The sequence below is a fragment of the Psammomys obesus genome, unplaced genomic scaffold (assembly GCF_907164565.1).
Source record: "Psammomys obesus unplaced genomic scaffold, mPsaObe1.curated_primary_1811, whole genome shotgun sequence".
NCBI lineage: Eukaryota > Metazoa > Chordata > Mammalia > Rodentia > Muridae > Psammomys > Psammomys obesus.
In genome coordinates this window covers 8,297,034-8,369,122 of record NW_026596040.1, presented here as the reverse complement: position 1 = coordinate 8,369,122, position 72,089 = coordinate 8,297,034, and the positions used below count along the sequence as shown (strand labels likewise).

General features: G+C 40.9%; 3 protein-coding genes across 3 annotated transcripts; 2 read left to right on the top strand and 1 right to left on the bottom strand.

Annotated features, from left to right (window-relative positions):
* Positions 1-16,964: 16,964 nt before the first annotated feature.
* Positions 16,965-19,546, bottom strand: LOC129688089 (eukaryotic translation initiation factor 1A, X-chromosomal-like). Its single transcript, XM_055622834.1, has one exon. It carries the CDS (start codon positions 19,395-19,397, stop codon positions 18,963-18,965), a length of 435 nt encoding a protein of 144 aa, XP_055478809.1. The 5' UTR covers positions 19,398-19,546; the 3' UTR covers positions 16,965-18,962.
* Positions 19,547-30,614: 11,068 nt separating this feature from the next.
* Positions 30,615-41,139, top strand: Tmed7 (transmembrane p24 trafficking protein 7). The gene is made up of 3 exons (XM_055622560.1): positions 30,615-31,055; positions 34,603-34,848; positions 37,289-41,139. Exons 1-3 carry the CDS (start codon positions 30,861-30,863, stop codon positions 37,523-37,525), a joined length of 678 nt encoding a protein of 225 aa, XP_055478535.1. The 5' UTR covers positions 30,615-30,860; the 3' UTR covers positions 37,526-41,139.
* An 11,024-nt stretch (positions 41,140-52,163) lies between these two features.
* On the top strand, positions 52,164-58,687 carry Ticam2 (TIR domain containing adaptor molecule 2). Its single transcript, XM_055622559.1, has 2 exons — positions 52,164-52,683; positions 57,399-58,687. Exon 2 carries the CDS (start codon positions 57,458-57,460, stop codon positions 58,154-58,156), a length of 699 nt encoding a protein of 232 aa, XP_055478534.1. The 5' UTR covers positions 52,164-52,683; positions 57,399-57,457; the 3' UTR covers positions 58,157-58,687.
* The last annotated feature ends 13,402 nt before the right edge of the window (positions 58,688-72,089 follow it).

Below are 72,089 nucleotides of genomic sequence, written 5' to 3'. Positions count from 1 at the left end.
TGGAGACTCCAGGGTGGAGAGGAGTAGCCTGTTAGGAGTGGCCAGCCCTGCCAGTTGGGGCCATAGTGAGATCCCAGCCCAAGCTGCCACTAAGGGCCATGTCTGTGTCTGTGTCTATGCAGTGTCAGAGGTTTGTGTCAATGTCCTTTATTCATATTACCACTAGAAAACATGGGGATATCCCTGGTTGGGCAACCACTGGGGACAACATGGATGTTCAAGGGCTGTACAAAACCAGACCTGACTGGTCCCTCCCCTCCCTTGGGAGAGCAGACCTTGGGCCTTGCCCAGGCACCACAGTGGAGCTGGTTCTGGAGGCAGGGGTATGGGCAAGCTAGCCCCAAGGGCATTGAATGTGGGAGAGCTGATCTTGCCACTTGTCTGCTGTGGAGTGGCACAGGGACAAAGGTGATGCCCCCTGCCCCTCACCACCTCCAGCAGTTGAGAAAGCTGCTTGCAGGGCTTGGGAGAGCTAGTCTTGCACTCGGGAGAGAAGGCCCTACACCTCTCCTGGACAGCATAGCAAAGCTGACCCTGGTGGTACAGGTGCAGGTGAGCCAGCTCCAAGGGCGAGAGCTTAGGAGAGTGTGGAGAGTGATAAGCTGCTTTGTTGTGTTTTCATCTTGGCCTTTACCTTGACAAAGAAAGGAGGAAGTTTCGCCAAATTCCTTAAAAGCGTGTTCCAAATTCCTTAAACACTGGTCTGTGAGACCTTAGACCATAATTGCTTTAGGAACTTTATCCGCTATAGGGAGATAGTTTTTGAGAAAGATAAGTTGGGTGTTCCCATGAACCTTTTCCTTTTGAATTGATGTGACTTATCTTTGTTTTACGTATAAGAAATGAACCCTGGAATAAACCGCTGCTGCTGCTTCAGTCATACTGACAGCCCTCTGAAGCCGTCCTGTGTATAGTGTGTTTTGTTTTAATTATTTTAAATCTTCACTCTCCACTCAGGTACTGTTCGACTCTGCTGGCGGGCTCCAGCAGGAGAGCTGGCCTGCCACTCATCTGCAGTGAGGTGGCATGGGTGCAGAGGTGATGCCTTACCCGCCTTGGAGTCACAGCAGTTGGGAGAGCTGGCCCTGGGTTTATGAGAGCGAGAGTGCTTATCCCTGCCTCTGTGGAACACAGCACTTGTGAGAGTAGGCCCTGCGCCTAGTCTGAAGAGCACAACAGAGCTGGCCTGATGGAGCCAGCCCAAGGGTGAGAGAGTGGGAGAGGGGCCTTACCACTCATCTACCATTAGGTGTGGGTACAGGGGTGATGTCCTCTCCCTTCTGCCCTGCTACCTGCAGGGGCCAGGAGAGCTGACCTTGGGGTCATGAGAGCAGGAGAGCTATCCCTGTCCCTCACTGGCTAGAGCACTCAGGAGAAAGTTTCCTTTCCTTTATCCACCTGGATAATACAGAGGGGCTAGCCCTGATAGCAAAAGCATGAGCCACTCCCAAGGGTATGAGAGTGTGAGAGCTGGGCTAGCCCCTCACAGATTACAGCACTAGGGAGATTGGGCTCTGAACCTTGACTGGGCAGCACATTGGAGCTATTCTGGAGGCATGGGTGCAGGTGAGATGGTACCAAGGGCATGAGAGCAGGAGAGCTAACCCTACCTACCTCCTTGCTGATGGAGGCATTGGGTGGCCTAGCTGGAAGAGTGCTGAAGAGCTCACCCTGGTAGTGAGAGCCAGCTGGCTGGCCAGTCAGCCACCACTTAGGCCCAGATCTGGAGCCCTACATGACCTACCCACAAATCTGTATTATCTGAAAATTGTTGGAATGTGTGGAAGGGCCAGTCCTGCTGTTCCAAATCTGCAAGATTGGCACAGGGCAACGATAACCAGAGGAAGTCCTGATGAGGATCCAATATTAATGGTATCATAGAAGCCAGAAATAAGCCAGACTGATGATTCATTGTAATGAACATTTGTAAGTGAAGATGTGTGGACAGAGGGATCTACTGTGGGACACTGAAGTGGAAGTTTCTGGTTTCTTTGAAGACTCTGCTATATCATGATATTTTCTGGTTTCTGGTTGTATTTTCTGGTTATGAAGTTTCTGGTTTCTTTGAAGATGATGTTATGTTGTGTTATTTTGCTAGAAGCTGTCTTGTGAGAGGGCATATGATGTTTTGCTGTGAGCTGTTTTGTTCGAGGGGCGTGATTTTGGCCAGCTAAAAACATCTGTGGGTGGACTCTGAGGAGAGGATGTATATAGAAGCCCACAGGCAATGAGATAATGCTTTTTGGATTGATACAGCTTCGTAGATCTTTGTTCTTTTTCTCTTCACCTAGCAGACAGAAAAGTTCCAGAGAACTTCTCAGGGCAATACAACTGAGTCTTGTGGCTTTCATTGACTTGTTCCAATTCAGTGGAGTCTTGCTGCTTCTGTTGAATCATGCTGATTCATGCTGCTGTCTGGTGTTGGCATTTGGACTGGACTGCTGGTATTGAGACAACAAAGAGTGGACTCGCTCCAAGGAACTACATATAAAAAGGTCCACAACTTCCTTTTCCTAATAGCCTTTCTTCTCCCCTATCTTTGGTTAGTGGGTAAGGGAAGGGAGGTAGAAGCCTTTAAGAACCCTAAAAAGTAGGTTTGCTGTAGAATCTAAGCCTACAGGACACACTGTGACTTATTCCAGCTTTCCTGGTGAGATGTTTTCTATGCTTTGTTGTTGTTGTTGTTTGTTTGCTTGTGTGTTTTACTTTAACAGGGACAAAGAGTTGAAGGGTTGATATGAAGAGACAGTGAGATGAGCAGGGCTGGAGTACATGTGAAACTCAAAAAGAATTAATTAAAAGTGTTTTTTTTTATGAATAAATTCAGTGAATTTTTTTTAGGAAGATGAAAGTCAGAAGGAGCTATATTCCAAATGCATGCCGTGGGATTGCTAAGGAAACGCACACAGGCCTAGACAACACTGTGCACCTGTATGCATGCAATGGGATTGCTGCAGAAAGGCCGGGGGACCAGACATGCTATACACATGTAACTACTGCAGGAGTTCCTGGAGGCAACCAGCAAAATGATTTTCCAGGGATGGGAGCAACAGGGCCAAGCTAGTCATTGACTTCAATTTTCCCCAGTGCAATGAATCTGAGGAAAACAACAGTAGAAGGCGGTGAAGAGTCTGGAAATGTACAATCTGCATAGGACTGGGACGCTGGTGGTTCCCTAAAAATGGAGGAACATCCCATTTGGAGTACTGCACCTCACTTCACAGACAGGCGCTCTAAAAGATACGTAACCAAGGGTTATCAAACATCAAAAACAACAAAACAAAAGATTTTGGAATAACATTCAACAAGTCCTCAGAGAAAGTACAAAACAGAAGGAATAAGAATAAAGAAGATAAGTAATTGGGAAAATATTTATATTTTCATAGTCCAATAGAAAAGAACATTCTGAAAATATCCGTAAGTGGTAGCCAAAGCAAAGGAAAAAACTAAGCAGAAAAGAGCAGGCAAAATACAACATATAATTCATAAAAGGGAAATTAATCTAATTTAATCAGTTCTTGTGCCTCTCCTTCCCACCTCATTACTAAGGAGCTAATGGGAAGTCATCTTGTTCCTGGATAAACTAGAGAGAACACTTAGAGGCCACATTCAGCCTCAGGGACTTTGGGCTGCCAGAGCTGGTCTACCACAGGGCACTGTGAGAACAGACATTTCTCCAACCAAAAGCCACAAGCCAAAATGAGGTACAAACTGATCTTAACCACAAATTCTGTTTCCCTCTGAATAGTTATTTCTGTTGGGTCTTGGTTTTTGTTTTTAATGTAGAAGGGTGAAAAAAAATGATAACAATAAAAAGCCATGGGTAAAAATCTTCATTTATTGGAGAGAGAGAGAGAAAGAGGACCAGATTTTTCTAAAGATTCAGGTGTCTCTCGAATTGTTAAAGATAAGTGGGAACTTAAAAAAAAAAAAAACCCACTATATGTCAAGCACATTCAGGGAACTTCGGTGTCCCATCAGGGATTGATAGGGAAACAGGTACAGAGGAGTGAAATTTCACACATGATGGTCCAGGACCGGCAGATGGCATAGCTGTTCTGAAAATCCAGATCTCTTGGACCCCAGGGTGGCATTTTTAACCACTCTAAATTACCGTTTCAAGTTTATTGAATGCTATGGCTCTGGGCCTGCAGCTGAAAACACTACAGACATGATTTTACCTTTCTGAGGAACAGGGAATTCTATGGGGAAAGCACAGGGAGATGTTTAAATGCATAGTAGTGGCTCCTAGTTCACTGACAGGTAGTTTAGCTCAATAGATTAAAAAGAAATCTACAGGGCCTGGAGACATAGCGCAGCAGTTAAGAGCACTGACTCCTCTTCCAGAGACCTGCACCAGCAAGATCCATGTGAAGGCTTACAACCGGCTGACATTCAAGTCGCATGGTATCCAATGCCTTCTTCTGGCCTCCATAGACACTAACACACACATATGGTACACAGACATACAGGCACACAAAACACATACACATAAAACTAATAAGTAGATTTAAATATTTTTAAATGAAAAGAAACTCTACAACCTACAGTGTATAGGCTAAATAATTGCAACAAGAACAACCTAGGCTGTTGTGAGTGTCTAGAATGTATGTGTGTCTCCACCATGAGATGGGTGGCTTATGTGGTAAAGAATTATCCATCCCCAAAGGAAGGTCTGACCTTTGCCCTTAGCTCTAAGAAATGGTCTCTAAGCTTTTGGAATGCCACATGGCAGAAGGTTTTTATTTCCCTATACCTTTGGTAGCAGTGGACAGCCATGTAGTTTCAGCTCAACTTCTGTAGGGACTGAAAACTAAAAGTAAGCTAAGTGGGCAGTCAACTGTATCTCTGTGACCAATTCACAGGCCCAGCTCTGGACTTGCAGGATAGCAGGCTCCCTTGGTTGGCAGTGGTCAGTGCATGCTGCCACAATGCAGGGTGGGGCAGCACTATCCACAGCATCCCTTGTAGCTCCCCAGGGCAACTCCCATGGCCCAGACAGTGCTTGGCTGGTCCTAATCTGCAGTTTTTCACAGTGATGAACCATAACCATGAGAATATCTGTCTGGATTTCATCTTTGAGTTTGGGAGTGGTTTTAAATTCTCTTCTTATACTGGATGTGTGGTGATGTGGATTTCTCTGAGTTGGTGGTTCTCATGACTAGTTCTAGAAAACACAACTTCTAGTCTTCAACAAATCATATGAAATAAATGGGAACATGATCCAGCCCTCTCACAAAGAACAGTACACAGGATAATACAACTGAGACAATGTATTTGTCAGCACTCTGTGATCCATAAATCAATAGACTTGTTATATGTTGGTTGTATGCTATCTGTTTCAAGGAGTTCCAGAAGGGTTAACTCTTAGCTTATTTGGAGAAGGTAACAGTTCCATCATGGACACTGCAGACATTGATTTCCATATCTACTAATTACTAAGGTTTGGGGCACGCAGGTTATTTAATCTCTAAGGTTATTTAATCTTCATGAGCCTTGTCTACAAAATAATATTTAGATTGCATAGTTGATATAAAAAACTAAGACTTTATTTAACTCATTTTACTGTCATTGATTAGTTTTCATTGTCATTGATTTTTACTATCAATCAACTGTGTAGGTATAAAGAGTGTTGGGTGCACAATGGCATATTTTTTGCATAAAATCAACATCTCATTAAACTTTTGTTTTCATTGCTGCTGTGTCAGAATACTAATAAGATAGCTATATTAACAAAGTATAACTTTAAAACCTTAGATTTCCACCTGGTTACCCTTAATAAGGATGGCACTTATCTTGTTTTGTCTCTATTTAGACACATAGAAGCTAGTTGGTTGGTGTTTGGCTGATTAAGTTACTCATATCCATTCTTGATAATGATCGAAAGTGGATTCTAATAAGAATTCATAAAATCATATAATAAAAATAGAATCACAGAGGGTTGGCGAATAGTGTAGGCAGTTGGACCCCCTCATGGCTGCCAGTCCTGTTCTGTAGGAGATTGGAGCAGTCACTTCCATGACTGCCGAGGGACATCCCATGCCACATAGATCCTATCCTTCATTGCCCTCCACCTACTCAATGAAACTGTGGGCTTCTTATCTCAGAGGAAGGTCTGCATGGCTGACTTCAGGGTACAGGCTCTTGATAATTGCACCCAGTTTAGACCTGGGTTGTTGTAAATCCATTCACTTTCGGCTGGATGAGAGTTACTAAGAACCAGTGGATTTCATGTGTATATTCTCCCTGCTCTCACTAGCAGGAGATGAATGTTACCTCATTCTGCTGGTTAGAGTTAGAGCTCTGATCATAATGGTGTGACTGTTCTTATCTGCTGACCTATGAGTGCATGAAGTTCAAAGTGCTGTAGATCAATGGGGCTCTTGGTGTGTGTCTTTACAAAATAGTTCACCTTAGATTATCATCAGCTTTAACCGTTGAGTGCCCAGCATTCCTTGGAAGAAGACCCCTGTGAGTCATTGGGGGGTCATTGGAGCCTTCTTTCTTCTAACCTGCTATGGTTTGGAAATAGTTTAAGGATGCCCTTCTAGTATTCCTCTTTTGGAAACTTAGTCCCCAAGGTGGTAAAGTAAGAGGTAGTGAGACGGAGCCTAACAGGGGGTCTTGAAGTCATGAGGACTTAGATGGAATTAATACAGTCTTCATGGGAGGGCAGTTATGCTCTGGCTTCTTTTCTATTATCTGTTTCTCCCTCTTATCTTTTCTTATCTCTCAGTTCCCACCATGATGCCACCTGTCATGAGCTCCTCATAACATTTGGCCTTTCAGCTTCCCCAACTGCTACCTAAATAAGTAGCTTTTCTTTATAAGTATTCCCAGTTTCTGTTATTTTCTTATAGTAATGGAAAATGGATGAACACATACTCCTTAGGTGTCAGAAATGTATGCTTCTCATAGGGGAACAGACAGCGCTATATAAAGGGCTCTGGTTTAGTCTCTATACTGTGTCTCTTTAAGGATGGCAGGATTTCTAGGGTAGTGTGACCATAATGGCACCTCAGTTGTAGCTTCATATGATCATAATTGTTCTGTGTAAATTCAGCAACTTTGAAATGGTATATGATATATGAGATGGTATGAATGGATTGCCTAGTCATCAAAACTATTTTTTCTGTGAAATGGGTACTCAGGCTGAATACTGTGTTCTGTGGGAATTTACCCAAGTCAGACATTCTGTAAGTCCCCAGAGGTGTTGCTGGCTGGGGCTCTGAGAGGTAAAAAAGCAATTCTATACTCTAAATTGGTCTTTTTCCTACAAAGCTTAACTGTTGAGCATTCTAGAAGAGAAGGGGTCCTGCCTACTCTTCTTCCTATCAAGCGGTTGGCCTCAAGGTAGAATGTCATTGAGCCTGGCCTCTGATGATGGCAGGTTAGATGCTCATAGATGGCAATGGCTAAATCAGTTTTGGTGATGAGATACTCTGTTGAGCCCACGTGTAGCCTTTGTCTTGGCTAGAGTTCTCTTCTCTCTTCTAGTGTATAGATCCCACATAGGTTGTGATAGGTGTGAGAGACACCACTGCAAATATGGCAGAGCCATGGACACCAGAGCCTTGGCATCTTACTCATGGTCTCTGACCTGACCTGATCTGTTGCAGGCCTCCGTTACTGTTGCTGGTCTTTTCTGTTTAATGCTTGAATGGTTCTGACAACCCCCCATTCAAAATGGACAATCCTAGACGTCCAGTTACTAGGTGCTTTGATCGCGCTTTCTACCTCTAACAAAACCATTAACATGGTGGAAGGGACACTCATAAGGAATCTTGAATCCTCTGCTGCAAATGGGACAGCTTGTTCCAGACATCTGAGTGCTTATAACTCTCCCAGTTGGGCTTGCCACATTGTAGCTTTTCCCATCACAGACAGCTTCAACACCATGGGGCTTCCTGAGTCACATGGGTTTAGCATTAGAGCTATTTGCTCTGAAGCTTAAATTAACACTCAGAGCTGCAGTGTTCTGTGTCATTCTGTAGGGACTGGAAAGGTTTACTAGATGGGGGATGGGTCACGTCAGGATTCAAATGACACCAGTACACGCGTGTCTACCTTTGTAGAAAGGAAGCAAGAATCACAAACTTGTCTTTTCCTCTGAAGAGAATGCTCCAGCTGTCTCCTGAGCACTGCACTTCCGCAGCTTTACTCGAGGGCTGATCTCTGGGGTTTTCTCACAGGCTGGGAATGCAACTGACTTTCTAAGGCTGAAACAATTACCTTCCTCGTAACTCATAGTGTCCACTCAGTATGTTGTCTTCGGTATAATGGATCAGTCAGCTTCAGGGTAGATGTCCAAATACAGGGGTATGATCGAGGATAAAGGAACAGAGTTGAGCAAAAACTTCAAATGAAGATTCTTGTCGGTAAGAAGGGCATTTTCCACCAGGCAAAAATTGTGTGGTTCTCACTATACAGAGCCTGGGAAAGCTGAAGGCTGTGGCCTCTGGAACATATTTCTGTAGGCCTCTTGGGGTGACTGCAGCAGGCTGTCAGATAACACCTCTGTCTGCAGCAAAGAAAGGGTACCCTCCCACAGCTGAACCAGTAAGTTTCATAAGGGGTGATATATATTTCATTCTATGTGTTTTTCTGTATTTCCCAGATTTTCTAAAGTAAACATATATTATCTCTGATAAAAACAAAAACAAAAACAAAAACAAAAACAAAACAAAACAACAAAAAAAAAAAACCCTAAAAGTTTTATAGCTGTATTCCAAAAATGGTTTTGGGAACCGCACTATTTCATAGTGACATCTTGTTTGCTGTTTCGTTTTCCTGTTTGGAACTGGGGATTGAACACAAGATCTTGCACACGATACGTAAGTGTTATACCACTGAGCTACACCTTTAGTCCTGAAGCATCTGTAACAGATTTTTGAACAAGTCTGACTTTTAAGTCAGGTCTTGGAGGTTGTTTTTTTGTTTTGTTTTTTGTTTAATTTTTTATCTAGTTTGTATGTGCATGGGGTGCATGGGGGCCTTGTGTGCCAGCTTGTCTGTGCATACATGTATGTGCAGAGTTCACTGAGGCCAGAAGAAGGTGCTGGATCCCCAGGGCCTGTAGTTAACAATTGTCTGTGGAGCAGATATGTGGGGTGTTAGGAATTGAACCTGGGTCCTCTGGAAGAGCATCTGGTGCTCCTAACTACTGAGCCATCTCTCCAGGCCCAACTTTTACATCTTAAAAAGTGATTTAGTACCATTTTAATCCTGTTTACAATTTTTAGTGCTGTGGTTTGGGAGAGGTTTTTAGTGTTCTGTCTTTTTTTTTTTTTCCCTGACTATTTTAGAAACTATAAAGGTTGGAGAGATGGCTCAGTGGGTAAAGGTGATTGCTCAAGAATGACAAGATGAGTTGGCTCAATGGTACCCACGTGATGGAAGGAGAGAACAGGCAACACATACCTCCTTCATGAATAAATTAAAAATAGAAAATATGGAATATTGCATATTTTATAAAGAAACTATCAAAAATGACACCCCTTAACCCTAACACCACTGATCAAATGTTACTAATACTTTATAGTATTTTTTGTCATGCTTCCTCCCCACTTTTTTTTTTTTTTCTTCAAAAAATTAAGATGAAGGGAGTCCATTCTCCTACTTGGCTTTTTCACTGAACAGGGTGCTTTTATTTGAAAGAAGTGTTTCTGCCCTAGAAAAAGGAAATAGGTGTGGGCCTAGAAGTTTCCATCAGACATGAAGGTCGAAGAGTAGATCAGCCGGCCACTGCAAATGTTGAGATGGGAATCTTGTGTTCAAGCAGAATACCTGAGGACAGGTGACTCACAGGGGAGAAAACACAGTCGCAGCCCACAGTCACGCCAAAGGTCACGCTCACTACCGTGGGTGGAACGCAAGGACCTGTATATATGCACATATCACACATATATGTGTATGTATCTGGAAAAACATTTCAGACATTCATTTCTAAGAACCAGGATCACCTTGTGGCTGGTGGAGCTGTGTGCTAGCAACAGACCATGGGCTGATCAGATATTCCAGAGTATCCAAAACAGGGCTGCTGAGTGAGCACTGCACACCCCCAGGCTTTTCACAGAAGGCTAGCCTACCGAGAACAAAGACTATTCTCACCATGCCAGGACTGGAAAAATTAAGGGCTCTGCCTTAGGGAATTTTTTTTTTTTCAATAACCATCAATCAGAGGAGGGGGTTCTGCAAGTGAGAATCAAAGCATCTTTACTGTGCCTTCAAGGAGTTCTCAAGTATGGGAGTTACAGACTGAATAAGTTTGGCCATGTGTCAATAATTGGATTGAGTAATAAAAACATTGTGGGGTTTTCCCATGCTTTGTATGCTTTTCAATTACATAATCAAAAACGTTCCATCTGTTTGTAGCAATTTTATCAATTCATAACTCAGAAGCTCTGGGGCTTTTTATCAGCCCTAATGAGCAGCTTATGTCCAGTGTCCAGAACAATCCCTCCACATTCCATGCTTTTTTAAATGCCAGCTTGGTATACATTAATGCTTTTAAACAGAGATTCCAGCTTTTAGCCTCCTCCTGTCCAATATGTGCATGAACTTCAGCGTTGAGGCGTGGTCTTGACCTAGTGTGGATTGTAAGGTGAAGGCCTTCTGTCCTGGTGAGTTTTCCATTCTTCATGAGAAACCTTAGTGTAGCAGGGCTCATTGACATAGTGGTGACAAAGAGGACAGGATCAGGGACACGAGATAGGAGCAGAGCACAGTGAGAGCTTGGCTCATCTTCTGTTACGCTCATCCCCAGTCTCCTCTTTACAGAATGCCACCAACATATTTTGTCTTTAAAAGTATATTTCCTAGCCTGGGCTTTCTGGAGCACTTGTGGTTCTCATGGACCAGGGCACAAGTAGAGCTTTAATTTCTTCTGGAATTATCATCTCAAAGGAAAAATATTACTTTAATGTCCTTCATGTAAGCACAGATGATATCCATATCCATTGTTCTCATTTGCTGGCTGTTTGCTACTGTGAGAAGCATTAATATAAAACATCTCACCATAATCTTATAAGTCCATTTAAAAATGAGAACCTTGGTCTGGGGATGTAGCTCAATTGGTAGGATGGTTTACCTAGCAAAGACTTTCTACAAGTTAAGAGTGGATGTGAGATTCATAGCACACTGATTCATAAGCCCCTGGGTGATGATGACTGGAAATACTGAGCTACTTTGTCGTGGACATCAGGACAGAGGTGTGCTAGCTATAACACGCTATGCACCTCTCCCACCCTATTCCTACATTAAAGCAAGCCCTTTCCCAAAACATGGGCATTTAGACAGTAGGTCATGAGGCTGGACCCCTCATGAATGGAATCAGTACCCTTGTAAGTGCCATGTGGATTCCTCTTTTGATATCTGAAGACACAGCTAAGCAGCCTATCTGCAAACAAAAGGCTTGCACAGCCAACACAACCGGAATCTTGAAATTCTCAACACTGAGGACTGTGAGAAATGAATTTCTGATGTTTAAGCTACCTGGTTTATCATATTCTTAACAACAGCCCAAACTGATTGAGATAAGGTATTAACTAAAGGGAAAAGAAAGTCAATGAGTGGTTTTCCTCATTGATGCAAGTAATTATTCCCAGACAATTCTACATGGGCCTCTTTCCTCTCTATCTGTCTTGCAGAACCAGTGACCCTCTGATCTGAACTCTCTTCAAGAACATTTTTGATAGTCTTGGATGACAAAGATCGTATTTTTCCTTAAATCAAAAGACATTTCTTTACTCTCCAGTAAACAAGCTATTGTCTTCATCTGGAACAAAGGCAGTTTGTTCCTTTTCAAAGATGTGGGTTCCCTACACTTGGGGTTCTTCTCCTACAGCACTCTGCTGCCACCTCTGCAGGCACTGGCTGGCTCTCCAGGACAGAAGGCCTTCACCTTACAATCCACACTAGGTCAAGACCACGCCTCAACGCTGAAGTTCATGCACATATTGGACAGGAGGAGGCTAAAAGCTGGAATCTCTGTTTAAAAGCATTAATGTATACCAAGCTGGCATTTAAAAAAGCCTGCCAGTTGTCCTGCAGGATTTGAGGCTCAGAGAATGGAGATATTCTGAAGCACATGTGTGCTGATTGTCCAACAGCTCAGCTGATCAACAGCTGAACAGCACTGGAAACAGGCTGGACTGACCACACGGTACACAGTACACAGAACACCGCACCCAATAAGGCAACATACATTCTTAAGCACCCATGAAGATTCATCTACTATTAGCCATGTTTGACATCACAAAACAAACTTCAATACAACCAAAAGGATGGAAACTAATCTTTCAAAGATTTATTTACTTATTTATTTAATGTATATGAATGCTCTATTTGCCAGAAGAGGGCATCAGATCCCAGTATAGATGGTTGTGAGCTACCATGTGGTTGCTGGAAATTGAACTCAGGACCTCTGGAAGAGCAGAACAGTGCTCTTAGCTGTTGAGCCATCTCTCCAGCTCAAAATCAAATTTCTTACTCAGGGTATAATGAATGTAGAAATTAACAGCAAAAGATCCAGGCTTGATAACAGCACTTGGGAGTCAGAGTTTAAGGCCAATGGGTTAAAAAAGAAAATCATAAGGGAACTCTTCCATATGATTAAAAATGAAGATATAACACATCCACACAGTAGTCCTTCAGGGAGAATTTATAGGTGCAAATGCCTGTATAAGAATAAAATTTCAACATCGCAAGAGGAAGAAACAGGACAGGAGCCTACCACAGAGGGCCTATGAAAGACTCTACCCAGCAGTGTATCAAAGCAGATGCTGAGACTCATAGCCAAACTTTGGGCAGAGTGCAGGGAATCTTATAAAAGAAGGGGGAGACAGAAAGACCTGGAGAGGACAGGAGCTCTACAAGAACAACAGAACCAAAAAATCTGGGCAAAGGGGTCTTTTCTGCGACAGATAATCCAACCAAGGACCATGCATGGAGATAACCTAGAACCCTTGCACAGATGTAGCTCATGGCAGCTCAGTCTCCAAGTGGGTACCCTAGTAATGAGAACAGGGACTGTCTCTGACATGAACTCAGTGGTTGGCTCTTTGATCACCTCCTCCTGAGGGGGGGAGTAGCCTTACCATGTCAATGGAGACAATGCAGTCAGTCCTGATGAGATCTGATAAGATAGGGTCAGAGGGAAGGGGAGGAGTACCTCCCCTATCAGTGGACTCGGGGAGGGGTATGGGAGGATAAGAGGGAGGGAGGGTAGAACTGGAAGGGGTTGAAGGAGGGGGCTACAGCTGGGATACAAAGTGAATTAACTGTAATTAATAAAAAATAATTTTTAAAAAATTTAAAAAAATGCAATTTCAGCCAGACAGGGTGGCCCATGCCTGTAATCCCAGCACTCTGTGTGGGAGGCAGATCTCTGTGAGTTGAAGGCTAACCTGGTTTACAAAGCGAGTCCAGGACAGCCAAGGCTACACAGAAAAACCCTGTCTTGAAAAAAAAATAATAAAAAGAAAATAAATCTCATCTACACAAACAAAAAACACCCAAACCACCTCACAACAATAGACTTCTCTACTTCAAGAGATGTAAGGGAAAACTAAAGCTATAATAGAAAAAGGGAAAACAGTAAAGGTAAATCAACAAATCTGGTTCTTTGGAAAGATATACAAGAATTGCCAAATCTAAATTGACAGACTGCTAAAGAGAGAAGGTGAGAGGGAGAGAGAAATGTAACTTTTAATTGGCTGAGTTAATTGATGTCTTGGAGGCTTACTGCTTCTGTCTGCTAACATAGGCCTAGTACTGGAAGCTTCTAGCCTCCATACACTCTAACCAAGGCCTAGAATGTTTTCAGACCCTAAGACTGCTGAATAAGCTTACCCTTTCTAGCTTTTTCTGAATGCTGCATGGCTGTTTCACCTCAGCTGTTCTGGTTCAAGCTTCTCTTCAAAGCTGACTGATTTAATCTGGCTTCTTTCAGCTTCACACTAAATTGCTCTGCTTGGCCTCAAACTAACTCTAGCAATCAGTTCTAATTTTCCAGCTCCTTCTGTCTTCACCAGTGTCTAGCTTGTTGTCTCTGAAACCTATCTCTGTAAAACTGTCCTGGTAAAACGGCCTCCTCTCCCTCAACTGAACTGCCTGAACAGCACTGAGCAGATTTAGGAGATCTGCAAGTCTCTGTCTCTTGAGTGCTGGGATTAAAGGCGTATACCACCACAGGAGGAAAGAAATTGGTGCTAACATATAGAGTCAGAATAAACAGTAACAATGTGGCAATTCTACACAACATAGGCCCAAACATCTATAAAACTGCCATTGTACTGATCCTTTAAAAAACAACAGCAATTAAAACCACTCAGGCCAGTGGTGATATTGCAGACAACAGTTCTTCCTGTATGAGAATCAGGAAAATTCAGGTCTTTCTGCACATGGGACTTAGGGGAATTCTGTCATTCAGTATCAGCTAGATGCCCTGTATAAGCCTCTCCGGTAAACTCTGGTAAGTGGCTAATTTCAGATTATGAGCACTCAATTTAGGGACCCTGGAGTATTTACTTAGGAAAATAGGCCTACATGACTGTACATTAGGAACCTATAAGGATATACTTTCCACCTGCTTGGAAAGGATCCTCAGATGCCATTAGTGCATGGTGTGTGCTAAGAGCTGCCTTTGGTCCATTTGAGTATATAGCATTGTCAAGGGGCCCTGCTTGCTGTCCTTTTTATGAGGAATGGTAAAATCAACCTAAGCCCCTGTGCTAATTTTATGTCAACTCGACAAAAGCTAGTTATCTGAGAGAACTTCAGTTGAGAAAATGCCTCCGTAAGGGCCAACTGTAGGACATTTTAATTAGTGCCTGATGGGGGAGGGCCCAGCCTCACTGCAGGTGGTGCCAACCCTGCAGTGGTTTTGGGTTTTATAAGAAAGCAGGCTGAGCAAGCCATGAGGAGCAAGCCAACAAGCAGCACCCCTCCATGGGCTCTGCATCAGCTGCTGCCTCCAGGTTCCAGCCTTGTTTCCTTTTCTGTCCTGACTTCTTTCAACGATGGACTACCACATGGAGGTGTAAGCCGAACCAATACTTTCCCCCCTACTTGCTTTTGGATGTGGTGCTGTATCACAGCAATTGAAACCCTAACGAGGACAGCTCCATTCGATGCCTTCTGGAAATCCAAACTCTTATTTCTGTCAGCCACAGGGGCTGTATTCAGGTGGTCACATTTAGTTTCCAGGCTGCTTTCTTCCTGGGACAAGATCTTCGGACAATGAAGATGTGAAAATTCCAAAAGAAAATCAAGCAAAGACTTCTAGGTAGCAAGAGACAAACACTACCAAAGAAACTTCCTGTTTATAAAATATCCTTCAACTTTCTTCCCTCCTCCCCAACGTTGGGAGTTTCTGCTTTCTACCTTAGTTTCAACCATGTTCATCAATCTTGCTGTTAATACTCAGACCTCTGGGGTCCGGCCTTCAACTTACCCCACGTGATGCAAGATTTCTGCCTTGAAAAACACCTGTGACTGGCATACAGTATTTAGTAAAAGATGTCATCTTTCCAGGGACAGCCATTCCCTGAAGCTGGGGAGGATGTGGCTATATATGTTAATACAGAATAAATATTAATTAAATATTCACTAAGGATGAGCCAATAAAAATCAAGTTATGGGAAAGAGGATAATAAAGATCTCTCCCAAGGGTAGGGTAGTGGGGGAAAAAAACCCTCAAAGCGAGGAGAAATAGTCCTTGTTAGGAGGAAGGTCTTCTCCTGGGAGAGTATGAAAAGTGACAAAGGTACAGCTGAGATGCATTTGTAGGTGCCTGGGAGTGGTGGTGGTGAGGAGTTTACTCAAGCAATGACTGTCATTTGCTCAGTAAAGTCAGAATCAAAGTCCTTTGCCAAACAGGGCAATTAGCGGAGGCCTGTGTATTGTGGCCTTCATCGCCTGTGTTTCCAAAGTATGTGATTTTTTTCCACATCACTCACGTTTGTGTATTATCAGAGGAGAAACAGTGACTGGGTAAGAGTGGGAGATACAGGCGCTTGAGTGTTCCACAGTACTAGCACATTTGTATTTCATGCTAAAGGAATTTGCACATTCGTGCTGTTTACAATTTAGCATGTGCACACTGTAATGGGCTGTTTCCAGGTCTAAATGGTCTCGGAGTGTAGGTTGATATAGCAGATACCAAACTTAGAGCATTTCATGAGGTGTCTCATCCTGGATGTCCACAGAATGGAAAGAACAGATGAGGAGGTGAGGGGGCAACAGATCTAAAGGACCTAGCTGATCACCTGAGTAGAGGGGCAGGTAAGCTCCAAAATGATGGATGCCTGTTATGTCCAGCCTTCCCTGGAACATTTGCAGCTTTGGAGAAGAGATGCAGTTCTCTTAAGGTCTTAATCCACTTTTCCAGACTGCCAGCTCTCTGAGCAAATACATCTTCCAAGAGTCAATTTTGTCTCTTCCAAGAAACTTTGTAGTCACAGCACAAAGCCTTGTATTTGTTAAACAGAGCAAGATGCTATCTAAGGGAAGGTGGGGCTGAAAGAAAACTGGGTACTTCCCAAGTGGATATGCATAAAATGTGAGGCATTAGGATTAAAATATACAATAAGAAGTTGCTGACTAGGCACACTATTGTTGGAGCTATCATTCAGAAATAAGCTTTAAATCACAGCATGTGAGCAGGGCAGGGTGGCAGGAGAGTTGTGATTCAAGGCTCGCCTCAGATGAGTAAATGACATAAATTACAATGTTCTACGGTATGATTGACATGGATTGTTTTTGTGCACGGATAAAAAGTACTGGCACTGGAGCGAGGAGCCCCGACGCTACACTATCTGACTGATGATCTACAGTGACAGTTCGATGTTTCCATTGTGGCCAGCTAGGGAAACTGAGGAAGGGTATGCTAAGTGCCACAGGCTTCTAAGAGGATGGAATGTGGTGTGACTAAGTTGTGAGGAAGAAAAAGAAACATTTAAATATCACTACAAGTAATTTTAATTCTAACACTGACATCAACATTTACTTATAATAAACATCACAAATTGCTCATGTTATAAAAGAACCATTTTTTAACCTAGAATGTGAGGGAAAATGTAGATACTGGCAAGCAGGAGACAGAAAATACCACTTCAGTGTTTGCCTCTGATGGTTTGAAATGATCAACACATGATACTAAAGCCTCAAGTGTAATTTTGTACGCGTGCTGATGTGTGCATGATCACGGATGTGTGCTTCGGACAACTGTGGAGGTTGGAGGGCACCTTCAGGCACTTGTCCTCATTCCTAACTTGAGACAGGGTCTCTTGTTTGTTCTTGAATACATCAGGCTAACTGGCCCATGATCGTGATAAAGTTTTCTTCCTATACTAAAAATTTATAGCAGTAATGGAATAAATCTTCATTAATGGCATACTTTGATACTATGCTGTGCAGAGGAAAGAAAAGCTCCAGTAACACCTTCCCTTTTTAGAAGACACATTGTCCTTCTGGTTACATGGGATCTGCCTGTAATCTGGCATCATGTCATAGTACAAAATTAGCAGTTACAAAGAACTATATAGCTTTCTAAAAGAGATCCACCAATCAATTATCAGGAAAACTGTGTTTGCTTTCTTTCTTTCTGACCGGAGAATTTTCTTAAGCTACATTATTATGTGCTAGTTGTAAAAAAAAAAAATGGAGGTAAATACACTTACTTTCATGTTCAGTCACCATTTGTAGGTGTCTGGAACAAAACCCGAAAAAAGAACTATTCTTTAAAAAGAAGACATTCAGAAGACTGAGCTACAAGGTTCATATTTAACTTCTAAGCAGCAAGGGTTAAACTGCAGAACATTGGTAACAATAACACTTAATGGAAAATAGTTTATCTTAAATGTCAGTCTAAATAAAAAAAGCCTCTTATAATGAACTAGAAATTATCCAGTTGTTTATTTTTATTATATAGCAGAGATAATGAACATATTAAAAAGAAAAACTAATTTTATACCAACACCATTCAGAAAGTAGAGATCACCTTCTCATAAAGCTGTGGCTCCTTTCCCTTTAACCTAAGTTTAGTTCAAGGAAGACGTTTACACAATTATGTAATTAACGTTAGCCTATACATAGTAATTAAATTATTCAAAGCCTCAATATAGTAGCTAATTTTTTGAAAATGACTTTTTAACACAACCTACTTTGTAAAGTAAAAAATATTTTATGTGCTATTACCAACTATCTTCTTTGAAAATTCCTCTGTATCAGAACATATTTATTTCTCTTTATTTTCATTTTCTATTTTTTGTGTATACCTTAGAAAAGTAAAAATCACATATAAACATTGTCAACTATTATGTTTCTAAACTCAAGATAACAGATTATAACCTAAGTATTTAATTTCTACAATGACTAACCTTTAAAACTCAAAAAATTGCTTCCCATGTAATTTTAAAACTGCACTATAAAATGCCTATTTATGGGTGGCAACATGTAAAGGATAAAATAAATGTATAGAACCTGAACGTAAAAAGATGGCCTGGCTCTATACATAGAAAAATAGGTGCAGTCTGACTCCAAATGTAGCCTGGCATTATCTAAAGTCTGATGAGAAGGCTCAAAGCACAGCCAGAAGCCCAGACTATAAAGACCTGAAGCAATGGGCTGGCCAAGGGCTTACCAGGCCCACGATGATTACCAGGCAGAACTGCTGGCACAAAACACTCACGTGTCAGAAGTGAAGAGTCACAAATGGGAAGGCAGTCTCCTAACAGTACACACTGCTGTCAATTACATCCATAAGCACAAAGTGTTAATGTGTCACTTATAACTCAACATCTTTGGTTTTCAAAGAAATATACTTTAAAGAATAAAAATACATCAATCTGCACTAAGCCATACTCATGCTAAATAAAGTTTACTTAACAGCTGAAGGTCAACATTCCAAGTGTGTAGAACTATCTTCAGAGAACATGGAATGTAACAATGCTTAGTTCAGCTTAGATATCATCAATGTCTTCATCATCATCTCCAATATCATCAAACTGGATTTCATCATCATCCCCAGTACCAAACGTGTCCGTTTCGTTGATTTTAGCATGTTCTGGAAGTTCTCCATATGCCTTCAGACTTCTTGCTTCATCTGCATTATACTTTAAGATTACATCAGCTTTGTTATCTTGATAGTCTCGTAGACCAATCAATATAATGTCTGAGGTATTTATCCAAACCTTTTTTCTCAACTTTCCTCTGATGTGGCATAGCCTCTTCACACCATCAAAACACATTGCTTCCAACCGTCCATTTCCCAGCATTTTGATCACCTGTGCATATTCTTGCCCATCCTCTTTAAACACCAACTCTCTTTTTTCAGATTCATTTTCATTTTTACCTCGGCGCCTGTTTTTGCCTCCTTTGCCTTTATTCTTTGGCATGATGGTAAAGGGCAACCACAGGAAATGGTCGATGTGACTCTTTTCCAAGAGCTACCACTAGGATGGGTGGCAGTAAGTATCTAACAGCAGTAGATATGAAGCAACTGTGTAGCTGCTACTGGAGCTTTCTGGTAACTCATAAGAATAGAAGATCCACAGGCAGCAAACAGTATTCCAGAGACCTGGCTTCTGCTGGCTGAAAAAACAAAAATACTTTTAGTAAAAATTCCTTGTAAACATTAAGTCACTGTGGAGAGGAAGCTGGGCCAGCTCTGGGTTGCACTGTGTTGTTTGGAATACTGGCTTCCACTCTCTGCCTAGCCAGACTGCTCTAACTAATGAAACAACAGCTTGACCCGAGCTGCTCCATTTTCAGCGTAATTGCCAAGGAGGAATGGCTCCAACATCTTATTTACGAAAGTAAACACCAGTATCTGACAGCGTATCAGGGGACACAAACTGGTATTTTGTGCCAATAGTGAGACCTGAAAATATGCCAAATCTTACCAGAATACAAAATACAAGCTTACCAAGCACACAGATGGAACCCCTTACTTGGGACTGTTAACAGAAGCTGCACCCAGAGGCCAAATGTGGCAGTACACTAATCTCTTGGTCACCTTCAAAAGTTTATCCAGAAATACCAGCACAGCACACAGCAAAGAACTCCTGCTTCTGTGCCAGGTCTCCAGCTCCAGTAGTTTCTCCTCACTGAGGCTCTGCCACTTCAAACCGTCTCTCAAATGGCCTGCGACCCAGACTGTATTTGATGTCTTTGCATTTGAACAGCTGGCTGTGGTCTGGTGTCCTACAGGCCCGCACCTGCTCCTGCAGTAGCTCTTGGCCTTTAGAATAGCCATTTTTCACTCTTGAACACAGCAGCTTTTTAAACTCTTTCTTAACAAAGATTTTGCAACCCAATCATACCAGTGGGGCGCAGTGTGTGATTTAGAAGTTAGTATTAGTAATTAAGGTTGCAGTAAAAAAACTTGCAATTGCCAGTGGTAAGCTATTAACAAATCTAGATTTCAATAAAATTAAAAATCAAAACTAATGTGGTTTTATGATTTATTATATTCAGTAAGTTCTGACATTGTATAAAGACAAACATGTCCAGCTACACACAATACTCGATAATTTTTGTTATTAAAAAATTAAAATATGAGCTACATGTCTTTAATGTCAGCATTCGGGAGGGGCAGGTTGGCAGGGGCAGGCCAACCTCTGTGAGTTCAAGGCAATCTACAGAGCTAGTTCCAGGGCAGCCAAGGCTACACAGAGAAGCCCTGTCTTGAAAAGACAATATATATATATCTATAGATAGATATCTATAGATATATCTATGTATATCTGATAAATTACTTTTGTATGTTTGTGTGTAGGCAACACATGCACACATGACCAGAGGTCAACACTGCTATCTTCTTCACTCACTCTCCATCTTGTTAACTGAGACAGGATCTTTCTCTTATTGAACCCGAAGCCCATGGATTCAGCTAGCCCTAGGGATCCTCTTCTTGTCTGCCTCCTCAGTGCCAGGCATACTGGGTGGAATAAGCCCAGAAGCTGGTAATTAAGCTCAAGTACTTGGGCTCACACAGCAATTCTGTTAATGTCTTCTTCATAGAGTCACCATGAACTACAAATAGTAATGTAAACAATGTTAGACACAACCTCATATTTGTAGGGCTTGGAGATCCCACAAATTGTTTATATAAATATGAAAAGTTTAAATCATGAGCTATAGATCAAAAGCATTTTCTACCAATATTTCAGTACCTTTGCAGAAACTGATTAATGGGCTATTAATGGTAGGCAAAATTCTGTGGATATGCAAAGGCCTCAAAGAGCCAAAAGACAGAGTGATGGCACACATATAAGACTAGTGAAATTGGGTGTGATGCCATTGGCCCTTCCTTTGCTATAAAGTATGCCTCCATTCTGTGATTCGGGGCAGAATCCCACTCATTTCCATTAACATAATATAAGCAACCCCATAGATGTGAGGGTTAACCAGTGCTCAGCCACATCATTCTGCTCTACAGACAAAAAAATACATTTCCAGCCATGGCTGTTCACATGGAGTCTGGCTTTTTCATCTCTCTTTTTCTCTACTTATGTTCTCTAGGGAGCTATCAGAATAACCCACAAGAGACAATATTTTAAAAAGCATTATCACTGTAGCAATCAAGTTCCATAGCTACTTGATTTCTTAATACCTTGTCATTCCAGGTCGTCAACAGTGATAGTTGAGCAACAGTACCCATTTCTCCCCGTATTCTTCAAATATTACACAACACAATCTAGGGTCTGATGCTATTTCAAAAATTCTGCTTTGATTTCTGGTGCAAGTCACAGTATCAAATCACTGTGCCAATCAGGGGTTCACTGGGGAAAAGACGGTGCAGTCAACTTGGGTAATACATAGAGAGGAATCATTTATAAACATGTAATAGCAAAGCACACCATAAAGAACAGTACAATTCTTCTAGGGTTATCAGCAGTAGAGTTTCATATTTAGTGAAAGAAGAAACAATAACTAGTACAAGATGCTTAGGCAAGAAATTCTGACACCCTTGCTTACACTTCTATTGTCTTGGCACAACTACCTGTAGTTATGAGGCTTCATTCCAGCCTCCCAGCTCTGGGCTCTCTGTGGATTTATGTCTATCCTAATGCCAGAACCACATGTTGTCTATTTTTTTTTTTTTTTTTGCATAAGTTTAAAAATTAAAAGGTGTGACTTATTAAACTTTATTCTTTGGGGTATCCCTCACCACTCTGCCTTTTGGCTGTTTGAGGCCTTTGCATATCCACAGAATTCTGCATACCATTATAGCCCATTCATCAATTTCTACAAAGATAACAGACATTTTGGTAGAAAATGCATTTGATCTATAGCCCATGATTTAAACTTTTTCATATTTATATAAACAATCTATAGGATCTCCAAGCCCTACAAATGAGGCTGTGTCTAACATTATTTATATTACTATTTGTATGGTGACTCTATGAAGAAGCCATTAACAAAATTACACTGTTGGAAAGTGACAATAAGAAAGCAACTTTGGTATGTTCTTTCACCACTCCCTCCCCATGGGTCATGCTATCATTAATAAAAAATCATGCTTTAGCTGAGTGTGGTGGCACATGCCTTTAATTCCAACACTCACTGGGGGCAGAGGCAGGTGGATCTTTGAGTTCAAGTCTAGCCTGGTCTACAGAGTGAGTCTAAGACAGTCAAGGTTACATAGAGAAATGTGGTCTTGAAAACAAAAAAAACCAAACGTTTTGATAGTATAGTATTTTCCTATATTCTCTTAAAAAAAGCTGTGTAAATTAGGAATGTAAACTTACTGTCTCTAATTTGCTGTCAAAGCACCCTGTATATTTTTCCCACCACCACATGACAGGGGATGTCTGTCTTTATGTCATGAAAACGTTTCTTGTCAAACTCTGTGTTTTGGGGCAGACACAGAGTTTCTTGTTTCTTATGTCTCCATTTGGCAGTGGAAAGGACTCTGTGATAGCTGAATAGAGAGCTGTTTGAACTTTGACTCTTAGCATTCAGAGCATTTGATTGTCCAACTATTGTGGAGTAACCTAAGGGATAAAAACCAGAGTCCTTTTCAATTTGTAAAACTGATAGTCCTAGCTATACTATTGTAGGGCCCAATAAGAGCCAAGCAAATAAAACAAGGACAACATACTGTTCAGCAATAGAAAACAATGCCCAACCTAACTATTGGTCAAAGAGACGCCAAGGGTATTAAGAGATGTCTTTAGGGGTGGGGAGATGGCTCAGAGGTAAGAACACTGGCTGCTCTTCCTGAGTTCAATTCCCAGCAACTACACGGTGGCTCATAGACATCTATGAGATCTGGTGCCCTCTACTGGCCTGCAGGCACACATGCAGGAAGAGCACTGTATACATACTAAAGAAATAAATCTTTGGGGGAAAAAAAAAAGAAAGCGAGAGATATGTCTTTCAGATTACACAATTAGATCCAGTGTGAGTTGGGGAGACTAGCATTCTTGATCAGTCCTGCTGGAAATAAACTTGGTGGGTATGAAAAAGCAAAATGTGAACATGCTTAGATACTAGAATTCTGCATGTTGTTTAAGTAATGAGAACAGTTTCCACGGGCCTCTTGCCTTCCTCTTAGAGATATAACAAGTCCGCAAGACCCTGACTATTCTTTCTTCAGGCTTTGTCTCAGATTTTTGAGAACTACGGGGTCATCTTTCTTTCTTTTGCTTTCAAGACAGGGTTTCTCTGTGTAATTGCCCTGGCCTGGACTCACTTTGTAGACCAGGTTGGCTTCGAACTGGAGATCCGTCTACCTCAGCCTCCCAAGTGCCACCATGTCTGGCTCTAAGGTGTCATCTTGCATACTTCAAGCTTCAGTAAAAGCAGTGGGTTGTCCAAACCAGCAGGCAGCCTACCTTTGCTGCAGCATAAACCCACTTTGTGCACAGCAGTCACGTAAGCCTCTCTGTGAGACTTGATGGTAAGAGAACACACAAAATATGTGAGGCATAATATGAAATGAGCAACAAAGGCTTTGAAAAAAAACTAACACCCCAATTTCCTACAAACAATTAAGCTGCGTCTATAGGAATTAAGTAGTTAAGTGGCACATGCCTAGAATGCTAGCACTTGGAAGATTGTTAGGAGGATAATGAGTTTGAGAACGGCTTGATAGACACACTGAGTTCCAAGCTAGCCTGGTTTATATGGAGAGGCCCAGGAGCACTTGGCATATTTATAAAGAACAAAGGTTTATGTTTTGGGGGCTCAAATTTAGAGGTTCCAGTCTATGCATGATAGGTTGGCCCCATTGACTTGGTCTACTGCAAGGACGCAAAACTGTTACCTTCATGGCCAAGGAAGAACAAGGGAGGGGAAAACTAGTATCCCATAATTGCCTTAGAGGGCCTGATATAAATGACCTAAAGACGACCCCCACCTCCACTGCACCCTGCCCTTTCAACAGTCTATTCCCCACCTCCTAATATCTTTACCCAACCTTTCCCTCACTGCCCCTTAGAAGACACTCATTTATCCACAATTAGATTGGCGGGGAGTGCACTGGATCCATTTAAATAAATTGTCCATAAATACTGGACTACTTAAATATGCTTTATGAGATGTCTTTAGTGAGGTGGGAAATGCTGACTGAACTCCCTGCCTACATGGGATTGACCGAGGCCCTCCGCACATGTTACAGTTGTGTAGATAGGTCTTCATGTGGGACTAACAGTGGGAGCAGGGGCTGTCTATGACTCTGTTGCCCGCCTATGGGACCCTTTCCTCTTGCTCAGCTGCCTCTAGCCTCGGTAAGAGAGGATGTGCCTAATCTTACTGCAACTTGATATGCCAACATTGGTTGATAGTGATGGGAGCCCTCATCTTTTCTGAACAGAAACAGAGGATTGGGTGGAAGGGAGGGAAGGGAAATTATGGTTGAGATGTAAAATAAATTTGTTTAAAAAAAAAAAAACAAAACAACACTCCCTGGAGGTAGGATGTAGTTCAATATTAAAGAGATGTCTAACAAGCACAAAGCCCTAAGTTTCATGGGGAAAGGGATGAAAATATGAATGAGCATGAACTAGCTCCCAGAGCCCAGTAGGGTTAGAACATTCCAAAATAGTGATTTAGCAAATATGACTGCAACAACAGTGAAAGACAGGAGTGAGCTAATCAGACGTAAAGGGGATATTTGAATGTGTTATTTATACGTATGTGTGTGTACACACACACACACACAGTGGCCTTTCAAAGGCCACTCTTACCTGGACTCTTTTGAATGGTAATGCATTACCTGCTTCATTTACCCAGATCTTGGCTATTCCTACCCAAGGGCCTATATGAAGCTAGAAGACACTGCTTATTTTTCATTCTTTCCACACCAAATGTTACTGGATGTATAGGACATTTCATGCAAACCCCAAGTTAAGCTCAAGAACTAAGATATGCTATAAAAGCCTAATATAATGATTAAAATAGTATTACCACATACACCAAAAAAAATAAAAAAAAATATGAATAAGATTTTGGTACACTATTTATATAATTATTATTCATCTTCTAACATCTCTTCAACATTAGTTGGGCATTAATTATGTGCCAAATATAGGAGCAAGAAGTTCTCAATACGAAGTATTAGAAAATGGAGGGAGATACCACAGAAGTAACAGCACAGTGTCTAGAAAATAGAGGGGATCATTTATAGAATGACACCTTACATTTCTCCAAGAAAGGATGCCTTAGTCTCCTTTAGTTAACAGTATTTTTCTGCTTCAGCTACTGGCCCACATTGTTCTCACTAGCAGCCCTACCTATAGCCAGTCAAAGCTGGCTAGTCTTTTAGTGCCTCTATGCTAACTAGCAACCTCTCACATGCCACCAGTCAACTTGTATCAACAGACACACTGCCATCAGTTACCTCATCAGCCACTACCAATATAGTATTTTTGCAGATGACCTTTTTTTAAACAGATTAATCTTATTTCCATATTTGTATACCTGTATTTAATCTTCTTATTGCAGGCAGAATGTTTTTAACAACAGAACTCTAATTAGGTCCTTTCATGGTTAAATTTCTTTGATGGTTCTCTACTGCCCTAGGGAAAAACTTAAATTCTTCATCACTATTCTCTAGAAGCAGCTGTTAGTGTTCTTTCTCCATTACCTGATAACATTTCATGCTCCCTTTTGCTACTCTGATGTCTAGCAAGTTCTGCTCAAATGATTCAGCTAGGTTATACCTGTGAATCTCCTAAAGCAGAACAATGCAGCGGCTGTGCCTGGGCAGAAATCTGGCAAGTGACCACCACCTGGTGGCCACAAGGCTGTTAGGGAGATGAGATTTTCCAGAAAACCTTTCATTTCCAGTTTATTACTCAAAACCTTCCAAATATGGATTTAAAATATTGGCCCAAAATATCAGGCTCATAATCCAAATCTTAACTCTGCCATCCTGAGGAACTTCTATCGAGATGCGCAAAATGGTCTGACTTTCTGATGACCATCTAGTAAGTGACTGAATTCCCGCCTCTACAAATTTCTTCAGTAGTTGTCATCTCAGACATTAGTTGGCAGCTTCTGAAAGTAGTGGCCCTCTTCTCTTTCCCTGAAATACATGTAATCTGTGCAACTAAACAACCACTAGGTTTCCTTGTGACTCTATTCTCTATTCAGTATCAAGTAGGTTTGTCACACACATCAAAATTTGAACCTCAAATTTATTGTAGGAAAAATCACAACTCAAGATATTTAGGAATTCAGATTTCTAGTGTCTGTCTGTCTAGCTCTTGAACCAGAAATTATGAAAAAGGGCCAGGCTGATGGCTCAGCTGGTGAAGCGCATGTGGCACAAGCACAAGGACCTGAGTCCCCAGACCCAACAAAAAGCAAAGGTGAGTGGTCTGTACCTGTAATCCCAGAGCTAGGGAGGCAGACATGTTTCAAAAAACCAAAGTAGAGAGCAATAGAAGGCATCTGATCTCAACTACTGTCCTCCACATTGCTGCACAGTGATGAACATTGGATTTATTTGACATTCTCTTACGTATGAGCTATATATGACAAGTTTCTACTAGAGAACAATCCATGAAACTCTTGTGTGTTACATCCTATAACAAATAACCAAAAACTTGGTGGCTTAGAAATAATGAAAACATATTCCCTGATGGTTGAAATGAAGGTATTAACTAATTCTGGATGTTCGGCAGAGCTTCTTATGACTATGGACAAGCTTTGATGTTCCTTGGCTTGTTCACATACCACTCCAAAAAGTGTGTGCTTTTATGTTCTTCAATCTTCTCTTCTATCTGATATCTTCTGCCTATTCACTGCATTTAGGGCTCACTCTAAATTTAGGATAATCTCTTCTGGAGACCCTTAATTTAACTACAATGGCAAAAATTCTACTTCCAAATAAAGTGTTATTCACAGCTATGAAAATAAGGCTTTAGAACTGTGTCTGAATGGATACAATTTAACCCATTATACACAGGCAACACATTTTAAAATAAAGTGTAACTACATCTTCCAAATGAAAACTCATTGACAGGAAAGTGTAGAGGAATTTTAATTCAGAACATGGCTGCTCTGGCCAGAGATCACATCGGTCTGTGTAATCTGGCTTGAATAAAGACACCCTGGGCAGTGGTGACACTTGCCTTTAATCCCAAGAGACAGAAGATAAACAGATCTTGAAATAAAGGTCAGCCTGGTATAGAGCAGTTTCAGGTAAAGAAAAGCTTAAGTCCAGGAGTTGTGGTACACACCTTTAATTTAATCCCGACCAATGAAAGTAAAGTTAGCTTGTAGAAGGAAGCAGCCATGTTTCAAAGTGATGTCTGATTGAGTGGCAGAAAAAGTGATGAGTCAAGAGAAAGGCTTGACAGAATAAGAGGTGTCCAACTCTCAGAAGAGAGAGGAATAGGAAACTACTTAAGCACAGAGAGGGTCAGGAGAGGAAGTTTTAAAGAGAGGTTGAAGACAGAACAAGCTAGACACAGATGAAGACAAAGCGAGCCAGAAAATGAGAAGGTGCCAGAACACACTGCCAAAGTTAGTATGAGGCCAAGCACAGCAATTCAGAAGTCAAGAGAAGCCAGTTTGAATCAGTCAGCTTGAAGAGAAATTTTGAACCAGCCAGCCAGAATTCAGAAAGAGCTGGAAAGAGTAAACATATTCACCAGTTTGTCTCAGAAACTGAAAGCATTCTAGGCCTAGATTAGATTGTAGGGAGGCTAGAAACTTCCAAGACTAGGCCTAGGTTAGTAGATGGAGGCAATAAGCCCCCAAATTAAATCAGGCAAATAAAAGTTACTTTTACAGGAAAGATATTGCTTTATATTTTTATAAATCTAGATTCATAGAAAACCCTGAGTGCCCCCCTTTAATCTGCTATTCTGTGTTGGTTAAAACATGAAAAACCCAGCCTTGATCCAGGCATGGTGGTGCATGCCTTTAAACCCAGAAATTGAGGCAAAGCCAGGTAGATTGCTGTGCCGTTGAAGGCCAGCCTGATCTACAAAATCCAGGAGGGCTACACAGAGAACCCTGTCTCAAAAAAAAAAAAAAAAAAACACAAACACACACCCACAAACAAACAATAAAAACACAGCCTTCAACTATAAACTTTCTGAAAGATTTTCAGAATCCTCCAGGGGTCTTTAAAAGATACTCTGAAAATTACTGCTCCAAAGTATGTACAAAATATGTATGTATGTACAGCATGTACATGTGTATGTAGAGTATGGTATAAGATTATGAAGTGAACCTTCCAGCCCTTATCTGTTAAAAGTCCCTACCTGCAAGAGTATGGCCACCATACCCTTCCTTCTACCTAGGGGTGGGGTTTTCTATTAAAGGCCCTTCACTATATAATCCAGACAACTTTGTTACATCGCCCTTTCCTCCTTTTCCCCCTTCCTGTGCTCTCTGTTCCTCCCTACCCAGGGGTCCCCTCCCCCACTGCTCTCAACAAACCCGCATTTATATAATATAGCTTTGTCTTGCTATTAGCTCATTCCAGTTTTAATCAACATGTATTACATAACATACATATATCTTCCACTTTATTACAGGTTAGGCTTACCCCAAAGCGGCTGCCCCCTTTTACATTTCCACTACCAGTGCACTAGCATTGCTATAAACTTTAAAATTTTCCTATCAAGTGAAGAGTGCCCTGTAATTTTTCAATTACTTTTATTCGTTGATAGTTATATCTCCCTCCCTTTCCTTCCTCTATACTGCACTGAGATTTTAATCTTATTCCTTCTTTTCTGCTTATTTTTACTGTTAACTTATGAATAAAGGTGGTGTCCCTCCCCCCCATCCCCTCTAGGCTCAACCCTGGGTCTTGGACAAATTCTACTGGTGAGCTAACATTATCAGCTCAGAGGTGATTTACAAGAGCATTATTTCGGGGTAGCACATGCCTACTCAGGAAGTGGATTTCTATGAGTTTGGGCCACCCAGGTCTACAGAGCAAGTTCCAGGACAGCCAGAACTACAGAGAAACCCTTCCCCCCACCAAAGGAACTATTGCTGCCTAATATCACAATTAGAAAACATAAAATATATTTTTCACTGTCAAATTCAGATTTATTTTCACTCACCAACAAAATAATTCTGTTTCTGGCCTGGTTCTTAGGAAGGTGTAGTCTCCCGAGTCTGGAAGAAACGAAAAGACTGTAACCTCAGACCTCCTTCCCTTTTAACACAGAAGCTTAGGTGCCCCAGGCTACAGAGCAGACGTTCAGCTCCTCTTTTATATGTCCCACCCAACCCTCAGGGCCTTGCCTCACTCCCACGTGCCTGCTCTTTCCGTCTCATAAAACCCCCTACTAATCCTCATCAGCCTGGAGCCCACCTCTGCCTTTTTCTTAAACAACATCAAACCCCAAACAAACTAACCAAACAACCAACAACAAGAAAAACCCACCTGATTCCCGTTACACGCCCGGGAAAACTATAAATGGCCCGTAAGAAACGCCATGTTGATCAGAGGCAAATTTGTAACTTTGCTGTTGTTGGATCCTTAACTCTCATCAGTAAAAATAGACACAACAGCATTTATTGTTTGAAGTGGGGGTGGGGAAAGGATAAAGGGGCACTCAAGAGATGTTTGTTTTTATTTAACGGAACTTAGCTAGTGCTTACCACGTGCCAGCCACATTTCTAAATGCCTTTTCCAGATAATGAACTCATATAATAACCGGCACTTATTTTTAGGCAGTACTGTTAGCACTATATAGACTAGGGCGGGGAGTTTTAGCATCCCAGGTCGGGGAAGCGGGCCGGAGGGTAAAGAGCAGGGATTAGAAACTCGGGGTTTTTGCCTATGTTGCCTCATCCAAATACGATTATAATTTGTCAGAAAAGCTCCTGCAAGCTAGCATGTTCTCTACCACAGGTGATTAGTCCCCCCAGCCCCCAAACTAAGCCCTCCAGAGTCCCCTCGGAGCGTCCCCAAACGCAGTACTCACAGCGACAAAATGCAGCGGAACCCCCTCTCCGTCACAGCTCGGCGAGCAGCAAGACCACGCGCCCTCCCTAGGCAACGGAGGGCCACGCCCCTTCCTGCGCAGTTCCGGCGCAGGTCCCGCCCCTCGCAACGCCGAGGCCCCACGCGCTTCCACGTACTCACTCCAACGCCCCGTCCCCGGGGTATCACATCCGGGTCGCTAGAGACGGCCCGCTCCGGCCCCTTCCGTTCAGGCTCCTGCTACACTTCCGGTCAGCGAGGCCTGTTCTTCTGCTCCTCTGCCGGCTCTACGCTAGGCGTCTCAGGTCTTTCCGGAGCGGTGCCGGCCCCTCAGCGCGACTCTCCGGAAGTCTTCCCTCGCCCCGCGTCGTACGCTTCGCCGAGGCCCGCGGGGCGGTGGGGGCCGGGCCTGCCGCGCGAGGTGAAGCCCCACAGCTCCGTTGAGGCTGTCGGGATGCCGCTGCCGGGGTCGGCGTCGCGCTGGACGGCCGCCGCGGGCCGTTGGGGCTGCAGGCTGCTTGCGCTGCTGTTCCTGCTGCTGCCGGGCCCGAGCGGCGCCTCCGAGATCACCTTCGAGCTCCCGGACAACGCCAAGCAGTGCTTTTATGAGGACATCATTCAGGGCACCAAGTGCACCCTGGAGTTCCAGGTAACACGGGCCTCAGCTTCTGGTTGGCTAACGTAAGAGTCACCTCGGGAGCGGATGCAGGACATTCGGCTTTTCTTTTCGGAGCTTCTAGAGAGAGAACTCGTTTGTGTGGCATTAACATTCTCCGGTGCCCTTCATTGAATTTAAGCGTTATTTAAATAACTTTCTTTAAGAAATGATTCCTTTTTAAAAGGCTTTCCCTGCGCACGAATGGTCAGGATAAGTTCTCATATAATCCATAACTCCAGTTTAATCTTTTGGGGGTTTGGGTTGGATTTAGGTTATTCTTGTGTGGCACCGAGAGTATTCGTTACTTCAAGTAGTGGTTGAAAGCGCTTTGTTAGAGGATTTTTTTTTTTTAAAGACACCCCTCCCCCGTCTGTCAAGGGTGTTGTAAAAAATTGTGATAAACAAGGGGCCCTTTCTCAGTTTTGCGACAGTGTAAAACAAAAACTTATTCATCCCTGTGATTTCGTAAGTAGTTAAAGCAGTCTACCGGTTTTTGTTCATAAGCTCATTTAACATTCCAGCAACTCGAGTGCTAATTGGCTCACAGTCACCTGTAACTGGAGCTACAGGGAGATCTAACACCTCTACCCTCCGCTGGCACCTGCACTCAACATGCACGATAATAGCGTTGGTATGGGTGGGAAGGAGAAAGCCGAAAGGTAAAATCAGCAGGCCTTCGTAATAATTTGGGCATGGTGAGGGAGGGAGAGGAGCCTAAGAATCAAAAATAAAAACATAAGTGTGTATCAGTTTCCAAAATACAATCACAAAGGAATTATAAGCTGCAAGACAGAATATTCCTTATTTAAATTTTATATACATTTCTCGAATTTTCCTATCTGTACATACAGTGCTTGGTGCTATTAACAGGTTTAAAAAAAAAAAAAAACCTGTCATGAATACAGCATGCCAAATGCTTCAGATATGTTAGTTAAATCTCTAGAAAACTGGTGAAATAGAGAAGCGTTTTCATTCCTTTTGATTGGTGTAACAGAATCCAAGCTGGGTTTATAGCTATACTTAAAAGTAATAGAAATGATGGTCTCAAGATGAACTCTTGTTGTACTACCTCTTAACACACTCTGTATGTAAGTGCATGAGAAAATTTCACACAGGCAGAATGCTGGCAGTGAGCAAAGGGATTAACGGGGGAAATAGAGTGGAGCAGCTGATGTTTGAGCTACACATAAAAGGATAAGTAAGGTTTGTTCTGGAGTATGGCAGAAGAGAAAAGGGTACACAAGACAGTTAAGTTTGTGAGAGTTTAACATTAGTTTGAGCTCTTATGCTAAAGTTTGAGGAGGTGACACTGGAGTATTAAGAATAGTTTTACTTTGTGGCTGTGGAGGCTGAAAGTTTTAGGACCAGTTTGTCTTTTTGTCTGTCTGTTTCCTGTAACAGCAAGATTTGTACTTTGTGTCTTTGATTCCCCTCAGCCTAGTTCCTGCCCCAGAGCTCTGCTCATAAGTTTAGTTACTTTTGCCTATATGACCAGAAGACAGTACAGACAAAATTCAGCTCTGGGGTTCCTGGTTTCAAGATGTTCTTTGCACACTAGAATGGTCTAGATCTGACAGAAAGTACATTGGGCCCAGGCTTCAAAAAGGGAGAGCAAAGAAGGCCCATACCTGATCTCTCCAGATTCCTGACTATGAGATAGTCCTTAGCAATGATGTTTTATATTACATTTTCTTGTAATAAACTAGATTTATGAACATTGTAGTTTTAGGTCTTTGGCAAATAAAATCTGCTGAACCCCATTGTCAGTACAAGTGTAAGGCCAAGAGCTTTTGAAGTCTGAAACGATGATATGGACCCGCCTGAGGCTTTGAGGTGATCCAAGGTAGTGTTGTGCTAGTAATGAGAGATCTAGACTTTTGATGGGTTATAGTGAGTTTTCAAAAGACGTTAAGTGAGTTGTTTTAAATTAAAGGATGAAAAAAAGATAAGGTGCTCCCTACCCCACAAGGAGAAATTGCAGGTTGTGGAGTCCTGCAACTGCCATCTAACACACTGAGATTGCAGGGAGGCTAATACACCCCCTGCTACCAGGTTACCCCCCCCCCCCCCCCCAGTTAGAGGGGGTTAGGTTTGGGAACTTTTAGGCATTTGGGAGTATAGTATGTAATGGATTATTAATGGAAGACTTAGTATGATCAAAAAGTGCTGTGAGCTTGTGGACAGGTGGGAAAAGCTGAGTGTGAGAGGATACCTAGTTCCAGTTGTAGGTGACCAGACAAATTTAGAAGAGGTATTGTTAACTAAAAAATAGATAGCTTGTTTTAAAATTTGATGGAACAAATGTGGCTAGTAATTGATTCTGGTCTTTTTCAATTTGTTGTATTCAAAGTGTTGTAGTAGGGTATGAACATCTAGATATATTGGAGTGAAGGCATTTTTCTCTTGGGAAAAGGTTATTTACTTTTAGATAGCAGGGTAAGTGCTCAGTTTATAAAATGCTTTTTTAACTGTAGCCTCAAACCATTGTATCTGGCTATGTGTGCAGGCACACATGAAGTCCTAGCTCCTTTGGAGCTAAAGGGGTAGATTACAAGTTTGTAGTTGGCTAGGTGGTGGTGGCGCACACCTTTAGTCCCAGCACTCAGGAGGCAGAGGCAGGCAGATCTTGTTGGGTTCAAGGCCAGCATGGTCTACAGAGTGATTTTTCAGGGCTGCCAAGTCTACCCAGAGAAACATCAATCAATCAATCAAGCAATAAATGTGCAAGAAAATAAATAAAATAAACTGGGCTGCCTGGAAACAGTTTACCAGCTAAAAAGGCTCACAACCAAAACAAGTTTGTGGTCATTCTGGTCAGTTTAGCAAGATCGTGTTCAAAAAATAAAAAAACAAAAACATACTAGAGATGTAGCTTTAGAGATACAATGTTTATTTAGCATGTGCAAGACCCTAGTCTTAATCCAAAGTAGTCAGTCATTCAATCATTCATATTTGTACTTATATATGTGTGCATATATGTACAATATACAGCTCTCTAAGTACAAAATTACATGTCAGTTAATTATTGAAATGATCTTGTAACATAATTTCATTAGTCATCTCAAGTGACAAAAGGTCATAGAAGTAATATGACCTTTGAAAAAATAGTTTTTTGACTTCTTTGTTTTGCTGATATACAATGTCAATACTCTGTTAACCAAGAGAATTAAAGCCTGAAAATAACAAGACTGTACCATCCACTTTCGTGAAGATTGCTAAAACTGTTCTCTCTTCTCATCTTCTTTTTAATGTAACTGCTAGGTTAAAGCTAAGAGCTATTTCAACCAGCACAGTTGTCTGAATGGTTGGTAGAATTAAGTTTCCTCTCTCCTGTTAGGAGGGAACCTTTGCACTTTCTGTAAAACTTTAGTTGAATTGAAATCTTAACTCTGTGTTTCATTCAGTGGTGAAAATCAAGAGTGCATGAAATTGTGATAAGAAAACCTCTGCATATAGCCTTATTGTCCTTTTAGCAGGAAACTTGGTTAATTTTTTTTAATGTGTTAGTTGCAGTGATCTCTCTGTAAATCTCTTACAGGTGATTACTGGTGGACACTATGATGTAGATTGTCGATTGGAAGATCCTGATGGTAAAGTGTTATACAAGGAGATGAAGAAACAGTATGATAGTTTCACTTTCACAGCCTCCAAAAATGGGACATACAAGTTTTGTTTCAGCAATGAGTTTTCTACTTTCACACACAAAACTGTGTATTTCGATTTTCAAGTTGGAGAAGACCCACCTTTGTTTCCCAGTGAGAACCGAGTCAGTGCCCTTACCCAGGTAAATTTAAAAAAAAAAAAAAAAAAAATAGAGCAGAAGAGAATTGATTAAAAGAGGGAGGGGTACATAATTTAATGTTATGTATTCACTTCCAGCTGAACATTGAATTTTGTTGCTGTTTAAAAATCTAAATTGTTGGCAGAGAACTTGAGACTTCTTTGATGAAATCCGGTGTTAAAAAATTTTATGAACCACCTAAGTGTAAAGAAAGAAAGAAGCATTGTCATAGGTTGGAATTCACAGCTAACTTTTCATGGCTGTGATAGAGCTGAAGATGATTGATTTAGCAGGAGGAAAGGGTTATTTTGGTAATGGTTATTTTGGTAATGGTTTTACACTCTGGTCAGCTAGCCTATAGAGAAGTCATGGCCAGGAGTACTCACCTTCACACCAGCAAAGAGAGAGGAAGGTATCCTGGTTAAACCCTTCAGGGTCATGCCTCCAACTTCCTCCCAGTAGGCTTGGTCACCCAAAGATTCTGTCTCCTCCATAGGCTGGTGGCCAGTGCTTTAGCGTATGGTCTTTTGGGACACTGAGGAGTTAGCCACTAAGATAAGAAACATGAGTTGTAAAGAAAAGTAGAAAAGCCAAGCAGTTGCAGTGTTCTAAAGCATTTTCTTTCAGCTGTGAAGGAATGTATTGTAGAAAGGCTTTAAATAGGGATGGAGAAATGGCTCAGAAGTTAAGAGCACTTGCTAATGTGTAGAGGACCCAAGTTTGGTTCGCAGCACCCAGAGAGTGGCTCACAACCGTCAGTAACTCTAGTTACCAGGACCTGCTTCCCTCTACTGACTGGCCTTGAGGCAAAAAGCATTGTGGTGGGTATGTATACGTGCAGAAAAAACTTATACATGTAAGAAAAAAAAAAAATCTTAAGAATTGCCCTAGTTTTCATTAAGAAACTAGAAATAAAGATGAAACAATATTAGCCATGAGTTAATAATAGGACTCACTGTTTTGTTCTTTGAAGGTATATGAAAGTTTTTACGTTAAGGGTTTAAAAATAAATCTTCATCTTAAAAATGATAGGAATAAATTTAACCTAATTTGAGTGATTTTTTTTTTTCCAGTACAGCAGTTATTAACTCCTGCTTGTTGACATAATCCAAGGGATTCTTCCACATTGATTGCTATCTTGCCCATTGGAAGGTTGTGTTCTGTAGTCCCAAGCTACTCTGCAACTCACCACATAGTCCAGGCTGGTCTACTTAAGCCTGGATCCTCTTGCCAAAACTTACCCAGTACTCATAGTATAGGCATGCATACCTGGCAGTAAAATTTCATTAATCGGTTTATTTCCTAATATATGTATGCCTTAAATTTAAATTAAGAAAAAGTAGATTTTCTTTTTAAATTTTTCATACATGGTTTGTTACATAAGAATTGTGCATTTTGTTGCAAGGGTTTGGTTTTCAACAGTAAAATATTAAACCTTGCCATATATATATGTGTGTGTGTGTGTGTGTGTGTGTGTGTGTGTGTGTGTGTGTTATATGATAACCATTTTAGATCAGGTAATACATACGAAAAGGTAAAATGTCATCCATGTTGTAGGCTCAAAAGCCAACTTGACAATGATACTGGAACTTTAATGTACTGGGAATGTATATGTTGGTTTAATTACTAGCATGACAAGAGATATGTTAAGTGGAGATCACTTTTTAGAAAAGGTCACTCTGGTGCTAGGGAGATGGTTCAGCAGTTAAGACCACTTACTGTTTTTCAGAGGCCCCAGGTTTGGCTCCCCAGCACCCATGTGGTGGCTCACAACTCTGTGTAACTTCAGAGGATGCAGGAGATCCAGTGCCATCTTCTAGGTTCCTGTGGCACTAGGCATGCACATGGTGCACATGCATACATGGAAAACACTCATACACATAAAAGAAATTGGAGGATAAAGAACATCTCTTTATCATTTTCAGATTCAAAAGTTAGCTAAAGGTTCTGATATTTTGCCTATTTATATAAGTTTCAGATAGCTTTGGTTCTTTTACTATATTCCATTTATTTTTGTAGTATGTTGGCTTTACTTGTGCTCCCATTATTAGTGGACTTACTAACCCACTATTATATTTTTCTAGTTCTTAAGAACTTTTTTTTAAAATTTAGTAGCTTGTAACTCTTAACTAATAAAAATGCTCACTTTTGTTATTTTGTATCCTGTCTACCACTTTGGTAGTGCCATAACTGTGGTGTCCTGGTTTGGGGAAAACATAGACCTGTATTAGTAGTTGACCCAGGGGAATGAGTAGAAGAACTTCATTGCTAGGGCAGCTGGTATGAGTGAAAAAGAGAGAGTACCAGTTCACTACAACAGAATGAAGCTAGTGACAAATTGACAGGTTCCTCTGTGTATTGAATAGAAAGAAGACATTGCAGAAGAATGTGCTAGGTAGAGCTATGGGAGGTGTCAAGGTAACTGAAAATATCTCTCTTTTAGATGGAATCTGCCTGTGTTTCCATTCATGAAGCTCTGAAGTCCGTCATCGACTATCAGACTCATTTCCGGCTGCGGGAGGCCCAAGGCCGAAGCCGAGCAGAGGATCTAAACACAAGAGTGGCCTATTGGTCGGTGGGCGAAGCCCTCATCCTTTTGGTGGTCAGCATAGGGCAGGTGTTTCTTCTGAAGAGCTTTTTCTCAGATAAAAGAACCACCACAACTCGTGTTGGATCATAACTACGCTTTCAGACGCACCATCGCCGCTGTAATATTACTGTCCTCTTAATTTTAGGTACTGAAGAACAACATTGGCAACATTCTAAAACCCCACTCATACTTGTTGGGAGAGATGTACAGTTCACATCCCCATGGGGAGAGGACACCTTTTTTATTTGTAAGGGTGGAAAAACTTTGGACCTTAATGCAGCTATTCATATGAAATATCTAACGCCAATGATCTACTTTTTCTTGGTTTATATCTACTCTTCATACACTCAACTTTGGTATTCTGATTCCTTTTAACCATTTAAAAGTACTTTTCTTAATAGGTAGTTGATACTTTAAAAAATCTTAGATTTAATGTGTATTGCAGAGGAAGAAAACTGCCTTTTATTGTTTATAGTGAATAAAGTTGTGTTTTTAAGAAAACCAAATGTGATTAACTGTAGCCAAGCCCTATTCTGCACTGCTTAATTTTATGGGGGAAAATAATCTACTGTAGAACTTTTAGTTAATATTGATACAATTTTCATTGATACATCATGATATAATTTATTTCTTGCTAGTTTGGAAAGTGTACAGGTTTTTTGGTTTGTTTGTTTTCTTATTCTATCATTTATAACTGGATATGTTATTTGTTTAGAAATGTTACCACGACATAGAAAATAGCATAATAGACTTACAATCAGACTGTTGTAACTGCTAGGATAAACAATATGAGACACTAAAATACGGTAAATGAATAGAAACCTTTTTAATGAGTTGTCTGTCATTGCATTTCCAGAACTTTTATAAAGAAAGGAGGGTCTGAGTTGTTTGAGCATTCTGGTGAACTAGTTCTTGTTCAAGTCATTCCCAGCTTAGGTCGCCAGTTGTGATCTAGTATCACATAAGTGCCATATGTTTTAACCTCACAATGTGATGCACTGAGAAGTTAGTAAACTCTTTTCATTTTTGTCTTGTTTCTGCAGTCTCTAATTAGCAGCTCTACAATTTAAAATGTAGAATGGAGTGAATGTTTCCTATTTAAAGATCCTTAGAATTGGTTTGTACTGTTTGTGTCTTGTACCTTGTGTGGATTAAGCTGTTTGAAATGAGATTTTGATCCAAGTATTCAGAATAGAATACAAAATGATGGAAATTGTATAGGTAAGCAGGCTTTTATGCTGTTTATAAAAGAAAAAAAAAAAACAAAAACATAGCACTCGTTTTTCAGCCTTGCCTCTCTTCACAAGTCATGAGAACTAAATGAGTAATGATACCATGGGACAGTGACTAGCGATTCTAGTAACATGACCGTCACTGACTAGAAGTTAACTCATAATTCTAAGCAGTCTTAAATGCACACACACATATAGACACGTGCAAAAACTTCTGCATGCAAGAGAAAAATAAATTCAAGTTGTCTTGCTTACAAACTTCAGATGTCACAGTGTAGGGGTAAACATGTCTTCAACCTTTTAGGATTTTTGAAGACTAGATCACTACTCCAGATTAAGAGGAGAAGTTTAAGATTTTGCAGATGTTGCCTTTTGAGTTCTTGTATTAAAGTCCTATGGCTTTTTAAATGTCCCATCTACTTATCTGTGAATGTTTTAAGCACCAATGTCAATGTGATTGCTACGCATGGCACATGTATAAAACGTCATGTCTGGTTGCCAGTGGACTCTTTGAATACTTAAACTGTAATTAAATGGAGTCAGATTTGGATTTGCCAGGTTTGGCATAAATAATGCCCTCATTTAATCTGTGCCTCTCAAAATGTCATGATAGTAAACTATTACTATAAATCATTTTTAATGAAAATGTGTCAAACTTGAAATCACCAGTTACCTATTTTCGGAAATAGTGTGAATTTAGTCTCATTTCCCAGCTAGCTAAATCTTGATAGCTATCTGTTCACTGGTATGAATATATAAGAAAACACATACCCATGCATAAATACTATGAGGTATTTTTTTTTTCCTCCTATGACATAATTCATAGTTTGTCTTTTTCTGTAATTCTTTATAAGCTGTTGCAGGAGTTTAAATTTCCCAAATATTTTTGTTTGGTCATATGACTGAATGCATATTTGAATATCATAATTGTATATATTTTTAAAGTAGAGTAAATAATGGAAAGCAACTTGATACATGAGTTTATACTAAAATTTCAGCTGGGTAAAGATATGTTTTAAGATACTGCTTTACTATAATCTAAACATTCTTTTATTCTATTAAGAAATGTAGTTGGCTTATAACTTTTCCTCTGGGGTCAATAATCACCTTTGAAAATACAGTGGACTGAAAAGCAATTTGTTGAAAGGTTTCATTTATGTCTCTGTACCATCCATTTTTTTTGTTTCAGTTTCTAAATGTACCATTTATGGTTAAATAGAAAAAAACTGACAATGACTTTTGTTTTCAAAAATTAGACAAGTTAATTTATAAATAATTCAAAGAATTTTTGTTTACTTTAGAAAAAGAATTTTCTCTAAAGATGATTCCACAGGATTGCACCAATCAGTTCCATGTAAAATTAAAGAAGGGGAAAAAAACATCAGCCAACTGACTTCACTTGTTTCTATCAGGATTTAATTTTTTCTAAAACTCCTTAGAAATACACAGTTCCTACTATTGTTTTAGGCTGGATTTTGTTAATAATATGCATCCTTTAATACTAGCACTGGGAAGCAGAGACAGGCAGATAGATCTCTGTGAGGTCAGTCTGGTCTACAGAGTGAGTTTCAGGATAGCCGGAGCTACACAGAGAAACGCTGTCTCAAAAAAACAAAACCACACAGCTCCTAGTACTATTTTGTAACAATAGTGTTTATTTTTCATTTCATGAAGATTATGAGGCGGAACTGACCAAAACAAATTATAAAGAAGGGTCAAACCACAGCCTCATTTGTCATCTTTACAGTCATTTAAATATTTTTTATTGTTGTTTTGGGTGTTTTGTTTTGTTTTTGAGACAGAGTTTCTCTGTTTTAGCCCTGGCTGTCCTGGAACTCACTCTGGACCAGGCTAGCCTCGAATTGACAGAGATCCATCTGTCTTTGCGTCAAAGTGCTCGGGTTCATCTTTACAGTCTTTAATGGGAGTGTTCCTGGGAAACACCGTTAGTTGCTCTAAAAGGTCCCTAGTTAACCTAGATTGTCTACAACTTAGTGTTGACTCACACCTTCCCTCCCCACCCTTTGCTCAAAGAGCAGTCAGAACTCTACAGAAAGGAAAAATAACAGTGTGCACAGACTGGCATTTATTAAATATTTACCTTTAACTCTATGAATGGACTGTGCTATACTGAAAGTATTATGTGTCCTCTGCAATTGCCCTATGAACTAGTTTTATTTCTATTTTTTAGGCAAGGCATAGTGTGGTGATTTCAATAAAAATTACCCTCACTGGGAGAGGTACTATTAGCAAGTGTGGCCTTGTTGGAGAAGTGTGTTATTTTGAGGTCTCAGATATGCAAGCCACGCCCATTGTGGCATTCTCTTTCTGCTGTGTTCTGATCTGGTTATAGAACTCTGCTCCTCCAGCATCTTGTCTGCCTGTGTACTACCATGTTTCCCACCATGATGATAATGGACTAAACCTCTGAAACTGTAAGCCAGGCCTAATTAAATTTTTTCCTTTATTTGACTTGCTGTGGTCATGGTCATGGTGTTAATTTTTTTTTTTTTTTTTTTAAGTATAGCTTAATCATGGTTCAGTAGTTTGTCTTTGGAGTCCTTGAGTTAAATCAAGATTGTTAACTTGCACAAGTGATTTCATTGAATACTGATTTTATCAGTATGTCTCATTTCCTACTAAAGTAATATTTAATGAAGCTACTTATAGCCAGGTGTGGTAGCATACCTGTTTAATCCTAGGTAGAGGAAAGTGATCTCTGAGTTTGAGGCCAGGTTGGTCTTTGTTGTGAGTTCTAGGATATCCAGGGCTACCTAGAAAGACCCTGTCAGTTAGTTGTTAGTTAGTTAGTTAGTTAGAAAGATAGATAGATAGATAGATAGATAGATAGATAGATAGATAGATAGATAGATAGATAGATAGATAGATGATAGATAGTACTTCATGAATATAAGTGCTGAGTATCTTTCTATCCACCCCAGTTCTGGTCTTTTGGCCTTTCTATTGTTAATGTGTTTATTGTGTCATCAGTAGAATCTGGCTCACATAGTATGTGACAGATAAGAAAGCATGTGAATGTCATCAACATAATATCTAAAAGTTTGAAAAGTTAAAATAGTCTGACTGACCTCCAGGAACAAAACTACTGAAGCAGTGACCTCATAAAGGTGCTACAGAATGAAGAGTGTACATAGGAAAAGGTTCACTCATTAAGGAGTTGGACTTTGGTTCCCCACAGTTGATGCCCATGGTCTATGACTATGCCAGTAACTGAGTGGTTTCATTTCTTATTCAGAGATATATGGTGTGTCCCAGCCCTTGTTGCTACAAAACTCAAAAAATACCTTTTTTTTTAAGCTTTGCTGAAAATTAAGGCAATATTTGAATGATTTTCACCTTAGAGTTTCTAAATTTGGGAAGAAAATACAGATAGCATTTTCTTTGAGTAAGTATGCAAATGAGATCTCATGGTTTAATTTTTATTTTTCTGATGATTAATGATACCAAGCTCCTCCTCTTTTGCTGTTAGCCATTTCTTGTCTGATCGGAGGGAAGATGGGAGGAAAGAAGACTCCCCATTTTTCTAATTGAATTATTAGGGGCTATCATTTTCAGGTGAATGCTTTGCAGATGATTTTCTTACTATCCATTGCTTTCCTTTTCATTCTTTTGAGTGTGTCCTGTGCTGTGAAGAAACATCTTAGTCTGATTTCCTTCACTTAGTTTTGCTTTGACTGCCTGTACCCATAACACTAAATGCCTGTAAGGAAAAAAGAAAGGGTTCAGCAAGCTCAGCTTCCAGCTAAACAAACCCAGGGAGGTAAGGTTAAATATAAAACAGAAATGAATTAACTAGAAAACACAAAACTATAAAACCCATCAATAAAATTAAAAGATGGTTTAGTGAAAAAATCAAAGTTGACACAATTTTCAGGCAGTTAAATCAGGAAGAAATATAAAGTGGATGGATATAAATTACCAGTACCAGAAAGGCAAATCTAAAGCCATCAGAGAATTAGTAAGAATTTAAACATCCTTGTGACGGTTCAACAATGTAAAAAATATAATTTATTTTTCTAATTATTGGGACTTTTTTTAGAGATATCTCATGAGTCCTAATTTAATTTGACGGTAGTAAAATAATTGAATTATTTAGCTTTCTTAAGAATTATGTCATGGCCTGAAAAGAATCCATTTTGGTAAATTTTTTACCTGTGGTTGTTGGTGGGCAGAATGTTTTATAACTATCAAATCAAATAGCTGGGAGTGATCAAATCCATTCCTGCTGAGTTTTTACTTATTTTATTGATTATTGAGAGAAAACTATTCAGTTTGCCTTCTGTAGTAATTGTGGACTTGTATATTCCTCTTTGCAGCCTATCAGGTTTTCCTTCATTTATTTTGAAGCTCTGCTATTTGATGAACACATGTTTAGGGCTGTTGACTAGCTGACTCCTTTATCATGACATGGCCATTACCTTTATGATACTAGCAAAGTCAACCCAGTGTTTGGCTAGTTGTAGCATGGAATATATATATATATTTTTTTTCATATATATATATATATATATATGAAAAAAACTTTTATTGAATTAACTATTCAAAGTATGTTTATGTCTATTTAACTTCATTTTAACTAATAATAAAAATTATGTATATTTATGGTATACGTATCTTGTTTCCAAAGTAAATTTTATTTGGAAACTATTAAGAGTCCCTTTTTTTCAGCTCTAGTTAAGATTTCAGTATTGTTCATTCTGTTATAAAGGTCTAGACTTCTGCCTGCTGTCATTTTTTGTTGTTCTAAATTGCTCCCTTGAATATAATACCAGGCCTCTCATATACAGCATGTTTGTCTCATTTACTCTCCTGGCTTTATTCTTTGAATTTGATCCTGGATATGCTTGTTGATATTTACACTGTTATTTAATTCATCTGCCCCTCCCACCGTTTTTGTGTGTGTATGTTTGTGTTATAAATGTTACTGGCTTCCCAGGACTTACTACTCTGCCAGCATAGCTTTGTGGTCAGCCAGTCAAAGGCTGTGTTCAAACACTTCAGACTTCTAAAACTACTCTGATGTATATGTCTATGGACTAAGAAATGCATCCAAAACTCAGGCTGTTTCATCCCTGGCTTGCTTTTATCTTTCCATATGCTGCAGTGGCTTTCCATTCAGCCAGTGATGTACAGAGGGCTTCTGCATAAACATAAACTTAGGACTGGCCAGGAATGCAGTGAGACCTTGAGTTCTCTTATGTCTTGTGTGTGTGCAGACTTCCTTCCTGTCATATAGAAACATGGGAGTTTACTAAGATCCTCAATCTTCCTGGAACATTTGGAAGATTTCCAAAGTCATCCTCTTAAGTTCTCAGCCAGTGCACTGATTCACCTTGTATCAAATGAGTCTAGACTCATAGCCTTGGGCTGGCCCCATGTATTCCTCTGAGGTTTATAATTTTTTAACTGGTAGTTCTTAATGTGTATTGCTGTCCAAATCAGGTTAGCTTTGCTTCCAACAGAATACTCCCTGATGTTTATTGTCAGAACCATGTTAGTGATGCTATAGTGATGAACAAATTTGATCAGTTTTTTTGTGTGATGATACCATCACTAAAAGTCTCATTTACTTGTAGCATTTGTTTTTAACCTTACCCTAATAAATTAGCCTAATTTACAGATGCTGGCAATAGACACAGAAGTCTTGGATCTGAGTATCTTACAGGAAAACAAGCAGCATGACTCATTACCAGCATTATTTTCACTGGTTCCTCTTGCCCACTAAGTCCATATAAGTGATAGAAGAGCCAGAAGATGCTATACCTGCAATGAGCCAAAAGAATCCTCCACCTTTATAGCAAGCACTAAGCTAATTTTTGTTTGTCCTGGAGGGAAACATTAACACCCTGTGTCAGGTTACTTAATGTAGACATTACCTCAAGAAAATAGTGGTTAGAGTCTGGCATGTTAACAGCCCCAGTGAGACATTTAGGAATGTGAAAGCCCCATAGAGGCTTCTTGAACAACTTACTGAACCAGAATTAATGTCCTCCACATTTTGTAGATGTCTTGTGATCTGCATTGATATCTCTCTCCTTTTTATATCCAGTATAATTTATGTCTTCTCATTGTCTTTATTTAAATTTTTTAAATTTATTTTATTTAATGTATATGATTGTTCTATCTGCATGTACACCTGTGTGCTAGAAGATGGCAACAGATTCTAGTATAGATGGTTGTGAGCCAAACATGTGGTTGTTGAGAATTGAACTCAGGACCTCTGGAAAAATAGACAGTGCTCTTAGCCACTGAGTCATCTCTCCAGTCCCCTCCCTTCTCTTAAGCATGTCTCCTGGTACTTTATTAATTTTAATAGTCTTTTTCAAGTAACTATATTTTGCTCTTATTGAGCCCATTTTATTTATTTTTTTATGTCCTTTAAGTTCTGGTTTTATTTACATTTTTGTTCTTTAATTGAATCCATGCCCCATTTATTTTCATGGTGTGAGTGTTTAGACAATTAATTTTCAGACTTCCTTTCCTTTTTTCCTCCTTTTTAAAAACTTGTTTAGTCTAAGCAAGTGTGTGTGGAGGCACACACCTTTAATCCCACCACTTAGAGGCAGAGGCAGGTGGATCTCTGAGTTCAAGGCCAGCCTATTCTCTAGTGAGTCCAGGACAGCCAAGGCTATACAGAAAAACTTTTCTCCGGAAAAACAAAAACAAAAACAAAAACAAAACAACGTAAGTTTATATGTATGTGTGTATAACCTACTGAACATATTCTTTGAGCAACACATGCATGTATTGTCATGACCAGTGCAACATTTGAAGCAATTTAAAAGAGAGAGTGGGAAAGTGAGTCAGTTTACCCTGGATGTTAATGACTTCCAGCTCTTTGGAAAACTTGATGTAAGTGTGGAATGGGGAAGTAGATGCCTGTTAAATCTGTCATTAGTAGTTTTCTCTGATTTGAATATTTTGGAGGAGTGGCAGGTGAAGCAGTATTTATTATACAGAGGAAATTTTGTGGTTGATGGAGTGTAAATCTTGCAACTGCCTGCATTTAGCACCTTCATTTTATAGAAGGAACACATGGAAGAAGATGCAGTTTTTGACAATAGGTGGCATTGCTTTTCTTTTTTTGTCATGACTGACAATCTGTCTCTTTCTACTTGATTAATAAATGGCCTGGTTCAATAAATGGTCAGTCTCACAAACACAGCTTAGCCGCTAGTTTAACTAATCAGATGACAACAAAGACTGATTAAAAACCAAGCATTGCTTTTGCCTGCATTAAGGGAAATCTGGGGACATACTGCTAAAGTAAGGCTAACAAAAAAGCAAAGGTTTGCAATGCCTTTGTACAAGTCACGGTAAGTTTCCAGTCACACCTCAGGGTCCTACAGATGACATCCTTACTTCACCACAAGCAGGAGGTTCTTTGAATTTCTGAACCAGCCAGGAGAACCAGAATACAGACCCAAACTAATTTCAGTGCATACAGTTAGACTGATGGTATGCCAATCTGTATACAAGTAGTACACATAATAGTTTATATTTCCCTATGGCAGACGGAAGAGGAGGAGGAAAGAAGGAACACACTGATTTGAAGAACTGACAGAAAGAGGAGCAGCCCAAGGAAACTTAATAGAGAAGAGGCAAGAAGAGCACAAAGGCCAAGTGATGCGATGCCCAGGCAGCCCGGGGCCCTCAAGATGAGACCAGTCACTAGACGGCAGCAGTTTGAGTAGTGACTGTCTCCTAGCACCACCGTCAGTGGTGCGTTCAGGTAGCTGCCTGGGAGATGAGGAACTTGGAGCTTTGTGCAATAAGCCTCTGAGAACAGGCACAGACTTTTGAGCCCAGTTTGTTAGCCGTGGGTTCTCTGGATTTGATCAAGTTCCTTTCCTTGGCAGCAAGTGAAAATTGCCAGAATTAGCTGGGCATGGTGGTACACACCTAGAGCTAAGGAGGTCCTGTAAATTGGAAGCCAGCTTGGTCTAAGTCTCAAACCCTGGGACATATGGCTGAAGTTCCTATATTTAACATATCAAAGGAGACCAAGCTGCTAGGCTCTCCTTTTACAGGGCATGGCTGGCATACCCTGCCCTCTCCCTGGAATTTTCCAGGCCAGAGGCTGGGCTGCCCTTCTCTCAGAGGCTTTTCCCTTTATAATCCAGCCATTTTTTTTGTTACTTGCCCTTTCTTTTACCTTTTGCTGTCTCTGCTGCTGCCTCTGGTTCCCCAGTTCTCCTCCATCCCTCCCCTCATAACCTCTCCCACCCCCATCCCCAGCTCAGGGGCATATCCATTCTGGACTCTCTCAGATGTCTCTGCTTCTGGCTATGCTCTCCCTTTTATCTACAATAAATTGTCTCCTCCATCATGTCTAGGAACAGTCATGTCTTATTTTTTTCTTTTTTTCATTCATCCTACAAAGTGAGTTCAAGAACAACCAGAACTACATAGTGAGATCCTGTCTCAAAATCACCATAATGTCAGAATTAAAAGGGAAAGAAGAGAAGATGTAACTAAACTTTTCAGGTATGACCAGCATTGGAGTCTAAGGTAAAAATCAAGGTCAGGAGCTCTGGAAAGTTTGTACTTTTACTTGATTTTTGTTGTTTTTGGATAGTTTGGTTGGTTGTTTTCTATTGGCCTTCGGCTTTATTTGGTCTGTAAGGAACAGACAGAAGTGGAATTCCATTTCTTGTTTCTTTTAGCCTGGAATTCGAAGCTTCATTTAAAAGGAGAAAAACAGAAACTTAAAAGGAAGAGAGCAGAAACCAGTGAACCCAGCCAGTATTTGCCTGAGTGACAGTTCCCCAAGGCAGTTCCCCTCCTCCGCCCTTAGCCATCTGCTTCCTCTTGGTGACAGTGCATCCCCACCCTGCACTCGTAGCTGGTGGCCCAGTCTGTCCAGGCCGGGACCCCACAGAGACACAGAGCACGACCACTAAACTAAGGGCTTCATGGCCTGCCCTGGACTTGGTCCTCTGCAGTCTCAGTGGGTGTGGTGTGCAGAGCCGCGCATTGGCTTTGGAACCAGATTTACGACAGTCACATCCTAACTTTCGGACCTCTGTGGCAAGTGACCTATCAGCAAGGGCTTGCTCAGTGTGAGAGGAAGACTGAAGAGCCTCGTGGCCGTGCAGCACTGCTTCCCAGGCAAGTTACGGGCAGGCTGGGGAGTAGCATGTGGCCCATGTCTGCGCGGGGTTCCCTTCAGAACAGGCAGCCCTCCAATGGAGAGGCACGAGGCCTGCCCCTCAGACACTGTTCTGAAGGGAAACCCTGCGTCCCTGTTTGTTAGTCATGTGTTTCATTTTGACTAGAAAACTTTTTTACAGAACAGACATGTAGTCGAGACTAGCCTCCATCTCTTTATAGTTCAGTCTAGCCTCAAACTCCAATCCTCCTGCCTTAGCCTATGGAGTGCTGAGAATGTAATTTTGAAAGGTGCCAGTGTCTTAAGAGGCGTTTAGAGCTCTCTGCCAGCTTCAGCCAGCCACACAGAGCCAGTGCATGAAGTTTTGTGGGTTTTTCTTTGTTCTTTCTGCTTTTCTAGGGCTAATTTGAATGGAAGTCATTTTTGCAGGCTGCTGTGAGGTGGTTTCATATTTTATTACTTAGGACCACTCAAAGTTTCTAGAGCAGTAAACCTTTTTAAAGTATTTAAAAATATAATTTTTACTTACTCAACACTTTGTCGGGTGGTGGTAGCACAGGCCTTAAATCTCAGCACTCAAGAAGCAGAGGGGGGTGGATCTGAATTCCAGGCCAGCTTGGTCTACAGATCGAGTTCCAGGATGGCCAGAGCTACAAGAGAATCCCTGTCTTGCAGAAAACAAAGAGCAACAAAACCCCTCACCTAACACTAAGTAATGTGATGGACATAACCGAAGTTAGCTGCATTTTATATCATATCAGAAAACAGATGAGCGCAAATAGAGTAATAAGTTATATTTGAGGCAAAGTCAGTGCCGCTGTGTGAGGCTTGATGTACTAACCATGCTTATATTGTTCAATCATATCTCATTTGCTTCTCATTTGTTTGTTTTTTTTATTCATTATTTTAACAAATGCATAATGTTAAATACCATCTTTAAGTAATTCCCCCAGGACAAACATCCCCACTTCTTGGCTCCTTTTTTGTAAAATAACCTCTTTGAAAGCCTTGCCTCTGGGCCTCCATTCCTACTTCTCCTATTTTTTCCCCCTCTCTTTCCCCCTGCTAGCCCTGGGTGTCATTCGGGACAGTCTTGTGAAATCTGGTATCCGTCCACAGTTCTCAGTACTCCTCTTTCCTGAGCAGTCATTTGCTCTTGTCTTTGATGTGCTCCTCCTCCATGGTCTGTCTTCTTCATTTGACTTCATTGCAACTTACTGAGTTTTCCTGTGCTCTCAGCTTGCTGGTCACTTAAGCTTCTCAATCACTAAATGTTTAGGTGCCACGGGGCTCGGGGCTTGGCCATCATCTTTTTCCAGAGATACTTTCGCCTAAGATGACTTCTACCCAGAACCATTAGTCCCTGACTATAGGTAACACCTATAAGATAATGGCTTCCTAATTGTAATCTCTAGCTTTACTTCTTTTTAGGTTTGCCAGCATACATCCAGGTCTTTTGACATGTCCAACTAGCAATCTGATAGATGTTTTAATTTAGTATATGCAAACAAAACTATTGAGATTATACACAACACACTCAGTCCTCGCTCTCTTGTGCTTTCGTTTTGTAACCTTCCACGTCTCCGTGAAAACTGCTGCCATTCATGTAAGTTCACACTCCAAGAATTGTTATTTTCTGCTAGCACTGGGCATTGAGCCCTGTGTCTGACCAACAAGTGCCCTACCTCGGGGCTATGTCCTCAGCCCCAGGAATCACTCTTGTCTTTATTCTTTTGGTTGGGTTTTTGCTGTTGCTGCTGCTGTTGTTCGAGACAGGGTCTTTCTGTGTAGGCTGGAATTCACTGTGTAGCCCAGGCTGGCCTCAAAATCACAGAGATTCATCTACCTCCTGTGTGCTGGGATTAAAGGCATGCACCACCATGTCAGGCTTAACTTCTTTTTAGCTCAGACCCCACACTTAACCAACAAACAGAAGCTGAGGAGTGGCTGATTGCCTTCTTCCTCTCAAGCTAAACCATAGGAGATTATGGTTTTTCTTCCCACCCTGGCTTCTCTGCAGTTAGTATGTCAGAACTTTTACTTTCTTCAAAGCTATCTGGTAATTTCTCATCAGAATGATTAAAAAAAAATAAAAGGAAGAGAAAAAAAGCTTTTATAGTGGCTATGAAAGCATGAGTTCCTGATCTCTTCTGTCTTCCCTCTGCCACAGTGACAGTTAACTACCACAGACTTTACTCCTTCACTCCTGTGTTCCTTCTCATGTGCATCTGAAGGGAATACTGCCCTGTTATAACAAGAAATATTTTGCCACTAGCCTGTGACTGAGCTGCAGGTACTGAAGCTATTCTAGTACAGCAGCCCTCCTGCTGGATTGTTCCTGAAAATGTGGAACCTCTTAAAGCATATGAAAATAAGGGTTTCTTTGTACGCATACCCACAATGAGGCTTAATTTATCAATTAAGCATAGTAAGAAATTAATAACTGATAAAATAGAACCATGGTAACAGCATATTGTAATAAAATTACCAAAATAAGGATTACCTGAATACATATCCTGTACTTTTCTGACAATTATCTGATATTCTACATAGTGACTGCCAGGCAAGTAGCATATACAGTGTAAATATGCCAGACAGAAGGATGACTCAGGTCCAGGTGGGACATTGCTCAGAACAGCAAGAAATCAAAAACAAGAATTACACATTTCTGGATTTTTCCATTTAAAAATTTTAGATTGTGGTTGACCTCATGTAACTGAAATTGAAGGAAAACAACCAGGAATAAGAATGGACTACTGTGTTCTGTGAAATGTTGATATCTTTTTTGTTGTTTGGTTTTGTGTTTTGAGACAGGGTTTCTCTGTGTGTACTCGGCTGTCCTGGAACTTGTTTTGTAGACAAAGTGGTCCTCAAACTCAGAGATCCATCTGCTTCTGCCTCCCAAGTGCTGGGATGACAGGCATGCGGCACCACTTCCCAGCTGAAATTGTAATATCTTTACATCTGTTTTGCTTCTGCTAATGTTAAAACTATTTGACCATCTTTTCTTTAAGTGCCATTCTACCACTACCTTGCCTTAAAATTCTATTTAAAAAAACAAAGCATCTTTCTTGTTTGGGAGATATTTTTAATACAAGTTCTCATTTTGTCCTTTAAATATATAAAGTGAAAGAAAAGAGCTAGAAATGGTACAATGTGCCCATAACCCCAGAACTTTGAATTTGGTACCATCACATATACCAAAGAGAATAGGCAATGATTTGGCAGGGAGTGGAAAGGAAGGCTAAGAGACAGTTAGATGGCCAGATGAAAATCAACTTTCTGTTTCTGTTTTTGTCCTCTGACAGAGGCAGTTTTTAAAGTAATTAAGCATTAGCTTTCTCTGGGGCCTCTTTTTCGTGCTGTGACAATGCTTATGTTCAGGTGACTAAGCAGTGTTTTTATAGTTGGGGGGGCTAGAAAAAGTCTGGGAGCTGGATTTACTGTGGTATTAACAAACCCATGCCATTGTAAAATTTGCATATATGTAAAAATTAAATACAGTTAAATATGAAGATGGCTTAACCCATGCTATATGGGCCTTGAATTAATTGCATTTTAAAAGACAAAACCAAGGACCATGCATGGATATAACCTACAACCCTTGCTGAGACATAGCCCATGGCAGCTCAGTATCCAAGTGGGTTCCCTAGTAAGGGGGACAGGAATTGTTTCTGACATGAACTCATGAGCTTCCCCTACCCCCTGAGGGAGGAGCAGCCTTGCTAGGCCACAGATAAGGACATTGCAACCTGATAAGCTAGGGCCAGACAGAAGGAGAGGAGGACACCCCCTCTCAGTGGACTTGGAAGGGGGCAGGGAGGAGATGAGGGATGGAGGGGAGGATTGGGAAGGAAAGAGGGAGTGGGCTACAGCTGGGATACAAGTAAATGTATAAAATTATTTAAAAATAAAAAATAAATAAATAAATAAGACAAAACCTAGAAAATATTTCTTATATATTAATCTCCTTTTTCTTCATATAGCATAATTATTATAAAATACATAAACTTATGTATATTTATGTATGTGAGAAATATGTGTATTCTTCATATATATGTGTATATATATATATATATATATATGAACAAAGAATACATGTTCTTACATGCATAGCGTCTACAGATAAACAATGTTAACCTTTTGGTATAGTTCTTTTCTGCCTACTTTATCTGTATTTTGTATTACAAAGCTGAGATCATCCTATATATACTATCTTATATCAACTAAGTATTACAGAAGGATTTTGTCCTATAACTAAATTTGTTCATAAACATTATTGATGTTTATGAGAGGATTCTGCCATAGGAATATAAACTAGCATTTTGCATTTACATTTGCCAGAGTTGGGGTCTTTTTTGTTCTTCAGTATTAGGGACTGGGCCCCAAGCTTTGCATATGCTAGACAAGTCACTTAGTTGTTCCCCTAGCCCTTTGTAAATTTCCGAGACAGGCTCTTCATTAGTTGCCTAAATTGATCATGAGGTCACTCTGCAGCCCAGACAGGCTTGAACTTGTGATCCTCCTCCTATGTAACTGGGGTTATAGCAGTGGCCTACCATAACAAATCTGTGACATTTCAGTTACTTGACCCTATATTATTTTACCAAACACCTGACAAAAAGCAACTCAAGGGAAGAAGTATTTATTTTGACTCACAGTTCAGAGGACCTCAGTCCATCACAGCAGGTTAGACAGTTGGTCACATTTTGCTACAGTCAGGAAGCAAAAAGGCTGTTCTCCGCTCATGTTCTTTGTTTGGGTTCTTTTGGTTGTTGTTGTTTGTTTTTTTCATTCAGAGTCCCAAGCCCATGGACTGCTGACCCATTCAGATGGTTCTTCCCTCCTCGGTTACTCTAGAAACACCCTAGATATGCCCAGAGGTATGTTTCCTAAGTGAATCCAAACCCTGTTAAGTTGACAATAAAGATTAATCATCATGATCTCTAATAGAATATTGGATAGCCAATGTACAAGAGCTCTTATAATAAGAAAATAAACTCACATTACTCATGACAAACATACAATAAAAATGTCTTCATAGGTCCTGCTATAAGAGAAACTAAGCCAGTCATAACTAAAAAGGGCCCATGAAGACCTCCAGGCTGATGCACTGAAGGAATAATAGAAAGGTGTGAGATGAGAGAGTAAAGCAGGAGGAGCCATATAGGACATTATTTGTCATGGTTTGGATTCTAAGTACAGTGGGTCATATCAGCGTTGCAGATGGGATTAACCTGATCAGGTATGTGTGTTTAGTTCAGTCTGACTGCTGGTTGGAGAATGGACTAGATATTAGGAAAGAATGAAATATATATATTAAGGGAGAGTTGTTGATCTAAAATGAAAATAAGGTAGAGACAGTGTAATGGTTTGGGAGGTATGGTGGAGAAGAAGGCATTGGATCCTTTGGAGCTGAAGTTACAGGCAGTTGTGAACATCAAACATGGATGCTGGGATCTGAACGCAACTCCTCAGGAAGCCCAGTATGAGTGCTTAATTACGGAGTCATTTCTCCACATCCCTAACATAATACTCTTAAGTCTCTTCTACTCTAAATTCCCCAACCTCCTCTCTTAACCCTGTTCTCTCCTGATTCCTGAGCGCTTCTGAGGATTAGGCTGATCCTTGCTGTTGCTCCCTGCTTCTTGCTGCAGGTTGCCCTCCTTGAGTGCCCAGCAAGTCTAGATGTAAAATAACTTTCCAACAAAGCCTTAGTCAGACAAGAAACCGTTGATTTTACGTATTTCTACCACAAGATGGTGCAGTTCAGATATGAAAGAAAAAAAGGCTCGCCAGTTCAAGTATCACAAACATACTAGGATTTTAAATGCACTGCATTTCAAAAGTTCCCCTTTAAATATTTAATCTCTTCCTGTGATAAACAGACTGAAAGTTTATGTGTATATGCATTTTATCAGATTTTCATTAATTATAATTTTACTCCTACCATTTGAGAGCCTCTCTTCCCAGGTGGTCTAATGTTTCTAAAAGATGAACATTAACTTTTAACTTAATGACAGGAAACTCTTAAGTGAGAATTCTATCAGGTAAGTTACCTCTCCAGCCTTCCGAAGGATATTACATTAGGGTTCCTTCTGGAACAACGGGACCAATGTGACATACATGGAGGCTGGGGAGAAGGATACATTTTAAAGAAATGGTTTGTAGGACTGAGAGGGCTGAGTAGGGCAAACCAGGCTGAGAATTCAGAGAGAGCATTCCTGAGGTTGGGGAAGTTATCTCAGGGATAAAATGGCCCCTAGCATTAGGAGCTAGGTTCAGTCTCCAGTCCAGAATAACAACAACCAATAATAACAAGAATGAGTTGCTACATTCTTGAGTTTAAAGACTGTGTTGCCTTCTGCTGGCAGAGTCCTTCCTTTGGTTGTCCAGCTGATGGGATGTGGCTAATTATGAAGGCTAATCCCATTCACTCAGAGTTTACTGATGTAAACGTCAATAACCTCTGTAGACTGGTATTTGGCCAAACACTGGGCTACCAAGGCCGAGTGAGGCAACACATGAAATTAACCATCACAAAGAGCTGAATGGAGAGACTAAGCTTAGCAAGAAAGGGATGTTCATACTGATGTCATGGGCAGGACTAGATGGCTTGGACCTGGGACACCCCAGAGGGACCTCCTGGGAAATTGCTGCAGAAAGGAGGGCTCTGCTGCTCTAGCCTGCTATCCTTCCTAACACAGATATCCTCTGGGCTGAAGAGGGAGCTTGAGGCTCATCAGCTTTGGGGTTGGGGAGGAATAATACCATGGAGACATGGTATTTCTCTCCATCAGGAGCCTCCCATTACATTTTAAAATGAGATCTGAGGCAGTTTGCAGAAAGGTCTCTATCCTGTCTTCCTGGGAATGGTTGAAGAAGAGACTATCTACACATATCCACCACTACTAGCCCTGACACACACACACATGCACGCACACATTTGTACCCATGCCATTAATCCTGCCTGTTTACCTGGCAAAGGCTGACTACTCCATCTTGCCTACCCAGCACATCACTGTCTGCCCCTTACTTCATGCATGAATCAATTTATTCCTCAATACCTGCTCTTTGCCACTGACAGGCATTTTTATGAATGACCTTCTCTAGGTATCCCTTCCCCTCTGCCAGCCTTACTTCATTTTTCTACCTTTGTTCTTTGTGATAAAACTTTTCAAAATGGCTTTTTAGGGCTCAGGAGATAACTCAGAAAAGTGCTTTCAAGAAGACTGGTTTTGATCTTCAGAACCAATGTTTAAGAAACAAAACAAAACTGGGGGTGGAGGTGTGTTTTTGTGGTCCCAGCAAACTTGGATCACTGGAGCTTGCTGACCAACCAGCCATACTCTAATTGTTGAGCTACAGATTCCTGTCTCAAAAAAGGCATGTAGGCCCTGAGGACTGACACTGTAGGTTGTTCTTCATCCTACATACACACACACTCTATATTGCTTTTTTTCTGTCTTATTTTTGAACTCTACTGAAATGGTAGCTTGCTGTTGCACCCCCACTGTGCCAAGTCTACTCATCCTAATGGTATCTCTCTGTGTTCTCTGTATTTTCTCAGTGCTCGACACCCTGGGCCAATCAGAGGCATTTGAAGACAAACACCCTCTTGAACTGTTTCTTCCCTTGGCTTCTAGGGCGGCACAGTCCCCACCACTCCAACTCCAACTTCTTTGCTGGTTCTTTCATGACTTCTATGAGGTTGAAGTACCAGACAGGCTCAGCTCCTAGGCACTTCCCTTTCTGGTCTATACTCTTTCCTTTAATAATCTCACATGGTCTTTAGGTTTTAAATACAGCATTATGAAGATAAATGCCAACTATGCATCTCCCGGGTTGACTTTGTCCTAACTCCACAGTTTCTGGTGCCTACTCAGCATCACCTCCTTTCAGTTCTGTTTTCAAAGAGTGTCCCAAATCCAGCGACTTGCTTTGCTGCCACTCTGTCTCAAGCCACCACTACTTTCTGCTGGGCTTCTATGATGGACTGTAACTGGTATTCCTGCATCTGCACTCACTCTCCACTCTGTCCTAGTGCAACTACTGAGTGATCAAGCTTCCTCTCTGCCTTTTCTCACTATTTCCTCCTGCTCAGTTCATGCTCCTCCCATCCCCCCACCTTCTATTGCTCCTCAAAAGCCAGGCATTCAACAGCCTCAGGACCTGTATGTTTGTTTGCTGTTCTCTACCCAGAAGGATCTCCCTCCAGGTATCTGCACAGATACTTCTTGTCCTCATTAGTCTTTCTTTATTCTGTCTTTTATTCCTCAGTTATTTAAAACTAAAACATCCACCAGCACTTCTCATTCACCTTTTCTGCCCCATTTTTCCACCGTTCTTAATACTAAACACATACGGACACACATGATGAACAGTGACCTCAGGAGACCCTCACCAGCAACAAAAGGCAGCAGTGGGTCCTGGCCAGCAAAGAAGGGGCAAATCAGATAGGTTTTATTATTTGCAATGTATGTGGGCAATATTTTAGAATGGTACGTTAGAATACCTCTTGATCAACTAGCATCTTGGAGCCTGGTCTCAAAGTATCATCAATGACAAGCAGTGGCCATCAATTCCTTCACTAACCAGGGGCAGCAGCATTTATCCTGCATATGCATTAGAATGAAATTTTGTATGTGCTTTTCCTAACACTGTCACCACTTCTCAATCTGAATTATGTATGTCTCTGTAACTATTATTTAGGTCATTGTGTATGTGACTATATAAACATATACAGTGGTATAAACAGAGAAAGTTCATTAAGAAAGAGAAAGGCAGCCCAAGAACGTGTGTGAGCTGGGAAAAGGCATTGGATCAAAAGCCTAGTTTATTTTTTCATCTGGTCTTTGAGCATAGAGAATAAATAAGATAGCCTGTATCTTATATAAAAAATATGAAAGCAATATTTATCTATCCTAAGTTTCCTTTTTTTTGATAAAAGAATTTTCCTTGAATTTAACATTTCCAACATCTCCTGAAGTTATTTAAATTCTGTTCGTGTGGATTACTTTTCTTTTGCAGCTGGTCTAATTCTTCTAATTCCAGAATTTCAGCTCACAAAAGAATGAATGGAAATGACATCATTCTCAGTTGGCTTCCCTGGAAAAAAAAAAAAAAAAAAAAAAACACAAAAAAAACCCTGCAGATCTTAGTTTCTAGATTCTGATCCAAACCGAGATGTTAACGTTACTTGGGTGGATATATGTTCTCTAACATTCCTAGGACCACCTGGAGAAAAATTTTCTTGTATATGTTAATTTCTTTTCAGTCACTTCTAGCACCTTGGTAATACAGTGAATCCTGAATACTGACATTTCAGACCTCTCGGTGCTGACACAGTAGAGCAACTATCATTCATCTTTAGGATATTTACATCCTATTTGTGTTTGCTACCAAAAGCTTTCTCTTGTCTCTGGCAGCCCTTGTGAGGCTCAAAAAAATCTGATAGTTTTGTTTCTTGGTGGCTGCCATTTGTTTCTTAGGCCCTTATGTTATGGTCCTTTTGATTTTTTTCTTCCAGTTTGAAAGTTTTTGTTTTAAATACTTTGATTAAACATGTAATATTCTGCTTTGTTATTTCCTTTTTTAGACTGAAAAGAAACATTGATACTCAAATAAAGCTCTCTTGTCTGCCCCCGCCAGTCTGCCATGGGTGTTGGGAAGTCTAAACTAGATAACTGCCCTCTCTCTTGGCATAAAAGACATAGTGTGGATGCAGATCAAGACTGCCATGAGTCAGAGGCCAAGAACTCTGAGGCTGTGTCCTTGCCTGGTCTTGTGGGGCATAGCAACAGAGCAGGGCAGCCAACAGGAGAGCAAGAGGGCACTGAGGCAAAAGGGGAAATGCCTGAGGAGGAAGCTGAAGAAGAGTTCCTCAAATTTGTGATACTGCATGCAGAAGATGACACAGATGAGGCCCTCAGAGTCCAGAATGTACTGCAAAATGACTTTGGTATCAGGCCAGGAATGATTTTTGCTGAGATGCCGTGTGGAAGGCTGCATTTGCAAAATCTAGATGATGCGGTGAATGGGTCTGCATGGACAATCTTGTTACTGACTGAGAACTTTTTAAGAGACACCTGGTGTAACTTCCAGTTCTACACATCCCTGATGAATTCTGTGAACAGACAACACAAGTACAACTCTGTCATACCCATGCGGCCCCTGAACAGCCCTCTTTCTAGGGAAAGGACTCCCTTGGCCCTACAAACCATCAATGCCTTAGAGGAAGAGAGCCAAGGCTTTTCTACACAAGTGGGGAAAATTTTCCAGGAATCTGTGTATGAGAGGCAACAAACTGTATGGAAGGAGACACGAAATGTGATGCGAAGACAGTTTCTTGCCTGAGATGAAGCACACACCCAGCTGGCTCCTGTTTTCTAAACAAAATGATTCATCTTCACTTAAGAAAGCAGTTTCTGACTACCCAGCAGGGTATCAAAGCAGATTCTGGGACTCATAGCCAAACTCTGGGCAGAATGCAGGGAATCAATCTTATTAAAGAAGTGGGGGATAGAAATACCTGGAGGGAACAGGAGCTCCACAAGAAGAGCAACAGAACCAAAAAAATCTGGGCACAGGGGTCTTTTCTGAGACTGATATTCCAAACAAGGACCATGCATGGAGAGAACTTAGCACCACTGCACAGATGTAGCCCATGGCAGCTCAGTGTCCAAGTGGGTACTCTAGCAAGGGAGTTCATGTCTCTGACATGAACTCGGTGGCTAGCTCTTTGGTCACCTCTCCCTGAGGAGGAAGCAGCCTTACCAAGTCACAGAGGAAGACAATGCAGCCAGTCCTGATGAGACCTGATAGACTAGGGTCAGAGGGAAGGGGAAGAGGACCTCCCCTATCAGTGGACTTGGGGGAGGGGCGTGGGAGGAGAAGGAGGGAGGGCAGGATTGGGAGGGGACAAGAAAGGGGGCTACAGCTGGGATACAAAGTGAATAAACTATAATTAATAAAAAATTAAAAATTTTAAAAAGCAGTTTTTAAGAAATGCTTAGATGTTAGTGAGTCTGCTTTCAAGAAATCTGTGGAGCACAAGAAAGGTACATTCCTGCAGGCCTAGGACTATGGAACTTTCTGATGATAAACTGATTATTCATAGTTCATGAATATTTTTACCTCTTGTGTTGAGCCATAAACAGGCATGCATGACAGACATTTTCAAAATATGATACTGAAAATCGAAAGACACGAAGAAAATAGCTCTGGCCATGAGAGGTTTGACTACCTTTTTTTCCTGCTTCTCTTATGATTATCAATTACCACAAAGCATTCTTGCATTGTCACCCAGAAATATGGGTGGCCAGGATGGGACATGTGCAGGGTTGATGCATATTAGTAGGAGATCAGAGGTAGATGTCAGGGCCAGGCAATGGTGGTGCATGCCTTTAATCCCAGTGCTCAGGAGGCAGATGTAGGCACAGCTCTCTGAGTTTGAGGCCAGCGTGGTCTACAGCACAGGTTCCAGGGCAGCTAGGACTACACAGAGAAACCCTATCTCAAAAACAAAAACAAAGTGGATGTCAGTATGGTCAGGGTTTTGGAAACAATGTAGCCACATGTAGTTTTGTGTCTGCTGGAATTTGGAACCAGTTCCTACCAGGAATTAGCAATTCTTTTGAGAGTGTGGTAGCTAGGGAATCTGTAGAGATGGGCCTTGACCTTGTTAGTAGTCTTCTGTGACCCAGGCTTTATTCACAGAGCCTGTGAAAAGTACGGGATTCACCAGCTGTTTGCCTTAAAATCAGTAACCTCTCATGTTAGCCTCTAGAAAGGCCCCTTTCACACAGTGTTTGACTCAGGGAATATATCTTATAGAGGATGGTGTGGCTGAGTGTGCACATGTGTGTATGCATTGTGTGCTCACGTATGTACGTGTGTGTTGTTATGGGTTGATTTTGAACACTTGGGTAGAAGCAGAGAATGTATTTCTACCACCTCTGCTTTTAGGGCCTCGTGTATATAACAAGCCAGGGAGGGCCATGCAGACCTGTAACCTTTCCCTCCCAGAGCTTTAGCCCATTTGAGACTGAAGCAGTAGAACAAGCGCAGGCTGGGCATGTGGCTAGGGATGACTCATTTCAAATAATGAGAAAGTGCCCATCAGGGGCCAGGAGACCTATTTGCAGTCCAATCACTGCCACTAAGGATGAATGTGCCAGTGGGCAGCTATTCTCCTTTGTGAAATCAAAGGGTCAGATTGATGGAGCTCTAAAGGCGTTTGTCCTCTCCCAGGATGGGAAAAAGTGAAGCCAGAAAGCAATAAAGCAAAGTCTTAAATTTTTATGAGGTGATACATAGTGTAATCATCGCAGAAGACATAATGCATGCTTACAATGAACAGATATTTTTGGATATCTGTATCATCATTGATATTTAATGCATAGGAAAAAATTAGTACACATGCTTATTCAGGTTTGGGGGTCTGGTTTTATACAGGGTCTCACTATCTATCTCTGGCTGGCTTGAAACTTGCTCTGTAGACCAGGATGGCATCAAACTCACAGATCCACCTGCCTCTGTCCCGACAGTGCTGGGATTAAAGATGTGTGCCAGCACTCTCAGGCTTTTAAAAGATATATATTTTTATAGGAACCCATGAACAAAGACATTCTTCCTAGATTGTGTGTCTCCTGATCTTTACTTCTCTGACTGACTCCCAGATGGCCACTGTTCACTTCCTCATAGTCACAAGCCACTGTGCCCCACAAGGGTCCTGCAAGTCGACCTCGTGTTCAGTTCCCAGAGAAGGTGGTAGCTTTCATGGCATGTTCTCAGCTTTCTGCATCATGGTAACGTACTACTTACTCTTCAGCTTTAGTAAGTATTCCTCCTTTATTATTATTACCACGATGCTTTCTAAATCTCAAGTGTCATGTAAAACATTCACCACCCACCCTTCACAAGCCTGCCAAACTGGAATTGATGCTGGATGGCATTTCTTAAATAAATGTTTTTATTCTTTGTGGTTAACTAACCATCGTTCTCATTCCAATGAAGACTGTGGAAAAGTATTCTGAGAAATATCAGTCTGTGCTCCTCAGCATGGCACAGTGTCCCAGGCAACATGGAAGTCAGCATTTTTTTATGATGAATAAATAAATGTTAAGTGCTGAGTAATTGTAGATAATGAAATTAACAAGAAGTGATCATCAAAATAACTAACGATTAAAAAAGGCAGAGGTCTTGTCTCGGGTCTATGTTTATGTGCACATACATAGCTTTAGATAAAAACACCAACCGTTCTGAGAAATTCTGCCACATGCCTGTGAGATGTCGCCCTGAGAACTCTGTGCTGTCCACATGGAGCTGCTGTAAAGGGACCTGAGGTATGCCTGAATAAACGATTCCCCACAAGCTAAAGAAGCAGTATAGGTTAGCTAACTCAACAAAGCATCCCGGAAGGTATGGTGACTTCATGGTATCACTGAAGAACCACCTTCTTTCACACAGAAGAATATTTTACAGACTTTAAAAATAACAAAATTTTGACATATGCTAAAACATGAACATTATTTTTAAAAGATAAATATTGTATGATTCCACATAAATGAGGAACATTCATAGACAGAGTAGCCAGGAAGTGGTGTCACATCCCTTTAACCCCAGCACTCAGGAGGCAGAGGCAGGTGATTCTCTCTGAGTTTAAAGCCAGCCTGGTCTGCAGCACAAGTTCCAGAGTTCCAGGACAATGCTAAGGTTACACAGAGAAACCCTGGTTCAAGAAACAAAAATAAATTAATTTAAAATTAATTGAGAGAGAGAGAAAGACCGAGAGAGAGCAATATAGGTTGACAGGGGCTGCAGAGGGAGAAATAGAATGTAATTTTTTCAGTAACTAAAGAGTTTCGTTTGGATAATGAAGAAATTCTGGGAAAGCTCTGGCAGTGTACATTCTGAATATATCTAAATGCCATGAAATTATACACTTAAAATTATTAAAACAGTACATTTCCTTATGTGCATTTTGCCGCAGTAACTTTAAAAAGTGAAAACAAAGCCGGATACTGTAATCCCAGCACACTGGGCTACAGAGGCAGGCGGTTCTCTGTGAGTTCGAGGCCAGCCTGGTCTACAAAGTGATTCCAGGACAGCCAAGGCTACACAGAGAAACCCTGTCTCGGAAAATCAAAAAGTAAAAACAAAATGGAACAAAACAAAAAACTAACAACACCTCCCAAAAGCCAACCAATAAAACAAACCATAAGCCCACGGGCTTCTTATCTTTTTATTTTCTTGCAGGTTTCAGGTTTTCAGTTGCATTTCCTGAATGTGCTGTAGCTGCTGCAGGTTGGATCCACACATAGATATGAGAGTATCTAGCTTACTAAGCCCATGAAAGTGACCCACCCAAAAAGGAAAAATGTTTCATTACTGTGTTATTAAAAACTGAAAATATGAGGCGATAGTGAAGATCCATTCTGACTTCTGGTTGATCTTATTGGTACTTTTACATTCTTTCAACTTGTCACTGGACAAACTTTTCTGCTGTGTATCTGCCCCAGTACACCTTGGAATATTGCCATGAAGTAAAACTACCCGGATTTTAATCCCAGCTTGGTCCTCTATTAATTATATTTTTCATCAGAAATAGCTTTATTTTAAAACAACTCGTCCCCTCAGTATTTTTGTTTGTTTGTTTTGAGACAGGGTTTCTTTGTGCAGCTTTGTAGACCAGGCTGACCTCAAACTCACAGGGATCCTCCTGCCTCTGCCTCCCAAGTGCTGGGACTAAAGGTGTGTGCCACCACGTCGGCTTCCCCCAGTATTTTGCTAATTAAATAAAACTTGGACCTGAAGGATAAATGTTTTAAGTGTTAACTCAATCATTAAAATGCTGCAGTTAGTAGAGCTTTGCTAAAACTAACATTAAAACACTAATGAGGGCCAAGAAAGCTACACAGAGGACCACTGCAGTGTCCTGGGGTCACTATAGCAGAACTGCTAAGATTGGACAGTCAGTACAGAAGTGAGTGCTCACAGTTCTGAAGCCTGAGAAGTCCAAGGTCATAGCACTAACAGATCTGCTGTCTGGTGAGGACCCATTGGTCAGTGATGGCACCTTCTCACTGCATCCTCACATGGAAGAAGAGGAAACAGGTTTCTAAAGGCATCTTTAGTCAGAGCATGAATCCCATTCTTGAGGGCAAGCTCTCTTCCCCAATACTCTCTCAAAGGTCCTGACCTCATAATGCTATCACACAATTTTTGAGTATACACACATATAATCAGCCATCTGATTCATCAGCAAGGTGAGATTCATCACCTTGCTGAATCTCAGTGTTCTTCTCTAAATGTAAAGAGTTACTCTGAGGATTGTGAATGCTCACACATTGTCCTAGCTGGCTTTCCGTTGCTGTGATAAAATACTCCACAGATTTCCCTGCAGGCATTTCTCAGTTGAGAGTCACTTTTACAAATATGTCATGATTTGTGTCAAGTTGACAAAAAACAGAGCCCAAACTAACCAACACACACGCGCACACACGCGCGCGCGCGCGCACACACACACACACACACACACACACACACACACACACACACATCTATGCTACTAGCGCTATCATTATTTAGCACATTTAATCTTCAACATGGGATGGGGAAGAGGGAGAGAATGTGTTTATGCCTACCCAGAACCCCGCTCTTAGAAACACTGCTGCTTGCAGGGAACAGATTTAAAACAAAAAGGAAGATACTGGGCCTTGTTTGCAAGGGAAGTATATATAGCCGCACTGGAAAGAGAGGAGCCCTCATCCCCTGATTTGCCAGTGGTGTATAAGCTATTAATTAGGGGTGGCACTGTGCATGGAGGAAGTTGGTGGCAAGGACAGGACCTCAGTAGGACCCCATACCTCTAACAAATCAGGAAAAACTGGGCCATAAACTAGAAAAGTTGAAAAAAAATATGGTATAGAAGTGCCACCCTTTAAACCACTGGGGGGTCAAATTAGCTCAGGTGGGATACCTTCAGCTCAGCTTTGTAGGTTAATTCTGCACATGGTTGTATTTGGGGAGAGAGACTATGATCTATTTGATTTAGCCTTTTATGGTGCTCAGCCCAGAGAATGCTGTCTCATTTAGGAATGGGCTAAAGTTGGACTATCTCCAGTTCAACAACTTCCTGCTGGGGTTTTCTCAGGGCAAGACAGTGCTGCTTATCTTAGCTTTAGACTTTGTCTTTGCAAATCCTGAGGCTTTGGGGTAAAGCTGGACCCACCTGAATGCATAAGGCTTGATACTACTGTTTTCAGAAACAGCTTCCTTGGGCCCTTGTACCCCCTCACTGCAGTTCCAGGCCTAGACTCTGAGCCTGACTGTTGTTGGTAGTGGCCATTGCTCTAAAACCTAAAAAAGCATCGTCTCCTAGTAGTAAGTTGTGGTGGTTTAATGGGAAGTGTCTCCCTTAGTCTTGGCCACTTGAACACTTGGTCCCTAGTTGATAGCACTGTTTGGGGAGGTTTGGAAGACGTGGCCTTATTGAGGGCTGTGTGTCACTGGAAGTGGGCTTTGAGAATTTAAAGACTCATACTATTTTCAGTTTGATCTCTCTTTGCTTTATGTTTGTGGCTTAAAGACATGAGCTCTGAGTTTCTGGCTCCAGCCACCATGCTTCTACTCTGCCCTAATGAACCCTAAACCCCTGGAAGCATAAGCCAAAATAAACTTTCTCCCATAAGTTGATTTATCACAGCAACCCAAGAGTAACTAAGATACAATACAAGGTTTACCTGTGGACAAGATCTTGCCAAGCCATCTCTCTGCCTAACAGAGGGCTCTGCAGAAAGAAATAAAATTCATTTGAAGGTACTCATTGTGGAGAAGAGACTGAACTGAGACCCAGAGCTGGAGGTAGAAACAATAGCAAAAATCCTCGTGTGGTTAAAGGAATTATGTGCCACAACACTGATCTAGGCTAACCTATGTCCAGCTTTGGGTGAAACCGGGGGATCTCTGACTGAATGGGGCTTGCCCTAGGGCGTGGAGGAAACTGTTGCCCTGGCGTACTGGGAGAGTGGGATCCAGTGTGTTGGCCTTGGCAAGCCTCTGTGCCTTTCCATCTCCTAGTTGCAGGTCACCTATTGCACTGTTACAGCACATGGCTACACCTTCCTCGTGGTAGTTCAAAGAGCAAAGAGGAAATTTCAAAGTTGTTGCCAAGTACCTGATGTCCTTAAGCCAATGACCAAGCTAATAGATAATGTTGCCCATGAGCCTGGTGTTTCTTACGAGGGCAAATTGAAGAGTTTATTAGATTTTGACCATTAATTCCTAGATAAGAATACTGTCACACACACACACACACACACACACACACACACACACACACACACAAGTTGGATTTGGCAATCCCCACTGCCAACTACCACACTGGGTTTGAATTGAGGCAAATATCATTTAAAGAAGCCATTAATTAATAACATGAGTCATGAACAGCACTTGACTAAACTCCAGCAGGTTAACTTGTGAAAGCACAAAAACATTGTTGCTCTTTCCTTTCCTTTGCAGTACACAGACTTCACAACTGTTTGCTCCCACAGCCACACTCCTTCACACCGCTATCCTTTCTACCATTAGTGAGAATTGATTTGGGGAGCCTTTTCCTTTAATTACTATAGCACTTCTGTTCTCTTAAGGGAGTTCTGAGTTACTTTACTTCAGAGTGCACGAACAAAATTGCTTATTAGCAAATAACAGGGATCTGTAGGCTCCTTGATGTTTAGCTTGGGCAACTCAGTTGCACTTGTGCTTGTCTAGATGTACAAAGCCCTAGGTTTGATCCCCAATATACCACATGGACAAAGGAGTTGCATGCCTGTAATCACAGCACTTGGGAAGTGGAAGCTGATGGATAAGACTTTGAAGGTCATCCTTGGTTATACAGCAAGTTCAGGTACAGCCTGGGATACAAGAGACCCTGTGAAAAAGAAAGCAAGAAAAATGTCTGAGCAGTTTCATATTATAAATTTTATCATATGTACCATATGTACTATGTATGTGATGTGTGTGTGCATGTGTGCCATGACACACATGTGGGAGTCAGTTGACACCTTTCAGAAATTGGTTCTTCCATTGGAGGTTCCAGAGATCCATCTTGGGTCATCAGGTTTGCGTGCCAAGTGCCATCTTGCCATCCCAGTAGTTTCATAATCTATTTAGGACTGTTCCTTCCAGCCATGTATTCAAACTACAGGTTTAAAATTCAAGGAAGTTTCAATTAACTGTTTTCCTAGAGGTTTTTTATGGAAATATTTGAAGATACAAATCCAGCCTTTCATTTACCTCTCTCTCTCTGTCTCTCCCTGTCTGTGTGTGTGAGATATTCATTATATGCTTGTGTGTGTGGACATGTGTGTGGAGGCCAGAGGCTGATGTTGGGTCTCTTCTTCTAATTCTCTCTACTTTAACTTTTGAGACACAGTTCTCAAAGAACCTGAAGCTCACTGATTAGGCAAGACAACCTAGCCAGAAAATTCCAGGGATCTTCCTCTCTCTACCTTCCCAGTACTAGGATTACAGACAAACACCATCATGCCTGCCTTTTCACGTGGGTGATGGGGATCCAAATACAGGTCCCCAAGCTCTCACAGCAAGCATCTTACTGACTGAGCCAATGCCCCAACCTTCAGCGTTTAATTTGTGTGAGCGTGCATGTGAATAGCACTATGACATGAAAATATTCTAAAATTAGGTTGAAGTGAAACTGCATAACTCTGCAAATACACAAACAATTGAGGTGTTTGCCATACACAGTTTTATGCTTCATATCTTATTTCTCAGCACAAAAACCCAAGGCAAGAGGATATAGCTCAGTGATAGACCTTTTGCTTAGCATGGATGAAGCTATGATTTTGACCATTACTGCTATAAAAATAAGATAGATTAATAACTGAGAAGATGAAAGCCCCAAAGAGGGCACGGATACAGAATTCACATAGGTAGTCCATAGATATTACATTGTAACATTCCTGCAAGCATATTATCAACAATTTCCCTGTATTTTTCCAAATAGGTGTCCTCAAACTTTTAATCTTTGCTAATTTTAATAGCCAAAAAAGCAGTAAGTAAAAAACAAAAACAAAAAACCCGAAACAAAACAAAACAAAAACCTACACAGTGTTGGATGTGTTGTTGTTCCCTTTTTCTGAGACAAGCTCTGTAGCCTAAGCTTTCCTGGAATGCACTATGCAGTCCAGGCTGGTTTCAAACTCAAGCAGAGGTGAAATTGCTACGAACACAAGTATGTCCCACCATGCCCAGCTTACCTTAAACCTTTAGTCAGGATGTTGTAAAGCAAGATTGAAATTTCCATTTGTATTAGGGCCTTTGACATTATCTTCTCTGTGAAAAAGCTGTCTATATCCTTTGCTTATATCCTGTTGGTTTCTGGTTGGTCTGTTTATATTGACTAGAAGCAGGGGATATCTTTCTTGAAATGTTGGCTACATTAGCCTTAGTCTTTGTACAATATGAGCTGTAAATACCTTTCTCAGAGATAGATTATGACACTTCTTATGGTATATTTTTATGTAGGCATTTTTCATTTGCAAATAGTAGACTTTATCAGTCTATGTTTCTCTTCCCCTTCTCTCTCTTTCTCACACACTCTCTCTTTATATATATATAATTTTTACTTTTTTCCACTTAATATCCTGATTGTATTCCCCTCCTTCATCTCCTCTGGTCCCACACTCCCCCCCCCCCCTTTCTCCAGAGAGGTCTTCCTCTACTACCATCTGATCCCAGCCTATCAAATCTCATCAAGACTGTCTGCATCCTCTTCCTCTGTGTCCTGGCTAGGCCTGCCCACCAGGGGGAAGTGATCAAAGAACAGGCAACAGAGTCCATGTCAGAGACTGCCCCTGCTCCCCTTTACTAGGGCACTCACATGGAGACTGAGCTGCCTATTGGCTACATCTGAGCAGGGAGGTCTAAGTCCTCTCCATGCATGGTCCTTGGTTGGTGTATCAGTCTTTGAAGGACACCCTGGGTCCAGAAAAGTTTGCCTGTGAGTTTCAGCATCTGCTTCAATTCACTGCTGGGTGGAATCTTTCAAAGGACATCTATGGTAGGCTCCCATGCTATACCCTCTCTTCAACCTTTCTTTTCCTTCCTTCCTTCCTTCCTTCCTTCCTTCCTTCCTTCCTTCCTTCCTTCCTTCCTTCCTTCCTTCCTCCTTTCCTTCTTTCCTTCCTTCTTCCTTTCTAAGGATTCTCCCCCCTAGCTTCTTTTTATTTTTAGGAAAGATTCATCCCATGTGAGGATTATCCAGAAAGTGCTCTCAGGTTTTTTTCTAATAACTTTGTGGCTTTATTGTTTTCATAAACTCACATGAGATTTATTGGCTGTATTACCAGAGATAATGGTATAAAACTTTTTGTTACTGAATATTCTAAAATCCTTTCGTGATAAGATCTCTTCCTACTAATTTAAGAGTCCCCACTATTATGAGCTAAGTGTTCACAAATCTATTTTGAGTCTGCTTCTGAACTCCATATCTTTTCTATTAATATGCCAATATATTCTGGTATCACTATCCCATACTACTGTGGTAATCACTATCTCTGAGGTAATCTTTAGTATCTGAGAAAGCTAATCTTTCCTTATTACTATTCATTTTCATAATCCTACCCTATTATACTTGGCTTTTTACTATGATATGTAAATGCTATTAATCTAAATACAGTACTATTAAACTATGATGATATTATTACAAAAACCCTTATATTCAGGAGCTAGAGAGATTGCTTAAGTGGCTAAGAGCTCTTGTTGCTCTTGGAGAGAACCTGAGTTCAACTCCCACTACCTATATAGGAACTAACAACTGTCTGTGACTCCAGTTCCGGGGGATCCAACACCTTCTTAGGGCCTCTGCAGATACTGCACATCCATGATGCACAGACATACACATAAGCAAACCACCCATACAGTAAAATAATAAATACAATCTAAAAAAGTGAATTAGAAAGATGTTAGCTGGAACCAAGCTTAGTGGTGCTTTCCTTTAACCCCAACACTTTGGAAACGGAGGCAGGAGGATCTCTGTGAATTCAAGGCCAGCTTGGTCTACAGAGTGAGTTCCATACAACTGGACCTGGTACTGTACTTTAGATGTACTTTGTCTATTTAATCAGTACCACGGTTCAATAAAATAGGAAGTCCAATATTCCTTTTACAAATAAGGAAACATGGTCAAGGATGAAGAGACACAGCTGGGAAAACTGGAATTGGAATCCTTAGCCTCTGGATTCAACAGTGCTGGATTTCTATACCAGCCCCACACAGTCTAATCATTAGCAAAGTGTTGACCCTCTGAAAATGGTGGCTTTCTTTCTAAAGGGATGCTTTCTTCTTCCTCCCCAATAGCTGTCCCACTGCCTCTCCTTCCTTACCCAAAGAGCCCACGAATAGTTACAGAAGCAAAGACCTGATGCTTTCAGCTGACCTTGCAAGAACACAAGACTTAGTCCTGGCCACTGGGACCCAGAGAGAGGAGCATTAGTAAGATGTGTTGCTAGAAATCTGCTTTGCTTATGTAAGTTGTTCTGACATCTTATGGTATTGATATGAAAGGAATATGTCTTGGACATTGAAGGTGGCTTCAGAAAGACAGGACTGACTGAGCCATGTTTATCACAGAATTATGAATTTTTTATAATTCTTGCTTACAGATTCAGAGATTTAGTCCATTACTGTCATAGTGGGGGACATGGCAGAAGGCAGTGCTGAGAGCTATTGGTCTCCAAGCAGGGAGAGAGAGAGAGATGGAGACAGAGAGAGAGAGAGACAGAGATTGGACCTGGCATTTGCTTTTCAAACCTTAAAAGCTACCCCCAGTGACACATTTCTTCCTAATTCTTCAAATCCTATCATATAGCGTCATTTCCTGGTAACTACGTATTCAGATATTCAAATATATGAGCCTAGGCAAGTCATTCTTATTTAAACCACCACAAAGACCTTGGGTTGAAAGCTTTCATCACTACAACCTTGAAGTTAAAGTCTTCAATACAAACCCTTCAGTTTAAGCTAAAGTCCTTACACAGTGACCTTTTTCACATTATTTACAGATGCACTGTTTAAAAAGATAATATAGAAACACAAACAAACAAACAAAACCTCAATAGGGTAATGGTAAGTATAGAGGGATCAAAAGCTTCTATTGATAGTTGATTTGATTTGGTTGCAAAACCAATTCAGAAAATCATTCAGAAAATCGACACAAACATTCACATTTCTAAAACCATTTTGTCTTTCCTGTGAGAGGCATAGTGACCTCAGTTAGAATCTCAAATTAGAATTGCCTACTGCTTTTTTTTTTCTTTTCTTTTGTGACTGGATTTAGCAAATTACTTATAATTAATTTTCACCTCTTCTGGATCATATTTCACTGGGAATTGTTCCCTCAGTAATAATTTATAATCTATTTTAACTGGAAATATTAAATTCTTATTAGTATATGCAACTCAGAAGTAGTCTGGAAGGAGACACCTGGAATGAGAGCCAAGATATGCAGAGCTTCAAAACTCAAAGCTTTTGGTCCAGTGGCATGTCCTGTCAGGAAGGCTCCCATGTGGCAATAAAGGAATCTGGATAACCTCATGACCCTATGGATCTCATAATGTTTATTACCGATAGTCAAATGTGAAACACTATTACAGTGGTTCTTAAATATTATTACATAGAAAAATGACTAATAGGACATGTTAGAAGAGAGGTTACTAAGCCATGCTCTCATCATAGAATTAATCTTTTGATGCCAGGAGAACCTCCTTCAAGGTCAAGTCATCTCATGCTTCTACTGCTTCTGCTGTCTCTGACAGAGAAAACTACTTTCAAATGCTCATTTAATTAGACAAGGTAGAGCTACATGATGTTTGGCCCTCTAGGGCCCAGGAATTTGCCTTTCTAAGTTCCCAGGAGCTGCTGAGACAGGTAAAATAGTAACCATATTTTAGGAACCAGTATTTAATGGATAAGGGATTCTTTCAGTTTCTATCTGTTGAACCCACCCAACATGTGTTATATGATCCTCATCTCAAGGCTGGCATCTAAACACTCTGACATTAGTTTGTGGTGGCTAGCTTCAAGGCCTCTCTTGCTTTGTAGAGAGAGCTTGCTTCCTGCATCTCTGATCCTGGAACCCAGTATTCCCAGGCTGGCTTCACAGTCCTTTGCTGGCCTCTCCGTCTTTGTGGGCATCATCCTGAAATTTCTCTTGGCCTTCTTCCTTCATCCATGCATCTGAACCATACTTTCTCCTCCTGCACCTACCACCCAGTTCTGTTGTCACCTAATGTCATCATACAATGAATCATCTATAACAATCCAATTTAGTTAAGTTTCAGTTATGTAATGGATAAAAATAAATAAGAATTTTCCTTAGACACTAAAGGGAAATAGGCATGGCTTATTTGATTAAGTTTTAAGGCAGGGCTATGTAAATTGTTAATGGCTGAATCCTAACAACTAATAACACAACAAGCCATTGGCAATTTGATTAATAAATAGCTTCACTTACACAAAGACATATTATTTTTGAACATAGTCCATCAACATTTAGGATTATATTTATTTTCTCTTGCTATGTGGATCTCACACAGCAAAGCTGCCACAGAGCCCTCCTTAACAGCAACGATGGACCATCAATCAGCTCCAAACTTAGTGGCCTATAACAATGCCCATTTATCTTTCATGTCCTATTGGTTCAAGTTTGGCATAGCAGGGCTGGGTCCTTTGCTTGAGGTTCCAGAAGGCTGAGGTCAAAGTGTCAGCTGGTTGCACTCTCCTCTAAAGGCACCACTAGGGGGAATCTGTTTGTAGCCTCACCTATGTTGTTCATAGAAATTTAGTTCCTTGTGTCTGTAGGCAGCCCTACCTCCTTGCTGTCAGTTGGACACCAATCTCTACTCCTCAAGGCTGTTCCTCCTTATAGGTCTTCTTCCAACATAGTAGTAATAGGATCTTTTGATGCCAGTAGGAGAACCTCCTTCAAGGTCAAGTCTTCTCATGCTTCTACTGCTTTTTGCCATTTCTGACAAAGAAAACTATTTTCAAAGTCTCATTTATTATATAAGGTAGAGCTACATGACTAATCTTATTTTTGACTTAGAACAATGGAGGGACTGATAGCATGTTCACAGATTACACTTGGACTTGAAAGGGGGGTAACTATATAAGACCCAAAGTTACTGAGGTACAATTTTGACTGCTGCAGTTTATGCCTAGGCCCCAGTGATCCACATATGTCCACATGTAAAATATGAATTTACTC

Coding starts and splice junctions, on each gene's coding strand:
- LOC129688089 (XM_055622834.1), bottom strand. CDS start 19,397: ATGCCAAAGAATAAAGGCAAAGGAGGCAAAAACAGGCGCCGAGGTAAA.
- Tmed7 (XM_055622560.1), top strand. CDS start 30,861: ATGCCGCTGCCGGGGTCGGCGTCGCGCTGGACGGCCGCCGCGGGCCGT. Junction 31,056..34,602: donor AGTGCACCCTGGAGTTCCAG/GTAACACGGGCC, acceptor AATCTCTTACAG/GTGATTACTGGTGGACACTA. Junction 34,849..37,288: donor GAGTCAGTGCCCTTACCCAG/GTAAATTTAAAA, acceptor TCTCTCTTTTAG/ATGGAATCTGCCTGTGTTTC.
- Ticam2 (XM_055622559.1), top strand. CDS start 57,458: ATGGGTGTTGGGAAGTCTAAACTAGATAACTGCCCTCTCTCTTGGCAT.